General features: G+C 42.3%; 4 protein-coding genes and 4 non-coding genes across 12 annotated transcripts; 1 reads left to right on the top strand and 7 right to left on the bottom strand.

Moving 5' to 3' along the window:
• Window positions 1-20239: 20239 nt before the first annotated feature.
• Window positions 20240-28692, bottom strand: allc (allantoicase). 3 transcript variants are annotated; one of them, XR_004765916.1, is made up of 13 exons: window positions 28321-28692; window positions 28035-28175; window positions 27631-27681; window positions 27425-27512; window positions 26647-26772; window positions 26074-26156; window positions 25197-25329; window positions 24457-24612; window positions 24220-24293; window positions 24023-24131; window positions 23694-23821; window positions 22339-22625; window positions 20240-20596 (listed from the first exon to the last, which is right to left on the bottom strand). XR_004765916.1 is itself a non-coding variant. In XM_035424053.1 (12 exons), the coding sequence occupies exons 2-12, from the start codon at window positions 28122-28124 to the stop codon at window positions 22452-22454; spliced, it is 1212 nt and encodes a 403-aa protein (XP_035279944.1). In that variant the 5' UTR covers window positions 28125-28175; window positions 28321-28692; the 3' UTR covers window positions 20674-22451. The 3 variants fall into 3 exon arrangements, 2 of the variants coding, with proteins under 2 accessions (XP_035279944.1, XP_035279945.1); XM_035424053.1 differs by lacking the exon at window positions 20240-20596 and having other exon boundaries at window positions 20674-22625; XM_035424054.1 differs by lacking the exon at window positions 20240-20596 and having other exon boundaries at window positions 20674-22625; window positions 26074-26153; window positions 28321-28691.
• Window positions 28693-29744: 1052 nt separating this feature from the next.
• LOC118230758 (immunoglobulin lambda-1 light chain-like) lies at window positions 29745-32843 on the bottom strand. The gene is made up of 4 exons (XM_035424051.1): window positions 32691-32843; window positions 32148-32430; window positions 31480-31517; window positions 29745-30396 (listed from the first exon to the last, which is right to left on the bottom strand). The coding sequence occupies exons 1-4, from the start codon at window positions 32734-32736 to the stop codon at window positions 30059-30061; spliced, it is 705 nt and encodes a 234-aa protein (XP_035279942.1). The 5' UTR covers window positions 32737-32843; the 3' UTR covers window positions 29745-30058.
• A 6180-nt stretch (window positions 32844-39023) lies between these two features.
• Window positions 39024-43105, bottom strand: rps7 (ribosomal protein S7). Its single transcript, XM_035423044.1, has 7 exons — window positions 43029-43105; window positions 42202-42285; window positions 41983-42054; window positions 41327-41470; window positions 40418-40482; window positions 39548-39698; window positions 39024-39141 (listed from the first exon to the last, which is right to left on the bottom strand). Exons 2-7 carry the CDS (start codon window positions 42274-42276, stop codon window positions 39064-39066), a joined length of 585 nt encoding a protein of 194 aa, XP_035278935.1. The 5' UTR covers window positions 42277-42285; window positions 43029-43105; the 3' UTR covers window positions 39024-39063.
• LOC118230894 lies at window positions 39288-39508 on the bottom strand. The gene has a single exon (XR_004765941.1). It is a non-coding gene; the product is annotated as a small nucleolar RNA SNORA73 family (small nucleolar RNA).
• Window positions 39969-40189, bottom strand: LOC118230895. The gene has a single exon (XR_004765942.1). It is a non-coding gene; the product is annotated as a small nucleolar RNA SNORA73 family (small nucleolar RNA).
• Window positions 40869-41089, bottom strand: LOC118230932. Its single transcript, XR_004765976.1, has one exon. It is a non-coding gene; the product is annotated as a small nucleolar RNA SNORA73 family (small nucleolar RNA).
• On the bottom strand, window positions 41576-41796 carry LOC118230933. The gene has a single exon (XR_004765977.1). It is a non-coding gene; the product is annotated as a small nucleolar RNA SNORA73 family (small nucleolar RNA).
• Window positions 43106-43169: 64 nt separating the features above from the next.
• rnaseh1 (ribonuclease H1) lies at window positions 43170-47544 on the top strand. 3 transcript variants are annotated; one of them, XM_035423042.1, is made up of 9 exons: window positions 43171-43336; window positions 43601-43702; window positions 43785-43909; window positions 44297-44485; window positions 45262-45361; window positions 45801-45855; window positions 45972-46056; window positions 46318-46442; window positions 46834-47544. In XM_035423042.1, exons 2-9 carry the CDS (start codon window positions 43638-43640, stop codon window positions 46918-46920), a joined length of 831 nt encoding a protein of 276 aa, XP_035278933.1. In that variant the 5' UTR covers window positions 43171-43336; window positions 43601-43637; the 3' UTR covers window positions 46921-47544. The 3 variants fall into 3 exon arrangements, with proteins under 3 accessions (XP_035278932.1, XP_035278933.1, XP_035278934.1); XM_035423043.1 differs by having other exon boundaries at window positions 43592-43702; XM_035423041.1 differs by having other exon boundaries at window positions 43170-43702.
• The last annotated feature ends 23193 nt before the right edge of the window (window positions 47545-70737 follow it).

Here is a 70737-nt window from a genome sequence, read left to right as displayed (position 1 = left end):
CATCTCACGACACCCTGGAGTAAATAAACAAGCCTTTTAAAACACAAAGTGTAATTGCTAGAATTATTATCCCTTTGGTAGGTAGGTAAGGTGTCCAATCGACATTAGATTGCACGATGGTGATTGACTAATTGTCCTTTGACTCTTGTTAAACATCTAGACTCGGGAAACATATGCAGTCACAAGCATCTCTGCCTTTTATGGAACTTGTAAAATTTGGCAAAAACAGATGAAAACCAATAATAGTCCAAACAGCCCGAATGACCTCTGACCTTTCATTTACCGCATTTCATTGCCAATGCTATTACCTCTCTTCACAACAGACAAAAACATGAAAAAGGTCATGTTTTAATCAATAACGCATTTAAGGCAATAGCTCATCTCATGAGAACTTTGCAGGACTGGGGGTAGGGAGGAGTGATTTCAGTTCAACCTGATAATGAAGAGACCATAAAATGATTTTGTTGTTTTCTCAGATTAACAAATAACAGGAGAAAGGAGCCTACATGGAGAGCTGCTTCTAGAGGGTGACTGCATCTCTCTGAGCACATCCATTTGAGGAAAGGGGGCACGTAAATGCTCTGCAAAGCCATCATAAATATGCAATAGATAGGCTAATAGCTTGAACAAAAAAAAACCCTTCATTATATCTGCCTCCAGTGGGAGATTTTCCACAAAAAGAAAACTGCACAATTTCCACAACACTCCAGGAAACATGATTTGATGCAGCGTTCCAGTAATTGAGAAACTCATCATGGGTTAAATGCAAATTATATTGCATGTGTGTGAGTCACTCATCTCAAACAGTATATGAAATGCTGATTATGACACACACACACGCACACTGTTGAAATGAGATGAACACTTCATGTTCACTTCCTGTACATTACATTTATATTTATTTGGCAGCTGCTTCTATCCAAAGCGACGTACAAATGTGTTCCTGTTGAGAACACTTAGATTTGATGTCCAGTTCCCCAAAGATGTTTTGGTTAAATTTTTAATTAGGAAGGTGAAGTCGAAATGTTATAAACGGATTGTATGGAGCATGTGATATTTTCACAGAAGAAGGTCAAAATGACAAAAAAATTAAAACTAAAAATAAAAACTTTTAAAGTTTTAATTAAGGAGGCTGAGAATAAATGGCAAATGTACTGAACATCCATTAGGGAATGCACTTTCTATAGAGGTGAAAAACTATGCCAAAAAAACTGTCAACATTAGCAAAATGTTCACACAGTATGATAAACATAGCTAAAACAACATTACGGTCGAAGGCTTTCGGTGATCTTTGTGCATTTGCTTTCGTGACTTGGAGTATCGGAAAGCTTCAAGTGCAAACTGAAATAAATAGTTTCTTGGTCAAGGTGAGAAAACATGGCCACCCAGGAAAAGTGATTGGTGCAATTTTACCATGATTAAAGCACGGTAACCACTGGAGCACCACCTGGTAGCCTGACACATGGCCTCCTGGGTCCTGATGTTGGGCAGCTGGCTCAGAGTTAAAGCCAAAGGTCAGGGATGAGACGGGGGCTTTGACTGGCCGACCGGGGTCAGGGTTCCAGCTTGTACAGCTGCCCAATAAGGCACGCAGAAATAAAATATGCGGCGGTTCAGACGTTAATTATTCATTTATTGACTCTGACCCCAGGTGTGCGCTTATTACACGGACACAATATCGCAAATTTAAGGGTACCTCCCGGGCAGGCGAGAGGTCTAGTTTAGATGGAATCAGAGCACTGTTTAGTATGTAAATTGCGGATTAAACGCAGATGGATTCTCTTCTCTTTTTTTGGTCCCCTCCCGTTCCCCTACCCAGAAGAGCGCCCCCTCCGAGCGTTCGTGTTTCTCCGCGCTCCCCGGCCGACTCCCCGGCAGGCTCGCGGAAAACGGGAGAGGGGAGAGGGGCTGAAGACCTCCGCTCGTGGACGGGAAGCTCATCAGTCAGGCTGTCAGAGGTTGGGTGGGGGGGCAGGGGAGGGTGGATGTTCATCCAGGTCCGGTCGTCATGAGACGTAGCATTTTGCTGAAAAACCGCACCGAGCTTTGACCTTGCCCCTGGCCAGTGTCATGCGTGTGGAGCCCAGATATGGGATTCGCTGCGCCTGTGTAAACAGTTCATTTCTGGCTCATTTTTGCCACCTCTCAGATTTCCAGGGCTTTTTCCAGTAGTGTTTCTGTTGGGTCTGCCGTCAGATATATTTACCTTTTCTTTCAGTGCTTTTTGTGTTGTGTCTATTCCTCAGCTTGTTTTTCTCTCTTATTTATAATTTAGCACTGAATGTGAAGTATGCTTTGTTGGGTGATATGCATTTTAGCATTCCTCTAAAAGTGATAATACAAGGTGAAAGACTAATCAGATTTGTCTGATTTGGGTAGAAGGTTAGCCACAAAGGATGCCTAGCAAGTGCTCAAATATGGATGGAAACGATGCAACTAGGGGACAGTTGATATTTCTACTGTGGGGATTTTTGTTTGACCTTGTTTTGTATTCTAGAGACATACAGAGAGACATGGAGACAGGCAGAACTTTGGCTTAGCTCAGCAACTAGTTGGTTAGATAACCTGTTCTTTTCAGCTGGCTGACAGAATGCCACTATGACAACCTGGAGGTTCACTGCATGTCTGCAAACTTGAGAAAATGTCTGAACTGCATTTGTTATGTTCCCAAAGGTAACAGAATGTTAAGGAAGGAATGTAAAATACTTCTGAAATAACAGGATAACCTTTTTTTGGTGGGGGGAGGGGGGGGAGGGTGTATTCCAGAAATACACTTGATTCACAGTCCAGTTAATTCTCTTTTTTTTTAGCCCTCCAGGTGAGAGTTTAATTGGCTCTGCTAATTGCATAATGAAGCCAATTAAATATGCAAGCACTCAGGTGAAAATGAGAAGTACCACAGTGCACGGTGCCAGTCTGACTGACATTCCAAGCCAGGATGTCAGCACAGGTCTAATCCTGACTCTGCAGTCTGATAGCTCAGACAACTAATTTTGGTACAGTATGGGTATAGCTGAAAGAATACCCCCACCCACCCGTCAAAATAATATAGCTATATTCAATATAGAATTTTATCATATTATCATAACCTTTGACATACGTCATAGGAAAACTAATTTAACTAATACTTCCAATCAATATAACTAATAATAGCCAATACAATTAAGTGTATTACTTTTATTGATGACCATCATAATTAAAATGACTTTACTTTTTTTCCATAAGGGGGCACAATTAAGACAACAGTTTCCTTTTTTTTACCCTTACAAACTTCATTAGTTTGATTAAATTATCCTAAATGAATTTGAGGAAAAAAATATTAGTTTGCTTAGTCCGGGCTTTTGCACACAGCGAAAAAAAAAGAGCTGAATATATATTGAACAGAGGCCACTGTTAGTCAAATGAGCAGAATTCACAAACACTATTTGTAATGGAGAGCTGGACAGTGATTGGAGGCCAGCAAGTTGGCGATATTTATGAACGTGAGTAGTTGAAGAGATAATGGATTGCCATATCCACACAGAATTAAATTTTCCTAAGTAATGGAATATTTTTGTGCATTAAGGACAAAACGCATAATTTAGATATTGCTAAAATGCCTTTGAACTGGGGTTTTTCAAAACAAATGTTTTCTGTACATTGCTGCTTTAAAGAAAACTTCATAAATAAGACAATAAGAGTACTGGAAAATTCCCCAGAAACTTGTAAGAATGTTGCGGTTCTGATATATTTCCGGCTCAAATATCGAACAGGGGTGTGTAAAAGAGGGAAACATATGTTGCAGTAAAAGAAGGGGGCAATAAAACTTCATCACAGCCATGAAATTAAACGCATCCCTCATGAATATATGGTTTGCCATTAAGCTAAATGGAAATCAATCCAATGTGATATTTGGAAGGAATAAACCACAGTAATTGCCTTTGAGGTAAAACTCTAATTTGTGAAGACACGGAAGGACAAGAAGAAAGGTGGGAGTCCGGAATCACAGAACATTAAACATGGCCTTTTTTATCATAATTATGCCTTTACAAAATCTATGGATTAGTCATTGTTATTTACTACATAAATGATATGGTATCACAGCAAGGCTTAAAGCTGTAGATGACAACTGCATTACACTTGGCACATCAGGCAAGAAATTCTATATTCGGTCAAATATAAATTATTAATTAAACTGTAATAATGCTTATAACTGTGAGCATGTTAAAAAGCTATGTAATTGATATTTCTAGTTTTGTAAAATAACATAGAGGAAAAAAGGAGTTGGCAGGTCTATCCCATTTTGCCGGTGAAAAAAAAAACTGTCAAAAAAGGAAGATAAAGCTCTGTTCTCTTTAGGAGAAAGCTCCATTGAGGGAGTGACAATACAGAGCAGGAGGTCTTCTGTTTCCCTGTCAGGGCTGATGCACTTAGGGCCCTGCAGGCTGCCGGAGAGGAGGGCCGAGGGGCTCGGTGTGTTTAGACACCTGTTTGCGTTCGGAATCCCCAAAATACCAGAGCGGTGGTGGCTGACCACCCACATGGATAATCATGGGATCTCGCTAAGTGCAGCCTCAGCCAATCACAGAGGGTCCTTCACCCCCTGTCATGGCTCAGGGGAACTAGTCCACTCGGAATGAAGCGCTCCAGGGAGAGAGAATTTCTGAAAAAAAGAAAGATGTAAAAAAGAAGTTAAAAAAAGTTCCAGTTTTTACAACTACAAACTTTTCCTTCTGTCTGAGGGACAATGATTGCTGAACATTTTCCGTGTTACTGTTATGGTTATTATTGTTATTGTTGTAATAAGTGATACACCATGTACAGGAAGCTTATTTCCTCAGTTGTAATTATTAACTTCCAAATTAATATTTAATATGCATTTGAACGAATGATTTTAAATCTGGAACAGGATCCTGACTGTGCCAGTGCTGACCATGGCCGTCAGTCCGATGAGGTAATGCCTTTATTCACGAGAGTATCACCCAGGCAGGTTGCAGTCAGCAGGTTATCCCCTACCTCACTGTGCATTAGCGACAGTGCTCACAAACCGTCTGCCTACTACACAGGAAGCAGCTTGGGTGGTGGACTACAGTGTGAAGAGAAGTGGCGACTGGCTGCACAATCATATTAGTTTGTGCTTTTATATTACATCGCATTGCGTTACATTCGTTTAGCAGGCGCTCTTGTCCAGAGTGACTCACAACATAGCAGCTTTCTCACGTCTATGAAATACATTGCAGTGATGCAATACTTGGCTATTCTGAATGGGAAGAAAAATAAAATAAGGGAATCAAATTTGTTTTAAAAGTAATGAAATCAGTTCTTGGGGGGAAAATAAAGAGCATTCTATAACTCTCCATAATGTTTTTAATTGCTTTCTCAAGCTGGATGCCAGCTATGTATCCCGTTTTCCATCCAGTTTTAAATTGAGCATGTCAGTTCAGCCTAGTCACACCCACACCCTCATCATATAGGGCTGGCAGAGAGGAAACAGACCCAAGGGACACTGTTATGGGAAAATAATGGCGTCTGGTCTGTTTCATGTCTGACAGCCATGATCAGACCCTGCTGGATTGAGAGAGAGAGAGAGAGAGAGAGAGAGAGAGAGAGAGAGCAAGATTCTTTAAAGTGATTGGATTATCGTAATGAAATTCTGTCTAAGGGTTTACCAACATCTAGCTACTTAAATTCCAGATAATTTAATGTGCAGAGAATCTGCATCCTAGGGCACCTCACGATGAGCAGTGCTATACAAAACAGGTCAGAGCGACCAAAAAAAAAAGCCTATGAATGTTTGTCAGTCTGCAGAGATTGGTTGTCAGTCTGTGGTGAATATTTATCAGTCTGTGGTGAATGTTTGCCAGTCTGTGGTGAATGTTTGACAGTCTGCAGTGAATATTTGTCAGTTTGCGGTAAATGTTTGTCACTTGTTTTGGGGGGAAGGTTGTTGGTTATGGCGCAGTCTCAAGAGCCACTTCAGGGTCTGGTACCCAAGCCTTTGCTCACTGGCCTGACCTCACCAGGGGTGACATCATCCAGGACCTTTCCCACGTGCCTCCAGCACTTAAGCCCCCGGCGACGCAGACGTTCTCTGACTCATGCCTTATCGACTGTTGGGGCTGCTTAGCGGAGGCTTCCGGGCAGCTGTTGAAAAAAAAAAAAAAAAAAGAACCTCTCCTGGATGATGTCACAGCCACTGCAGCGCTGCCTTGCGCCGCAGCTCCAGTGTCACCGTAATGCAGGCTACGTGCTGCGGCACCACTGCTGTTTCTGAACCCATGAGCCATACATATTCAGTCTATAGGTCAAAGGTCAATGGGGAACAGTGGTGGAAGAACTTATAACTGCCAGTGAGCCAAGGGTTTGTGTCCTTTGTATAGTCACTCATCACCACCAAATCCCTTCTTCATATCCAAAAGAAATATAAAGGAGTGCTGGTGTTTCATGCTTTTTGAATTTGAGGTATTGTTGACTGTATTCAGTTCTTATTTGGAGCTCTGTGGTAGAGCTGAAGGCTTTCAGGAATTAAAAGTATATAACTCCAGAATATGCTAAATTAAATAAGTGTTTGGAATTTCGCATAATACCGAGCCAAATTTTATCATTTGAATATATCTACATATTTCCCTTTAAAAGCATTTGTCTGTGAGTTTATCTTCTTCTCAATGCCCTCATTCCATAGTCCTGTAGTCATAATATGTTACAAATGATTCAGCAGTGAATGAATAACGCTCATCTAAGCTGACCAATAATGAGTCAGAGCTGCAGTCAGAGATTTGGTCAGCTTCTGAACTGCAAGACCCTTTTTTTAGCATTTAAGTCGCTTTGGATAAGAGCATTTGCTAAATGCCAGTAAAGTCGAATTAAGGGTAATGCTTTGCATATCTGGCCCAATTTGTTTTCTAATTTGAGAATAACTGTAATTTTCATGTTTTTTCAAGGCTCATACAGTCATCTTTTCCTCCCCACATTTTTTTACTTAACCCCCCCCCCCCCCCCTTCTGTGATACTCCTCCATTGTGTGCAACCCATATATGGTGCACAGTAAAATGTCCAGTGTTAATTATTCTACTCTTAACAGACAACATTTGGTCCCACAATCCACAGTGTTACTGTTAGAGTTTAATTAGCACTGGACATTTTACTGTGCAGGAGGCCTAGCCTTAGCCTAGCCTCCTCACAGATAAGCGCCATAACTCCTCCGTGCTGGAAGAATCCCCCCTGAACGCAGCTCGATCCAGAGGTGAACCGACACTGTCCTTACATCGCCCGGCGAATTTACGGCCCGCGCCCCGCTCCCCTCCGCTCTAAATCCGCCGAGCGGTGCTGTCAGCGGGAAGATGAGGCCGAAAATTAGCGAACGTGACGCGCAAGCGCCGCTCCGGGACGGCGGCTCGCCTCCGCATAAAACTGTCATAAGCGCCGTCGCTCGGGAGCGTCGCTTCCGACCGACACCAGCCCATTGGTCCATTGGAAGGAGCGCGTTCTGCAGAGGCCTGTCTGTTCCAGCAGAGTGGTCGGGTCAAAGGCAGAACAGATCGTCTTCAGGCTGTCTTTGTACAGTAAATTTAGGCGCATTATCTATATTATGTGGAAATGCAATATTATTTTTTTATTTAATTCAGAGGACACCTAGAGCATTATAGCAAACAGTGCTATGACTGCATTGAGGACAAGAGCAGAGCCCTTTCTGCATAACTGTATATTACTTATTGATGTAGCGACGTCCTTGTCTGGGGCACCTTACAGTGCTTATTTAAAAGGCATCCTACATGTTCTGTTTCCCGTGCAAAGTGGCGATGTCGAAGTGGAGCAATTTATATAAAAGACCTTGCGCAAGGATAGAACAGTGATGTGCCACACGGGATGTGACCCAGTCAAGTGCCAACTCCACGTGAACAATTTAAAATATATGCCAGCGCTGGGGATTCTTTAGCATTGACTTTATGGAACACAAAGTCATTGACCCGCCCCTGACAGATGAGGGAAAGGTACCACAAAGGAGAGATTCTGATTGGATGACCTGCTGACACTCAGAAGGATGGTGTCTCTTGATAAATCAGTCTCCCTAAAGAGAACCCTCCTTATGCTTCATTACAGGTGTGGGAAACTCTCTATACGAATGTGATTTGGAATGCAAATTATTATTAAGTTCATACTAAATTGCATGCTTTCCCATGTATGGTCTGCAACATTTGGGTTGGAAAGGCAATAAAATATGTGTTTGTCACATAATAAGCATTGTTAATAATGCACCTTAGAACGGCACGGCTTTTCTCGTGTGACACAAGCGTGTGGAACTGTTTAACCCCTCCACCCCCCTCCTCCCTGGCAAAACACAGAACTCAGGAAATCCCCATCTGCCTTGCCCCGACTGATGTAGGTCAGCTCCTCTGGCCTCTCATTCAGACAAATACAATTTTAAGTCGATTTCATTGAGCTGAAATAACTGCAAGTCTGCATTTGCTAATGAGCTCTTGACAGCTCAAACAAAAGAGGAATGGATTGCTGACCATTAGAAGACCTTGGCAATTATAGGTCTGACTAAAAGGAAAATATCCTTGGGACACATTTTGCGCAATACAATTTACTATCATATGTTTTTCTGAAATAAATAAGTAATTCCATTTTCTACAGTGTCCCTATATATAATCCCACTGAGACGAAAAAGTGCCTCAAATATGTATTAACACACCAGGTTTATAACTTAGTTTAGATTCATCTTTGGTGATCTTAGAAAAAAATATTAAGTAAAATAAGTCACGCACAGAGTGGCACTGAGTTCCACATAACTGCCTTTTGCTCCCCTGTTTTGGAGAGTGCCCATCAATATGGCCACTTCATATTGTGTGTTTATGCAAGTTGTTGATTTGTTTCAATGTCAGATCTAACAATTCGTTGCCATTTCAGCTAGGGTACAGCACAGTCTGAAAACGTGTGTGAGAACACATCTGATAGCTACAGCACTGTCTGTAGGAAATACGTGTCTAATTTACATCATCTCAAATTTGATTTTGCTCAAGGAATGAATCCCAAACAGATGTGTAAATCAGCAACTCCGTGTAATTAATCTCCTTAAATGATACTTTTTCTCAAGTATGTTATGCTAATATGCCTTTCTGCATTAGGCAGAAAGCACCAAATAATAAATCAGAAAATTACAAAAAGAACCCAATCAGGACCTCTGACACCCAGAAATTAAAACCGCTGCAATTAACCAGCATACAATCCAAACTCCTGCTATATTCATGAGACAATTATGCAAAATATTCATGAAATAATCATTCAAAAAAGATTGTGATTAAATGTGGGGCTGCCACGTTGCGGACAATTTTATTTGATTTATTACTTTTACCCACGTTGGGTGTGAGACTCTTCCATATCTTCAATATGTTGTACACAGGGCAGTTATGATTTTGTTAGAAAAGGGAAAAATGACGCACTGACATGACACACACTGACGTGAACCTAAAATAAAAAAAAATAGATCCAATTCAGAATGACTTTGTGCTGGTATGAAAGTACAAAAACTTCTGTAAAATAATTGCTAGAAATTTTACAAAAGTAGAAAGCTTCAATTTAAAGCAAATCAGATATCGTCTGTCTGAAATGTATGGTTCAATAAGTTGTGTTACTCTTTCTGTATAATGTTCCTGTGCCTTCTGACGCTTGCCTGAGGCAAACGGGCAATCTGTAGCCATTTTGAAAGCACTTTTCATTTTTCATCTTGCAGTTGAATGCACATCTGCAAACAGATAAAACTAAAGATCAGGGCTGATGTGTGACTGGTCTGAGTTTGACCAAACATAACAGGCTAATCGCCTGATTGGCTCTCCCTTTCATTGCATCACAATGGTTGGAACTGTGGTGACATTTGGAATACAAGAAACACCTTGACCTAACGGGAAAACAAAAGTTGTACTTGTACGAGTAGTTGGTATGTCCCAGACATCCTCTAGAACACAAGTATTCATAATGGAACACATGCCTTGATAACACAATAATTACCTTAAATATCTTCTGATTGAAAGTGAGCTCTCAAATGCGACACAATCAAACTCTCTTTTGGACATTTTCATTTGAGCAATGTCATTCGTATTTTTTTACTTCTATATTTGCAGCCTAAAAGTTTATGGGTCAGTTTGCAGACACAAATTAAGCTTAGTCCTGGACTAAACTGAGTTTTGTGTCTATTCAAAATTGAATTTAGTCTTGGACTAGGCCCAATCTGTGTCCATGAAACTGGCCCTAAGTATAATATACTAATATAAAAGCAGAATAGTTTTTTTCACAAAGTGAAAAATGAAACAAAATAAAAGCGTTTTATTCTCAAATGGCAACAAGAAATGGAGAGGCAAGAGCCCAACAAAATCACAGGCCCAATATGTCTTAGTTGCACATTAGTGCATATGACAAAGGCAATCCCACAGTGCGCCGCCTTCGAAAAATAAAGCGCGCGGGAACAGATAAAGAGCGGTCCTTTTCATCAATGTCACATTCGTGTCCGTGATTTACGCAGGAAGTAAAATTCAAATCGGCGTAAAGGTCGTCATTCGGAAAGCGACACTCCCGGCAGCGCGTTTGATATACAGTGCATTAAAGCCCGCACGTGGAATAATCTAACCGTGACACGACAGGGCCGCCCGACTGAGCGCCGGCCACCTGCGCGCGGAGGGGCGATATACCACCGTGACAGAACGCACCTTTCGTCTCCCATCAATCACAATGCTTTACCGCCGGTGTCGGCGGACCCCGGCACCCGCCGTAAATCACCTGGCCGCTCTTCCTGTTGCCAAGAACTTTTGAAGGAGAGTCGCCGAACATCCGCTGCCTCCGATCAGCCGAACAGGAAACGGAATGATCGTCTTTAAGCGGTGAAGGAAGAAGGATTCAATAGTAATAATAAAAAAACCGCCGAACAAGGCCGGGAATGAAAGAGCTTTGATGGTAAGTCATGTTGTGCCGGGCGCCATTGCGTGTCTCTTGTTTCCATCCAGGGAGAGGCGTGCTATTAGTAACTGGTGGTTGTTGTTTACATTATAAAGCAGGGCCTTCCAAACTTTTTTTTGTTTTTTTGTGATGTGACCCCAAATGTGTGCTCACAAATGTCCCTGAAATGACCCTGAACACTCCACCCTCACACACACCTTGTGCCCAACAACACCGTTTAGTCATGACTATATTGGCAACGTACCACAACCTCTCGTACAACGCTTTATTATAGTTTGGTCGTTGTGATGTTCAATATGTACTATAGTAGCCTACGTTCGAATATTTTAAAGAGACAAAAAATTACCCCCATCTTCAAATAAGGTGACCTCACACAGTTTGAGAACTCCTGTTATAATGCAAACCAGGTAATGCCATCTAGAACTATGGCTTTGGAGATACAGTAACTCAATTTCACTTTATGTATTTTGAGAGAGAGAGTTCTTCTGAGGAATCAAAGTGAGTCAGTAGAGTAAGTAAAGTGGCAACTGAGCCCTAGCCACTTTTTCTCGTTATACTCAAAACAATTTGGAAACTGCTATTTTCAGTTTGCTATATATATACTATATTTTTCACACTTCTGTTGCAGTACAAGAGAAGAAAAGCTACATTCAAATGTTGGTTAACTGAATCCCAATGATCTGTAAACAACAAGTAAAGTGTTTTTAGCCTTTAATGTAGTTAGCAAAGTAATATATTTACAGTCTCACTCTTGAGAGGAACATAGAGTACAAAAAAGAAGTTCAAGTTGAGGGCTGGCACGAACATATTCCTGGGTTTCTGCATTGCCAGCTGGCAATTCTACTATCAGGCCACTCTTTGGTATACGCTCATGTAACTTCATTGTACTTGACAGTATGCATACACAAAGAAGTAATGAGGTAGCTGGCTAATGTATCTCAAGGGCTTCAACACTTAAGCATTTCTCTCTTTATCTTCCTGATCTAAATAAACGTACCCTTAAATCTGAGAACATTATACATATGCCCCAAACTCATTGACCTCAAGTATGAGATATAACTCTCAAGCATTGAGAACCTAACTCATGTTCTAATTTCAGTGAAAGTGGAGATGTGAGATCGTCAGCACCTTGAATGCATTTGGTAAATGGGTTGTAGGTAAAATTTATTTATTTTATTCAGTTGCAATTTGGATTATACACATTAGCATTTAAAATTCATTTTCAGAACCAAATGAGGAAATGCTGTTGACAATAAATGCAGGCTTCACTCTGTGACTTACATATAGGGCCATAAAGTAAATTAGTACAGGTGACCTCACCAAGGGTAGACCCACTCCATGACTCTGTTAATAACTAAATTTGAAATGAACAAAGGTTACTTGTGAACTGCCAAATTCACTCATAAAACTGGCGGGCTGTTTGATTTATGTTTTGAGGCAAACAGGGATGTGGAATTAATGGGTTGGTCCTTCATTCCAAGCCAACACTTGAGGTTTGCGAGTGTGCATGTATTTGTTTGCCTAGGTGCGAGTGATAAAGTTAAATACACGACATTGAATCTAAGCTATAAAAATAAGTATTTCAAATGTGGGTCTTTTGCTGAACTTCTTAATCTGTCTAAATTGCAATTCTGTCATTGCAAACCTAAAATTTTACTGTCAAGTTAAAAAGAAAAAACCTGTTAAAATGAGGGGCAGACTCAAGGGGATAACCGCTGGGTGCAGTGCCCCAGCCTCCACCCCCCCCCCCCCCCACAAAAAAAAACTACCCCAGGACTTTAAATGCTGGAATTGTTCATCAGTAACTCATCTTTATCTCCATGTTTTCAGCTCCATTGTCATCACACAAATAGAAAACCCTTTCAAGAAATTCTCATTTTATTTGATTTCTTTCAAATATATTGAGCTTATCAAACAATATGATTTGACATGCTATTTCATGCATGCAACAATGTATTTATGTTATAACTTTTAAAAAATTCCCACTGGAGTTTTGTCAGTTGTGAGTAGACACATATCCTCCTGAGATTCAGAAAAAAGGGCATTTTTACATAATATGAGAGTCTTGGATGACATAAAACTTATATTATATAATATTTTTTTTTGAAGTATTTATTTTATTGTCCCTTGTAGTGTAGGGTTCAGCAGTGTAGAATATATGGTTCTTGAGATTACTGTAAGAACTGAGACGGGGGACAAAAATGAATAGCTGGGTCTTATGAGGACAAACAAAGAACATTGAGTTTGGATTAATTTGTTTAGAATGACTTTGTTCAGAGAACACTTGCACTCACTCGAGTCTGGTAGATATGAAACTTTTTTTTTCCACTTACTGTAGTGGTGCTTTTTCCAGACTGCTTGAGATCACAGATATGCCATAAGAAGAAAAACCCGAACGTTCTGTTCTAACTTGCCAGCCAGCACATACCACGCTTGATTCAATGTGGTGTTTATACGATTTTACAATCACCTGCATGCACATGTACCTCGGGGCGGTGCAGGGGCCTATGTCAATGAGTCCAAAGCAATCCGGCGTGAAATATATAGTAACGCAATAAACAATGTCTGAAAACCAGCCACTTTAAATGATGAGCACGTGCGTTCTTGGAGCTAAGCTTCCCCGATTGTACGGGCCCGAGGTGTGGCCCTGCATGCTACGTCCCGGCCTAAGTTACGGCTGTCTGCTTGTCTGAGGAGCACCGGGGCTAACGCTGTAATGCAGTCGCGCCGAAAGCCCAGAGGAACGCGCGGCCGGGTCCCGCGGCAGACCATTCAGGGAGCCGGTGACAGCGTCTGAGCTTGATTAAAGATGACCTTGACTGGGCGGAGAGCTCTGAGAACAGCTAATCTACGCTGGGGGAAGAGTCACCTGGAAAAAAAAAAAAAAAACAAAAAAAAAAACAGCGGGAGATGAATGAAGAGAAACTGCAGTGGAAAAGAAAAAGGAAATCAATGTGGCGGATCCATGACTTCGATTTTTATCACACAATGCTGTAGGAGAAGAAGACAATTGATCAAGCATCCCCTAGTTGTATTGGCATATCTAACAATATTAATTGAGAAGAAACGCCTAGCTGACGGGCTGATAGATCAGCCAATATCATTAAATTGAAATAAACGGGTGTGATGAAGAGAAAATTATACAGCCTCATACAGTTAACCTTGGCTTGTCCTTAATGTAAAAGTATAGGGAAAATAAACAATTGAGAATTCAATGGCCCTATAAGGATGACTCTTATGTCTGGACTAATAAACTTGATATATTCTCAACAAATGGATTAAACTTATCATATATCTTTAAAAGTGACCATTTTATGGTTTGGCACCAATGTGGTGTAATGAGCTGTACTTTTGGTTGGCACTGCTGTTGCACCATATACAATGTTCCTATTTTCCCAGTAAACAACGGTATAAATTTAAAACTACATATGACATTAAGCTGTGTAAGAAAGCTGGGTGTTCTCTGCTAAACAAATTATGATGCGCAAGAAAGCTGGGTGTTCTCTGCCAAACAAATAAATTCTCTTTAAATTAAGTTACATTTTTAGCGTGACAAAAGTTATGTGTGACAACATGTCTAAAGAAATGCAAAAAAAGATCATTTATTTGCCTGCCCTGTACGCAAGGCTGCAGGGGTTCAACAGGCTTAGTTGTACCCCAGCACTCCCCTAGTTTCCTCCCTCTGCTCTCTGGCTTTGAACACAGTGCCCCCTAAGAAAAGCGATTAATCACAATTACTCCTCCTGCTGACAGACTGTCAGTTACTTGAACGTATTGTGGTATCTTTTCCTCTGTTTATTTCTTCAACTTTGAAGGTAATCGATGAGTCTGTCCATCATGTTTTTGAAAAATGCCCACAGAGACCTAATGCGATTATCTGCCAAGACTTCTCCAGTAAGTTTAACTTTGGACTCTTCCAGTTGGGGAAAAAAAGGGATGTCTGCAAACTTTTCAGAGTGCTTTAACTGTATTTGTGCAGAGCCAGCATTCCTCACCTCCCTCCACCCTGAAAGCGTGCTTGTAAAATTTAAATGCCACATGATTTCATCAGGAAAACAGTTTAAGGTGCACTCCAGGTAAGTACCAATGTGTTCTCTGCTTGAGTTCAGTCCCAGATCAGATCATTCCCTGACTGAATTTAGAGAAAAGCACACCAGGCCATTCTCTATTAGTGGTGTAATTATTTTGATTCAAACTGAAATCACAGCATGCATTGTGTACTGTATATATATATATATATATATATTTAAGCACAGGACATTTTATTGGAAAATGATGAAAAGTTTGCTTCAGCCTGCAAATCTTTTGATATTGCTCAAGATATCAGGAGCAAAAAAAAAGAAAAAGAGTTGCTTTGGCACAGTTCAGCAAAACCCAGAGTTTGAAAACTCTATCCCCAACATTGATTCAGTAAAATAAGTTAAAGGAGTTTATTGCTTTCGGGTGTTGATGGCAGAGGAGGACTGGGAAAGATACAGCATTGAATGGATGGCCTGGCTACATTTTCCATATGATAGGGAGACACAGGAAGGGGCACAAGGGAGGGGTGACTCACCAGCAAGGGAAGGGAGGGATCGGAGCAACGTAGAATGACATTCTCTGAGGTCAAAGCCTGATTAAAGCAGAGCTCTGTGACACTCTGCACTCGGTATGCACCGTGTGTCCAGCTGATTTTGTTACGTTTGGCTAAAGGGATTTAGAACAGGTGAGGGATAACAGGGGACATAATGGGCTCTATTTTCTGGAATCGATGTTGCAGGGCCCATGGGCACAGTCAAAGGCATGGCGCATGGTTGCACTGGGCGTGGCTACTGAATGGTGCTATTTTTTGTGGCTAGAGGCAAGGAGCGCTCAGCTGAATGCATGCGGCGCAGGTAGCAAATGGGCTGGATTATGATGACTATAGTATCAGAGGGTGTGTTGCAGCTGGATTCACTCATAGCCAATCAAATGACCTCTTTTCATTCTCTTTAAGAGATGCTAATTTCCGTGGTCTACTACTGCTATCCGCACATTGATTTTGTATTGCTATTGCTAAAAATGTATACTGTCACTCTAACAATGCATTTGTTTGACAAGGTAATGTCTAAAATCACGATCTACACTTGTGCCAATGGTTAATCAGTTCACACTGGCCTATACCTAATAATATTGCATGCAATCGCTGTCTGTAAATTTAAAAAGTAAATCCTACAATTAAATGTTTTGAGTGTGTTGAAGGATATTAGAATGAAACTAAGCCCACCATATACTGCTGTAGCTGATACAGAAACTAGTTTATTTGTATAGTTAAATGACAAAGTAGACAACCACTAACGAATACCTTACCTAGTGAGATTATGCAATGATATTATACTCAAACATTTTGACTAATCAAGCATTCAAACGTGCATTTGGGGAAATGTATTTGTTATTAAACAAAAAATCACAAACACAAGTTAATCCATTTACCAAGGGTGTCTTTATTCATAAACACCATTATTGATAATAGTAATAATGAGAACTGTGCAAAGCATAACCTAGCCTACTATTTACAGTTTAGTAGCCTACAGTGAGTAATTTACATATTTTCATGAGGAGAAATAAGCTTCAATTTCCTTCCTTAAGTTACTTCAGAGTAATAAATGATTCTCATTTTAACATTTGTTTGCAGCTAGATTTGAGTAATAAATATATATTTTGAAATAAGCCTCCGATAGTTCTATAATTCTATAATAGCATATTTTACTCCCAAAAAGGTGATGCATGTCATAATCTTTGATGACAAGTAGGTCAAGTGGAGAATTAGCTATCAGATTGTCCAAAGGCACTGAAGCATTGATATGAGATTAGATACAGCATTATAACTTGTTTCTGTCCCAATAGCTATGTTACGCCATCAAAAATTAACTAGCTAACTTGTACAATAAGAGTGCATGCCAGACCAACATGGTATAATATGAAGCCAACTCAAGCAAAATATAACAGATTGTCCAAAAGAAAAGTAGCCAATTCAGCTTTTGATGTGTTAGTCAACACACGTCCTTCATTTGCCATATATAAATCAATCACAGCAACTTTAATATTAGCCCTGATGCTGATACTTATTATGTACTTTTTCATTTCTTGAATCTACAGTTTAATTCATTATTAATCATAGTACAGTGTAAAAGTATGCACATTAGTAATACTGGAACGTTGTTGGTATTCAAATGCGGTTTATTAAAAATTCTATTTCTGTCCTCCCCTTATTCCACACCCACCAGCCACCACTGGTCTGTACTGAATTACTCTATGCTTCGTATATTCTTTGTTGCATTTAGAGCAGTGTTGAGCATAACATTCTAGCCATAGGACCTGAATTCCTTCTTGTACAGCAAATACTTTTCCCTAACATCAATAATCTTTAAATAAGTTCACCCATCTAATACACACACAAACAACTGCATGCATCACATATCATCACGTCTACCCATACTGTTTTTCGTACACTATAACTCTCTGTGTTTAAAATGGAGACGTATTGTGCACATTACTGTGGGTGTGCTTTCTGGAGAACAAAAATGAGCAAGCACCTATAGCAGAGAATAGCTGTTGCTTGGCCCCAGAGAAAGGGGCGGGTCTGGAATCTGCCAGCTACTGAAGACACAACACACCTAACTCTTTCAGCACACAGACGTATTCAGGAGAATTACTGTATTTAACACTCAATCTTCCAATCCAAACCTCCAGCCACTGAGAAAGAGTTTGCTCACAGACTTTCTACTTTAATTGTAATAATCAAACCAAATTATGAGATAATTTAAATTATATTTTAATTAACCAAACTGTACATGTTGGTAACAGAATGAATGCAAGTACAATGAATGAAACCATCTTCTTATTATTCAGATAAATCAAACATTCAAAACTTAATCAAATGTAATCACTGTGGACACAATACAAAACTTGTAAGATTTCCAGTGAAATAATGTAAGCACTCTAAAAACTTATGAATTTTCAGAAGGGCTCATACTGTACTGTATGTGTTGCCTGGCTCACACATCAATGGACCTGACCAATCTCTTGTTCACTGTAATATTTTTGTAGTCGTTTTTTTACATTTAAACCATACCTTCTTTAAAAGAACTATAAAATTGATAAAAATATCAGTGATGTCGTGGAAAAAAGTGGCATCTCACTTTATAAACAGCACAGCTCCAGGCTGAATGGTGAAGCTGCCTCGGCTGTTCTGGAGCCCAATATAAAAACACTGCCTCAAGCTAAGGACCTACCTGTACTAGTGCTGTTGTTCCAATGTAAAAAGAAAAAAAAAATGCAAACTTGTATTCCTTCCTTTCTTTTTTTTTTTTTTTTACGATTGCCCTCAATTGTTCATGAGCTGCTAAGCTATGCCGCTCCCCAGTGGCTCCCACTGCATGGAATTAATCTGGCCCCGATGCGCCCCTTACACAGTCTATCAATCACCAGAGAGTACAGAAACTAATCATTTATTGATGAAACGGGCCAGCCCCGAACTACAAACAGCATTCGTCTTATTTATCAAAACGGCATCAAAAGGAGAGAATCCAAACATGCCTGAAAGGGGGGGGGGGGAAGAAAGGCCAGGGAATATCTTAAGTTTTTGGAAGAAAATAGGTGGTTGTTGATGAAAAACAGCTTGGGAGTGAGCGATTGAAGAAGAGAGAAGGTAGAAGTTAAGGGGGTGAGAGGGGGATATGAAGGATGAGAAACAGTGATGGTAGAAAACGTTGGGAAAGTTGTCGGAGGATGGCTCCTGTGAATGAATCGTTCCACTGAAGGGGGCTGTGTTTTCACAGGAGCAGCATGTCTGCTGTAGGCAGTGAGGTGAGATATTTCTCTTCCTTTGGAGGATGGAAAAACCAGACATTTATTTTCCTTTTTTTTTCTCTCCATTGTGGTGATTTTTGATGACGAGAACAAGAGGCTAGCTGGGGGAAAGTTAACTAATCTCTTTGTGTCCTCCACAACTCTACACTTCAGGCAGTGGTTTTGTTAGTCCTGTAATGTAGGCCTCTGGGAAAAGCCGACTGTTTGTAAAGCGAGACTCTTTCATGCGAAAAAGAAAAGTTTTTAATATTTATTTGAATTCCGAGAACCCTCAGTGGTGAATTTTAGACTGAAGACATTCGGACCCTGAGCCAAAACTGGCGAGAGATAATTATACACTTGGCGGTATTGAATTTGTCTCCATATAATAGAATTTCTTGTTCTATTGCCTGAGCTGCCAGATAATTAAAATTCATGGGTCTTTGTATACAACAAATGTATCTTGTATCTTTTAGCCTCTCATTTATTTAGACTTCAGCAAATCCCACAGACATTGTGAAGCAGTTTGGAAATCTTTGCTGCGTTTCCCCGCCCCTGTTTGAAATTCTCCCTACAAATGCGGACGCTCTGCAGAATAATAAAAAAACAGAAAGCAACAACGTCGAACTGTCAAAATTTTTGCCAAGCAGAAATCATCATAATCACCACAAATGCGAACCCAATTTGGGAGAGTGCTATTGCAAAAGATAAACAACCAAAACAAAGACCAGAGGCAGAGTTCTTACGGGCTGGAACTGAAAGTGCTGTTTTTGGACAAAGAGGCTGCAAGAGAATGAGGGTTCTCAGGGAAAAGTGAGAGGATGAGGAGGGCTTGGATCTTCAGCCCCTGGAGTCACAGCTTAGAGGATCAGTGATCAGAGCCCTGTCCTTGATGACCCATGTTTGCCAGAATTGACCCCTGCAAAAACAACTTCTTCTGCCGCTCAGCCTTATAGCCTAGCTCACAAAGAAACAAACTGCCCATTTTCATCTCTCTCTACTAACAAACAGTGGTGAGGGCCACACACTTGATTCTGCTAATTCACCATGCTGGGATTGGGAGCAAACATTTATTAGAGATATGACTATGCCTTTAGAATTTCCATAAGCAGAACAACTCTTTGTGGGAGCAATTATGGAACTGAGCTAGTAACAAAAACTTAGTAGGTTAAATGAGGCCATGGATTTGAATTCTTAAAAGAAACTTTTTAATTACTTCAGTAAATACCCAGCTATATGAATTATTTATGTGCCAATTGTGGTTATTCTTATTTTCTTTGCATAAGAGTATGTTAACACGACTATCTCTGTGCATTGTACTTAAGATGGGCTCGAGTAATAATTCTGTGAAAGACTGTCCGGTCCAGAGGGGATATATTTACATGTCAAGGTGCTTTACCCCGAAGAAACTACCACTACTAAATTGGAAATAATGGATGTTGGAAGTCAACAGATAAGACCAAGATGTTCCACAAAGGGCAAGTCTATCATGAACAAGGGCCCGAATTAAGTTGATGTTTATTCTTAACTTACAAATACAAGTGTTGCTGTTTGTCTTCACATGCAATGTCCGGTAAATTAACAAAGGTGATTGTGGAGCTCAAAAAAAGAAAAACTGAAATTCACAAATAATTGTGAGTCAAAGTTAAGGACAGGTGCTGATTGAATCATGGCAAACATATGTGAATGTAAATAAAGCAGGGACAGGCAGTATTGCAGACACAAAGGCACAGTTGGGCAAACCAGGATGATTGTGAGGCAAGCAACACTGTGTGAAATCGAGGGTAAAATAGCCGTCACTGTCTCCTCCTTCTGGTCAAGACTGGAAATGGCAAACTGAGCTCAGTACTGCAGTATCCTTCCAAAAAAAAAAACTCAATTACTATACAGTGATGTAACCTATAACAGTCCAGGTAGGAGATAAGCTACAATATATAGGTGGGAAATCATTTTATTTTTAATACAGCAATTATAAAAAGGCTCAAAATAGAAACAGCATCCAAGCAAACTATCCTGAGCATTTTTATGTCACATTTCAGTTCCCAGCTCAATTAAATTGACATCCATGAATAATAATGAATATAATCTTGTCTAACGTGAATAGAAAAACATGTAGCCCTAAATATTTATGGCAAGGATAAAATTCAGTTTTAAGAGGCCAGCAAAACAAAAGAATTTCTGTAAAGTGGCATTTTGTGAATTGCAGGTTTGGCTATAAAGTAGCACAAAATCTAATAAACATAATATACAGATTCATGATTGCTTTGAATGTCAATTGCCACCTACATCCTACCAAAATTATCCCCATTTGCCCATTAAATTATTTCACATTTCAACCGAGTTGATGAGGCGTGATCAATTAACTTGGAAAGTGACACCAGGGAGGGTGGTTGAGGGGGGGGGGGCAAGCTTTTCCTACTCAATAAATCACTGGCAAACGTAAAGCCATAATTTGTCATGGTTATAAACAGACGTCAGACATCTCGCGTTAACCTTTCCCTCAAACCAAAGAGCCGACTCTGCATTTTTTGCCGCCTCGAGCCACGCGCGCGTAGAGAGCGCGCGTTCGTCCACGCGGGTCTGCCGTGGACCGGAGACGGCGGCGTGACGTCGGACAAGCCCGAGTGAGAATCAGCCTCTGTAATTAATCACGGTACAGATGGGCCCATTGCGAGCGGAACGAAGGATGCTTGCGAGATGATGTCCCCCGTGTGGTTTTTTTTTGGTCAAGGACACCCACGGCTGATTTCTGAAAGCGATCAACGCTTTGCGCTCGCGCGCACGTCTAATTGGTGGTTGAGATTCATTGTGCGTCGGAAACGACTGACAGATGAATTGAAAACAAAATCTGGAGAGCGGGTTTTGGCAGCTGTTCCAAAGCATTGAGAAGGACTGTGGTCTTACTAGTTTCGTAAGAGGAAACAAGGACATACTTGTGGATTAGCTAGAAACTAGTACATCTCCGTCTCGGACTCTGGAGAAATTGAATGGTGCCTACCTCTAATGCATTCTCAGAATTATACAATGCAGTCTCGATATGAAGAAATACACCTGTCTGAGTGCCCTGGGACTCTGGGTCCTTCCCAATCATTTGGCTCCTCGAGTACTAGGAAAACATCACTGGCTACTGGTGCACAACATGCACTTACACAATGACAAGCACTCACGCTCAGACCCAATATCAGTGATTAGATCTGATAAGGTTTGTCCTATGTTTCGAAATGAACCCAGTGCTCAGGTGAACCAAATCATGTCCTCACTGTATCGGTGGAGCCTTGAGACAAAGCTGAGTAGATTCTCTGCTCTTTAAAATGTCCACAGGTCTCCTCTTATACTTTGGGTCTGCTTTTGGCACATCCACAAAAGTGCCTGTAGACTGGCATATATCCTGTATGGGGATTCTATACAAGTAAGTTTGACACAGTTGAACAAATATGTTTTTTTTTTACACATTAACAAATAGCAAATATTACCAGTCACAATTTCAAAAAACTCTGTGAAAAGTTTTGTAGATAACAAAGCAGACAGGTACACTTGCTATGTCCTAGCGTTCAATCAAGCTTGTGTAATCCACGGTTTATTTTTCAGGTTGATACTTACACAGCAAGTCAACAGTCAGAGAGCAGCCTGTTCCACAGACATTAAGAACAATTCGATGATGTTGACTTTCAGTGGTCATTGGCTGTTACTGAGATAGGCGCAGTACTGGGGCGTCACAGTTTAGAGGTTAATTTCTGAGCGTCTGAAGAGGGGGTGGCTTTGGGGCGACCCCAGAGACGCAGCCTGCTGACCCCTCCATCAGGGGCGATTACCAAGCGGACGTGAGTGACCACTTCCGTCTGCTCCAGCGTCTCCTCAGAGAACAGGTGTGTGTGATGGGGTTTCAGCTGAAAAAGAGATTATCCTTTTATTTTTTATATGAATATAGCTATGAAATGTAATTCTTCATGGTATCTACAGCATCTATCTAAAATGAAAATAGGGGAAGGTATCGTAGCACATGACTATTATTTGAATGCATAGCATAATGTAAATTTGCTACAAAAAAAGTTAAATAAAAAATTAGTAGTAGTAACAGTAGGTTACTTTAGAAGTGATAACATCTGGCCACAATAACAGTCATGGTTTCATGTTTATTTATTTCTTGTTTTTTTTTTAAATTGTAAAATCTTAACAATATGAAGTCATCTATCAATACTTGTAATGCTTACCTGTAGCCTTAGCATCAAGAGTGTTTTCAAGAATCAAGTCAAAATCATTACAGTGGGTTCGCACTGTATCATGGCCTTATTTCAGTCATCTCAGCAAATGTAATGGGTTGCATTGCATTATGTTAAGTCACTTGGGCGGATGACTTGACTCTCTGCTTTGGCGGATGACCAGCATAGCACACGTTTCATTTTACAGTATCTTTCCCATAATTACATTACATGAGGAAGACGTGAGGTGGGAAGATCTCCCCAACTGGCAGCCATTTTAAAATGTCCTGATGAAACATCAGCTCAGCTGCCAAGTGCTGATTTAATTCATACATTCAATTTATGCTTTTTAGTATCTCATTTTCATATGCATTCAAATGCAGTAGATCTTCTGACACGTACGGATGTTTCTCATGAATATCTCAACATTGCAGAGTCAGAACCAGAAATCAGTTCTGTCACACAAAACCCAATACAAATATATTGCCTAGTTTGAATTGATTTATTTATATTCTGTGAGCCGAAGGGAAGGCCATTGTAGGAGAGGTCCGTGTCATTGTACGAGAGCTGAGTCAGAGGTCTGGTGAAGGCAGACAGTATGTTTTGAAAATGGATCGATGAATATGAAACAATTGAAATAAATATTTCAAATATATTCAAATATGTTACGGCTTTTTTTTCTTTTTTCTTTTTTGAGGAAATATTCCATTATTTTCAATGACACTCATCCAAGGACAGGAGAGCTTTTTACTGTACCTTCTGGGGAGGCAGAAGAATCTTCCACTTCCCTCTCTCATCACTGGCCCACCTTGCGCTTAAGTATTGTTCTTCTTCCTCTGCAGTCAAACTGCATGCTTCAATTTTACAGGAATCTGGAAAGTTCCCTGCATGGATCACAGTGATATATGATTTTCACACCCCAATAAGACCTTGCTCTCAATCTCAAACACAGATAGGGTATTGATAAGCTCGTAGCAGGATTTAATGGGATCCTTTATCACAAGTGGGTTTGAAAGCAAACCGGAGTATTCTGAAATCCTAGAGGATGAGAGAACATTAACTTGGTTCATCTCTATTCGTCTTACCTTTGAAGTGGTTGGTGTCTATCTCAATGTTGCAGATAACCCCCGGGTGGCCCAGTCTGAAAACTGCCCATTCACTGCCCGGCACCTGAAGTATGCCCTTCTCGTCTGTCTGTGAAGGGATCAATACGGTGACTCAGTGTGCGCTGCCATCGCTGGAGCAGAATTAGAATGCTGGAACAGGATACGGGTCATTTTACCTCCAGCACTTTGGGCCTGTCCAGCCGCCTGGCTGTCTCCCACCCGTCCCCCATGTTAGGTGCCCTCCCCAGTCCTGCAGAGAAAATGCTCAGTAATGATACGGAAACACAGTGGAGACATTGGGAATGAACAAAATGCAAAGGCTAAAAGGACTTTTCTGATGTGAAAAGCGAAACCCAGGAAAAGTAATCGCAGGATGTATCGAGCAATTACAGCGCTATCTGCCCAGTAGCTACCTATCATGTTTCGTGGGTGCCCGTAGTGAGCATCGCTGTATCCCTGGCACACCCCACCATTGACCAGAGCAACCAGATCCACGAGGTCTGAGCTGTGGCCCACGGACCAGTCTTTCTGCCCAATGCCATAGACCCGTAGGCGAGCAATCCCTCCATCTGCAGGAAAATGGCCCAGCCAATCAACTCGCACCACAATGACATTTAACATCACATTGCGCAACCAATTAGCTTATATGATGAAGACCAGTACACACTCTTAAATGATAAGCACTGCTCGCTCTTTCCAATAACATCAACAACAGCAATGATAATAATAATAATTTTGAAGTGAAAAAAATTACATTTTCAGTAATAATATCTTCATAAAGATGTTTAAAACATTAAAATAAACCATCAGAATAATTAAATAAGCATTCATTTATATGAACCCAAATTTTCAGCAATAGCCAGCAAAATACTTAACTGTGCATTAAATTCAATGGGGGTATGGTTAGAAGGATACAGGTATCAGTAGTGACATAGGGTGGTAATATTTAGGCATGTGTTAGTGATGGGCATTAAGGTCATGTTAGAAGTCTCAGTGCTGAAGGTTAACTTGGTAAATGTTAGAGAGAAGGTGGTATTAGTGGGATGCATATCTTAGCGCTTATGTTAAGGAATAGTATGTGGAGTGCTGCACATTCTTAGTGGATTATGTGCAGTTGTTTGCTAATCAGAATTGAGGGATGTGATGTTGCTACCTGGGTACATATTGAGGCGAATGTGAGTTACCCTGTGAGCGAAGGTAACAGGGAAGTAGTTGTGACAGGAGTCTGGATAGCCAGGCTTTAGCTCTGTCACTGGAACTAACTCCGCCCAGGTCTCTGAGTGCAGCTGTCAACCCAAAAACATGCTATATTTGCACAAATGTTTAACTCCGGGCAAACACACTCCCACTCATGCACACACACTCACACACATACACACTTGTACGCACACACACATTCATGCACACTCACATGGGCATACACACATTCACGCACACACACACACGTGCACACACACGTGCGCACACATACACATAAGACTGCAGGGCCACAGTGTCAGCTGGTTTTTGGTACATAAGCAACATTTTGCGAGTTGCTTATATAAGTCATTGATCGCGTAGAGAGTACACATACCTTATTTCTGCAGCATAAATTGGCTGCTGATTGATAATGAAACCAAAAATCCTTCAGACACTGCTTATAATTTTATTATATTTGTAAACTGTTATAGTTAGCTTGTTCATAACAAATGACTAATACAGGTAAAGAAAGCTTAGAAGACAATGTTATGTCAGTCAGAGTTAACTGTTGTGTGCAGACTAGTTCTAATCCACTGTGGATTACTGTCACATAGCTAGGCATTATCGTAGGTAACGTTTTGTAGCTGTTAATGCAGTAAATACACCTGTAGTTCTTGATTTTACAGATTATTCTATGACCATCAATCATAATTACAAGTTTGATTTGAGAGTATGATTTTGTTTGAAAACTGATTGTTAGAAAAGGACACAGTAAAATCTAAATTTTACAGTTTAGCAGGGAGGAGAAAGAGGAAGGCATTATTGCATATTCTCATAGAAATTTCAGATACCTCTGCAACAGCCTCAAACTCCGTTTCCGCAGCTGCCTTGCCCATGCGGTCTCCTTCCTGTACCAGGGAAGGGATCTCATCTGCTGAGAGAACAGAGCCGCTTCAGTAAACGTCTACATCGCATCTCAATAAAAAATGCAGTGCATTGTGGGTGAGAAATAACTCACAGGCTGGTTTCAGAGTAATGCCATTCCCAGGGGGGAATCACTCATGAACTTTATGTCACAGTGTCGGTCCCTTTGTTAAATCATTACGTGCAGGATGGCAACCAGTTAAATCTGCTTGGTCAGCTCGCAAAGTTACGAGATAAAGGACGACACAGCACATTTCAAAAATACCTTTCAAGCGCATAGAGAAATATTCATGGCCGCTTATGGCAGCAAGCACCGTTTTACTAAAACCCTTACTATTAGGAACCCGTGTGCTGTATGTAAGGAGCAAGATTACCTCATAAACTATGACGGATAATGACAGCTGTCATTAGGAGGATTAAGATGAGAGCATGCAAATGAAACTAATGTACACTTCGGCTGTGGTGGCAGTTTGAACGACCGCACGAATGACTCCCGCCACCTGTTCTGAGGCACGCCGCCTGAATGGAGACGGAGGGGGCGTAGTTGCCCGTGAAGAAGGAGGTGTCGACGTCGACCCCGTGTATAAGGCCTGGTACTCCCAGCTGAACGATGCACCAGTCATGGCCTGCAAGTGTATCAATACAAGCATTCTATTTCAATATGATTCCAAACACAGCTGCCGTATTTTAGTTACTAGAACATTCCTTGAGTTATCCCAGGGTAAATTATCCCAGCTAATTAATTCGTCCAGTTTCCACTATTTCCCTTATATGTCATTTCAATTTCAAGTGTGGATGGTTTTTACAGTAATGGCAATTTTATTATTATTAAAATTAGCTATGTTCAACAAACTTGTCATTTCTGTGCTTGCATTCATAAATGTTCATCATAAATATATTGATGTTTATTCCAGTGCTTTTTTCATGACTAAATGATAACAATCAGAGGATGTTACCTTAAAATGATTTCAGCATGCCAGGGATTTTTTCAGTAACTTTGTCAAAACTGGTTGTAAATAATATGTTATGAGGGGAATGTCCCTGTCATAATATTACCTTACACCAAAAGAAAAATATTCACCAGAATGTTCCCCAATATTAGTTCAAAGTTTAGTTCTGGGAGCCTTGACATTTGAGTCTTCGGTTCCAATTCCAGGTTTTCTAGCTTCTGTCAGATTGCAGTACATTTACCACGTGGCTGAACCTTAGCAAATCAGTACTGTATGTGGATAGACTACCCTGGACAGTATAAGGCTATGGTGCAACCATACGATGTACCTGGAATTCGTTTTCTCCTGGTCTCCCATCCATCCATCCATTTGCCGTACTCCGTGAAGGCAGTGGCAATGAACTCTGCAGGCTCCCTCTGTGAAGCAGGCGACAGCTGTGCTCAGACCCAGAGTGTAACTAAACCCAGCACCATCTGGTGTGTCGATTCATAAAACATTCACGGTGCAAAAAATAAAGTAAAATGCATACTGGACCTTCAAGAGATTTTGTGCTGGGGCAAACCATTCATCTGTGGCGAAAATCACCTTGATTGAAAGAAGCAAATACATTAGATACACTATAATGAAGTTGGGGCTCATTAAAAAAAATCATGTTTTTTAACAATTCATGGTGTTTGTTTTATTATAAATGTCTCAATATGCTCAGATGAAGGTAAATGAAGAATGGCTTATTTTTGTTTGACTTCAGGATATTTGAAAGATTATGGTGTGAAGGACTTTCTCCAAGTATCAAAGCATCAATGTCTCTGTTCTTTTGTGCACAAAAACAGCTTGAGTGACATTTCTCGGTGAAGTGCACAGAATGAATGAGAGAGAGATCAGGCACTTTCGGTCCTCAGTAAAGTCCTGTTCGCCGCATCCGCAATGTCACTATTCACCTTTCCTCCGGCCATCTCGCAGGCCAGGTCGTTGAACTGCAGGAAGTCAGGCTCGCTTGTGACCGTCTTTAACGTTTGGTCTGCCGCCATTTTCTCTCCGATGGAATGGCAGCGGATGACAGTGAAGTGACAGAAGATTCCCTGGAATCAGAGAAAGAAAGTGCTCTACTTTCCAAACCAAATCATTTCCCAAGCTGACATAGCCTCAAAGACAGTCTTCTGGGTAACTTCAGAAAGTTTCAGTTACGTCAGAATAACAGCCTGGAAACCGTAATAAACGACTCACCGATGTCTTGAAATGAAGACAACGCGAGGGTCTGGTATCTGTAGCCCGCTCAGGCCTGTAGTTCGCCCGGGCACGCGGCTGCTTCCTGCTCCGACAAAAACAACTGACTGAATTTGAACTCCAGAACAGGAACGTTCACTTCGCGCTGTCAGTCATTGACAGACAGGTCACGTTTCCCAGCTGCTGTGACGTCTGCTCTCTGGCGTCAGACCCAGGGCGGGCCTGACTTTGCATAGCTTTAAGTCGTGTTTCTCTCGGTGAAGCTGAAATCATGCCTGATTTTACATTGTTTACTCAATTTTAAGCATAAATATCATATTTATACTATGCTATACTTATATTTCTTTCCTTGAGTGCAGTGGTGTGCCTGCATAGCTGTTAAAAATGTGTGGGGAACAGTGATATTGAAAAAGTGAAAACTTGTTTTCTGCCATTTCAATCAAGTGCTCAATCAACATTTCATGTCCAAGTGCAAGCAAGTTAACTGACACTATGATCCACAAAAGTTCTTGAAATGGACTGCCCATTTCACAGATCATGTGACTTCAACACACAAATACGATAGGATTATGATATCTATGAAACAACCGCGGAATCATTATGCACATAACTTGCTGGGAAGTGCCAAGGCTAACTCGAGGATGATAAGACTGTTGGTTGTAGCTACACTGCAGAAGTACGTGCAAACTGTTGACTCAGTGCTGTTTGCTTTCAGTGGATCCTGAAGCCTTGACTTATTGAAACACAGAACAGAGGGCAGAGTGTATTCTGTTAACATGTGTCTTCTTACATATACCCACTATACAAAGGAAAACATCACTTTTGCTAACAGGGCACATTTTAAGGGACAGGCATCTGAATATACATTTTTAAAAGCTTGCAATGGGCAGTAAGCATAGTACTGAGCGTTTATCTATCTGGGGAATTGGGGGGGGGGGATTTTTATTAATAAATTCTTATATTGGTAAATTACACCTTTGGATATTTATTCTACTCTGATATTGTTGAGAGCATTTGTGCTTGTATCATATGTTTATGCATTGTACCCTGTGTTCTCTTGAAATATCCAGTCAAAAAAGAAACTTCAAAAAGTACAGAAAATAGCCACAAGAGGGCAGAAAACACTGAACAATGACTCTGCTGTAAAGAATAAAAGCAGGGGAAAGCATTATACAGACCATCAATAAAATCACAGAGTTCCATGCTGCTGAAGAATTAATGTTTTATGCCATCATTTTTCTGAGAAGTTATTTGGAAATAGAATTACACCTAAATTATTATTCTAGATAAGGATTTTCTTTCACATGTACATATATTATTTTTTTAATCTAATCCTTTGAAGGGTTAAAAATATATATATTGAAAACATATAATCATGCTTTTGAATTAACTTCACACAAGAATAAGAAAATAGACAAAAGGCATAATGTTTTATCATGATTTATTTGCAATTTCTCAAACAGTCACCACTAGGGGTCGCCACTTCTCCACACAAATCTGTTAAAACTCGCAGAAGGCCAATTCAATCAGTAGCATGATACGAAGGTTATTCAACATTCAACAAACCCATATCATTAGGATTAAACACTCTTACATTCTTATGTGAAATTATTCAATGCTATGAGCAAGCCAGATGTATCAGAAATGCAAGGCGAACACTAATGAACACTACACGAAAGCTCGTGAGCTGTTTAATACATGAAGAAGCTGGTGATGAAGCCGGTATCTGAGCGTCCTGCTAGCCCTGACTGGAGCACTCCGCCTGGGTCAGAGCCTGACTCAGCGGGGCCGTGAGGGCGGGGTGGGTCAGCTGACAGGCGTAGGAGCGGCCGGAGCTCCACCGGTCGGCCGTCAGCGTCAGCAGACTGCTGGCGGAGTAGGTCCCGTCGGACCGCCGCTGGGCCTCGCCGGTCCGGACATCGCCGCCCGCGACGGCGCCGCCGTCCTCCGTCCAGGTCACGGTCAGCGAGTCCGGGTAGAAGCCCTGGGCCAGGCACACCAGGGTGGCCCCGCCCTTGGACAGCTCCGTCTGGGAGGGGGGCAGCAGGGTCAGCGCGGGGGGAGACGAGGCACGAGCTGAGGGGGGTGAAATAATCACAGGAGATGAAACAGAGGTCTTCATACATCAGTGATATTCAAAGCATTTCACGCACTGCATGCGTCTGTCAGCAGCAGAAGCATGAGCGAGAGAACATGGATGAAAAACATAAAACTTTTCAGAACTGTAACAGGCATAAACGGGTATCAAAATTCCTCCATATAATTTCCTTTAAGCAAAATCAATCCTTTGTCTGAGAAAGAAATAATAACATTAATAGTAATGTCTGAGAAGAGAAACAAGAGCAGTATCCACAGCATTACTAACTTTAAACATAATAGTTACATGGACACAGATTTTATTTAGTAATTTATTTCTCTTATTATTTTAATTTTTAAAATTTTTTTATGTTTTCCTTGATTTATTAGTATTTTTTTAACATGCTATTCCCACTTTTATTTTCAGAAAGCCTGGGTTATTGCAGTGCCTTCAGTGCATTATTTAACAATTATGTTTTCCCATCGGTTAAACACAATTAAGGGATGTCACAAGATGACTGTAGCTGTTAAACATTTAGTCTTTGCTTTCACTCATATATGTCTTTTTATATATTACTGTGAAGTCGGAATTTGTAGGTGACGTGCAGATAAAGTACATGACAACATGGGCAAATTTGAAGATAGCAAGATGCATTTGAAACTCAAATCTAGTCCCATTAACATCAAAGCACTCTACTATTTCAATTCAGTGTTATACTGAATTATGCATATTGGATATTGGATTATACTAAATGCTAAAAATCATGAAAAGCATGAAGTCCTTTTAATTCATTATGAGGCAGGCAACAGGGAAACAGCAGCATTGCACATTTTACAATTCTACAGTTCTAAAATGTGTAGCATTGTAACTGTAATATTAATACATTTCCAATGTCCATGCACTGAGGATAATAATCCCTTTTACTTGACTTGCATAAAACTAATACGTATGTTTCTCTGTATCATTTCAATTGTTAAGCAATACTAGAATAATAATACTTTTATATAACATAAATGTATTATCATTTGTAACAGCATATGTTCACTGATTTGGGTTGTTTCACTGTAAAATATCTTACTCACCGATATTCAACATTGTGCCCCCTCCAAAGGTGTTGTCTCACAGTGATATACACCCTGACAAAAACCTCCGTGAACTACTAGAGAACTCCTGTCACCACCTATTGCTATGCATGTCACTTTAAATATCCTCATTAATGAAATTACAGTCTGAAATAGTTAACAAAAACATGCCATTTACAGGGTGGCAAAAAAATGACTTTTAAATGAATATGTGCCCCATTTTTTAAATCCATTACATTTGTATTATCAGTCTCCTGCTATTAATGATATGTAATTTCACTGACATTTTCTGTGAATTTGTCACTGATTCCCTCTAATATTATTCATTATGGAGCCATTATTATTTACAAATGAAAGATTATTTGTGGGAGTAATATTCACTCACTCAGAATGTTCAGCTTAGTTCCTCCTCCGAAGGTACTGTCTCGCAGTGATGCAGCTCAGTACAAAAACCCACCCTTGTGAAGAGCTCTTCCAGTGATCCGTTGTGAAAAGGAAAATCAGCCGTAGGAACCTCAGAAATAGAGTAAATCCAGTGGATGTGTTGCAAGAATCCATGCTTGTTTCAGATGGTAGTGCAGTCAATGACAAGACTTTGTTTCATTCCCATTGAAAGTCTTGAGTGAATTTTTGTACGACTGGCTCAGCAAAGTGTATCACTGTGGTCTGCGCTACAGTCAGCACAGGCACAGTAGTACACAGCCTCATCGTCAGCAGTCACCTTATCGATGTGCAGATAGATGTTGTCGGTCTTGGAATATGTGAACCTGCTCTCCAATCCAGTTGCTCGAGTTGTACCGATAATCAAAAACCTAGGGCTGCTTCCTGGCTTCTTTTGATACCAAGACATGTGCCAATTGCTTTTGCTGGAAATGCAGGATATTTTTACACTTGATCCAAGAGACACAGCGACAGACTTCTCCTGGGTCAGGGTCACAACAGCTTCCAAACCTGGGAATTCAAAATGAACACACATTTTCGACTATCAGTATCATCAATAATCCAAACAGTTATCAACAGTTGAGTAGAACTCCATTCATTGAAACAGAGAATACTCCAGGTTGAGTACAACATGTGGCTATCAGAGCTTTTTTTATAAGCCTGAGAGAGTCATTCATAAAGAGCCACAGAAAACAACTAAAATTCTATCTACTTGCAATGTGCGGGTGCAAAACCTGGGTCTGGCTATCGCAGTGTTAGCGAAGGCTTACCAGAGACAGCCAGCATCAGGACGGTGAGTGGAACTGTGAAGGTCATGGTGACTGATGACCAGTGTGGCAGGACTAGCACTGAGAGTTACTTTCTGCAGTACTGCTGTGAGACTCGCACTACTGCTCATTTAAACCACCCAAGCCAAGTGTCCACATCACCACATGCAAATATATCAGAGAACTTCCCCATTCGAACTGACAGGAAGTAGGTTGATTTTCACTTTTGGGCTTTCTGTAGCTTCATGGGATGACTAGCGTGGCGTATATAGGCCTACGGAAATCCAGAAAAGCCTGGAGAACATAAGCAAACAAAAATAATATTGATAATAATTCATGCAGGTTAATCACTTTTTAGTGATGCTGATTTTTTTTGCTTCATCTTTATAATAAGAACAACCACAGATTGGATTTGCATCACATTCTATAGTCATTTAAGGACCTCAAAAAGCATTTTTAAAACTCACCAAAGTTTTTTTTTTTTAAATGCCTTTAATGCATTTTGTCTGCCATTTTAGGCTAATGCAATGTGGGAATCTGAACCACAAAAACAAATATGAGCCCCTGGCACATGCATGTAGCGACTAGTGCACTCCCTGTTTAAGAGAACACAGATTTAAAGAACTCTACAAACCATACAGGGTAGTATAAGTGATAATGACCATAATCTCTCATGCGCAGGACGTCAGTTTTCATACAAAGGCATTAAATAATTATATGCACCAATATTTAGTTGCACTGTAGAATAAACAGGTGAGTAAACATAGTTCATATTTGACCGTACAGTACAGTGCAGTCATTTAGCAGACGCTCTTATTCAGAGTGACGTACACAACTTTTACATCCATTTATACAGCTGGATATACACTGAAGCAATGACATGCCAGCAGGTAACAGTGAATCATAGTAATCAAATCACAATAAAAAGTCAGTAGGGAAAAATGGTTAGTCAGTGGGCGAAGATGGCTTTATTTGTCACGTGCATATACATGTACATACAGTGAAATTCAACCCATCCTAATTACTTAGGAGCAGTGGGCAGCCACAGTGCAGCGCCCGGGGACCAACTCCAGTTCCGAGGCCAGTGCCTTGGTCAAGGGCAACGGCAGGAGTACACCCAGGGGCAATTTAGACTCTCCAATTCACCTAACCTGCATGTCTTTGGACTGTGGGAGGAAACCAGAGTACCCGGAGGAAACCAACGTGGACACGGGGAGAACATGCAAACTCCACACAGAATGGCCCGGGTGGAGAAAAGGGGGGGGGGGGTCCAGCATGCAGGTGCCAGGTGCAGGGGCTTTGAGAAAACCTGTCCGCGCGCGGGAGGGAGCAGGTTTCAGTTCTCCTTTCTGCGCTGATCTCTGTGCAACCGCTCTCTCAGTCTGACTGATTCAGCCCAGGGGATCTCCCCTACCCTGTGGTTATGCCAAAAATACGCCAACCCCAGTGAGCACATGCAAATGAAGAGGAATCAATGTCCTGCACTGTTAATGCAGACACTCGCAGACCCTTGCTATAGAAACATGGCCAGTTTCCTCTTAAAAATCATACACGTTATAATACAACATCTTTTGTAAGTGTACTGCATCTATTTCCATTGTTCTTTAGAAGAGATGTTCATCCAAGGTTCTGATTCACTGCTGTTACTATAGATCTCATAGCACTTGTAGATAGAGGAGTAGTGTTAAAGGGACATCTGTGTTGTTTTATATGATCTTAGTTTTAGTGTACACTCACCGGCCACTTCATTAGGTCTACCCGTTCAACTGTAAACTGCACCCATTAACAAAAATATCTAATCAGCCAATCACGTGGCAGCAACTCAATGCATTTAGGCATGTAGACATGGTCAAGACGATCTGCTGAAGTTCATACCAAGCATCAGAATGGGGAATAAAGGTGATTTAAGTGGCTTTGAATGTGGCATGGTTGTTGGTGCCAGACGGGCTGGTTTGACTATTTCAGAAACTGCTGATCTACTGGGATTTTCATGTACAACCATCTCTCGGGTTTACAGAGAATGGTCCGAAAAAGAGAAAATATCCAATGAGCGGCAGTTCTCTGGGCGAAAATGCCTTGTTGATGGCAGAGGTCAGGGGAGAATGGTCAGACTGGTTCAAGCTGATAGAAAGGCAACAGCAACTCAAATAACCACTTGTTACAACCGAGGTATGCAGAAGAGCATCTCTGAACACACACCACGTCAAACCTTGAAGCAGATGGGCTACAGCAGCAGAAGACCACACCGGGTGCCACTCCTGTCACCTAATGAAGTGGCCGGTGAGTGTATGTTCTTGATTGACTGGGACAATATTTGTGTACGATGAAGGGTATTTTAGATATTTAGAGTAGTTTCTGACAACCTGGAAGCATTAGAGTGGCAGATATAGGACATTCAAGTGTTTGTGGTTTAAAGCAGGAAAATACACATCAAGTAACTCCAAAGATAATTGTCCATCAACATTCCTACAGACAGCACATATGTATTTTACCAGATAATTCTTTTTAAAAAGATTTAATGGAATTGTATTTAATCTTTTTCAGTTGGAGCTATGGCACATGCAACCTGGGACCACTGCACTCAAGAAAAAAGTACAGGAATATTGAAATATATCATCACTGTATAACCTGCTTTGGAGTTAGTTGAACAGTTAGTTGGTTAAAGAACGGTTACATAAATAATAATATTTTTTTAAATGTATACTTTTTCAAAATTAAAATAAAAAGAGAAGATTTATATCATCTCCTCTTTCATTACAGAAGAATCACAGAAGTGGCAGAGGAGTCTTTAGCCTTTGCTAGATCAGCGCTTTAAATCACTTCAAAGTTTCAGCGCTAAAATAAAATTTGGGACAAGCTCAAACTACACTAGATTATGGAAATGATAAGACATGCTGCAAGGAACAGGCATAGTTGAATCAACAAGGTCACTGTGCAGCAGCCAGCTGCAAGGCTCTTCCGGTGCTTCTCAGGTGAAGGACAATACTATGGATCTCAGAAGGAAAAGGTCTGGAGAAAATGACTGCCTTGTTTTGCACTATTAAATATACCGCATTCACTTTAACCAGCCAGTCCTCTTTGTCTCTTACCACTCAACACCTAGCAGTTTTAAGGTCCTAACATATGCATAGAACTCAGGATATCTGCAGCCCGTGGTCACTTGCCTATACACAAGTGTCACTGCAAGATATACAATTGTATGAAGACTACACAAGCCAAAGGCATGTCCATGTCTACCAAGATAGATAGCGATCCATATAGAGCCACACTATTGAGAGAATGCAGTCACCTCCTTCTATATAAATGGACTGCATTTATATAGCACTTTTATCCAAAGCGCTTTACAATTGATGCCTCTCATTCGCCAGAGCAGTTAGGGGTTGGGTGTCTTGCTCAAGGACACGTCGACACGCCCAGGGCGGGGTATGAACCAGTAACCCTCCGACTGCCAGACAATCGGTCTTACCTCCTGAGCTATGTCGCCTTCTATAGATGTTTCTTCTATCTTTCTGTTAGAAAGGTTAAAACACTATTTTGTGTCAGATAACTGAGATATCATTAAATTAATTCTGTTCCAGTAGCACCGAGTAAGACTACACACATTCCTCCGCCACTCAGATGCTTCTGATTGGAGTATCTGAGGGCATTCTTACAATAGAGGAAAAACAACTTTGTGTGCAAGATGAAACACCCTCACACACAAAAACTGAAAGGGACAGAGCAAATGTTCATTTCAACATGCCCCCAGGGAAAATGTAAAATGCATTTTCTCCTTTATAACACTCTATGACATGTCCATAATCAAAATGTCCCAATGTGTTTGCCCAAATTGATAAAGCAAATAACAGGAGCAATGAAAGATCCTTCTGCAGCCCATTTCTTTCAGGCCTGCTTCTCCTAGGAATATGCAAATATAGAAAGTAGAGCTTTAAATGCATGCTATGCAGGATCCTTTCCTTGTAAATACTACAAAATAACCACGTGAAGGCATCCATGTAGCACTGGCGTATTTTCGCTGAATTTTTGCACCTTTACCTGGATTTGTTATTCTGAAATATGTTTGGGACATTTCTGCATGGCGCTCTTCTTTTTGTGGGGAGGGTGAGTGCGGCTACTGAGTCTGTGGTTTGCAAAGCAAAAGGACAAGCCGACAGGGCTCGTTCAAGAACACGAGTTCACCTTGGAATTGCTTTTCCATGGTGGCGGCAACTGAAGTTTTCAAATAAAAGAAGTAATGATTAAACCATTATTACGTTCAGCATAATGGAGTCAGTTAACCTATAGCCTATGTTTAACATAATGGAATTAAGCTATGAACAAATCTGCCTTCTTCGTACTAACGTTACCTCTAGCTATCCTGCTAGCTTACTATACTGCGAAGTGAGATGGACACTTCTTGGTAAACACAAGACCACAGCGAGGCTAAAAATCCTGTATAGAATGCCTTTAAGAGATGACGGTGAAGAGTTACTTTTAAGAGGGGATTTATGGATCCATATTTAAAACATTTGCAGCCAGTGGTATAAATGGAGTGTGACAAAAGACCACAAATGGTTTATATTCAGTGTAGGTATTTAATATTATAGATGTGTCTCTACCTTAGATTTACATTACCTATATAATATTAAAATTTTTTTTTTTTTTTAATAAAAAAAACATTAAAATTAGTCGTAGAACTTCTCTGTGAAATGCTGGCGAGAAGAACAACGCACAAGTTTTAAAATGTAATATTTTGGAGGATCTTTTGAAGTGTCCTGCTCCTAGTTGACTGACGGCACAGGCAAGGTTAAGACTCAACCCTGCAACTGTAGGGCCCAGCCAAGCCTTGTGCAAAGTTCCTTTACCAAATGAACCATTAGGAAGCTCATGTGATGCAGCAGTGTGCTTGAGACAGAGCTACTAGACTTCATTAAAAAAATATATTTATATTTTCTAAATATAGAAAATACATATACCATTATTCACTTTTATATTCTAGACTGCCAAATGGTCCAAGGTTCACTCCTAATAATTATTCTACATTACTATTTTTTTTTTTTTAAACTTTGTCTTTAAAATTCCAACATTTTCTTACCCCTCTTCATAGACTTGGGGCAGAGCATTGGCTAAAGACGATACAGAATGAAAATAAAGCTAAAAGACAAGGTTTGTATAGGCAGTGAGGATAACTACGGAGGCCAAACACAAACTTGAAAATAAATGTAAAGACTAAAACCAAATACTGCCATCTAGTGGCAACAGAAATTTACCCATTGCATATCATTCCACAGCAGTGCCCAACTAATGTCCCCAGGCGGTAGCCCCAATAAGCTACCAGTTAAGGTCTTGAGGACGAGGTGTGTAGATTTAGTCAATCAGTTGCTTAAAGGAACCACTGGTTCCAAGAACATCCCAAAAACCAGCAGACACCGCAGCCCTCCAGGATTGGAGTTTGACACTCGTGTTCTACAGTGTAATAATTCCAAGTACAATGGAACATTTTCATCATTATTAGGATGACACTTTAAAGTAATTCCTAAGCATATTTTGATACCATCTGCAGCATCACTTCCACTGAACTGCCTGATTTTAGGGTCACACTTAAACACGACCCTAAAATGAACTTTACAACTCATTACTAAATCCTTAGTTCTTCCCTGATTAGCCAGATATGTACTGAAAACGGCTTAAATGCCTTTAAAATGCCAACATCATTCTCGTTCACTGAAAGGGCAGCAAGAATTTAGTTTCACACATGATGGGGCATTTGTGACTGTGCTCTTAAGAGTATATAAAACCAACCTGGCTTTGGCTAAAGCTAAGCCACATGTAACACTGGCAGACACCTTGAACATGGCCTCTTGGAACACAGGTGTTCTGCAAGGAGATGACAGGCCTTTCCATAATTAAATAGAAGCATGTGGATGGAGAGCAATACAGCTATTTTGGTAACCCTGATAACCCTTAAACTGGTGAGCTAAAGGCCCAGTCTCAATGCCCTGAGGTGACATCCTTCCAGACTTCATATTACTGATCTATTGACTGACTAGTTAAAGGATACCATTTTATAATACTGCCTGCAAAAAAGAAAAAATTGAAACCATACAACTGCAATGCCTGGGACTGATTTGCCAATAACACCTTTACAAATGAGTACAACTGGACTTGATTCTTCAATGAACTAAGAAGCTAGAGGCTAGACAAACCAGAAACTCAAAAAACCACAAATGAATTTGAATGAAACCATATTCTTCTCCCGGTAGGTGGATCTCTGACATGAACTTTTGAACACATATTCAAGACTAGGTGTGTTGAAATCTATGTAAAAAAACGAACATTTTACAGAACAACAAAAACTGTAAATGACAGTAAACAAATTTATTGTGTCATTTTCACTTTACAGTTGGAATTCCGGGAATTCAAATACAACATCTTTGCCTGTGAGCTTCTTGTAGACACCGGAGAAGGTCTCGACCTAAAAGACAATCAACCAATCAATCAAAGCCATTGCTGTGAACCAAAATTTCTTCCATCACAATGCAAAACAAGCAAAATTATGTAATAAAAATGATCTTTCGAACAAGAACAGCTAATTTACAAGCAAATGTGAGGAGATTTGAAATATGTGCACTGCATGGTTTACCTCCCCAGTAACGGCCCGAAGGCTCTGGGAAGATGTAGGAATATACAGGACGCTGTCCGCGCCAGCCCGAGGGCCGGGGACAGGCTTGCTCTCCAACGTCGTGGAACGGGACTGTACGTCACGGCACCGAAGTGCTGCGCTCCCATACGCCACACGGACAGAGCCACACGAGAGCAACCTCGCAGGATGTCCACGTCGGGTGGCAAGACACACACTAAAGTTTGAACTGCAAACTCACTTTGTGTTCAACATTGTTTTGTTGCGCCTTGTCGAGGTGGACCTTGATGAGCCTACTGCTGTCCAGTTTCACACGGATCCTCTTGCCAACGATTTCGCTGGGGAAGACCAGGTCTTCAAGGATAGCGTCGTGCACAGCAGTCAGTGTGCGACTGGGGGGGAAAAAACCCAATTGCAATTTCAGTATAATTCAACATGTACTCCGAACACCTACATTAACATTATAGAGTTCCACTACATCCATTCATAATTCAGTGCTGCATTTGGATTAATTTGATTGGTCCCTCACTACAATGGAATTGCTGTGAGTAGACCAACATAAAACTAATGCAACCAAACACGTTTGCCATTTTCACTGCATTCAAAACTACCTTGACAGACATTACTCAATGAATTCATTAGACACTTCTTTCTTAAAGGACGAATGTGCACTGCATGGTTTACCTCCCCAGTAACGGCCCGAAGGCTCTGGGAAGATGTAGGAATATACAGGACGCTGTCCGCGCCAGCCCGAGGGCCGGGGACAGGCTTGCTCTCCAACGTCGTGGAACGGGACTGTACGTCACGGCACCGAAGTGCTGCGCTCCCATACGCCACACGGACAGAGCCACGTGAGGGCAACCTCACGGGATGTCCGCGTTGGATCAAAGTACAACATGCTAACTTGATACAAAATGAGTAAAGAAATTGCAGCGCATATGCAAACCAACAATGTGGTGTTTACTCACTATTAAATTATAACAGTTAGAGGGAGTTTCTGATTCAAACAGTTAAACCCCTTGACCTGCTGTGGTCCAAGACAAACATTTCAAACCACTTTTGCCAGTTCCACAACATGGGTGGACATCAACCAATCAACACAGAACCTCACCTCCTGGGACGTTTCTGCTTGTTCTTCGTGCGGCTTTTCCTTGTGGGTTTGGGCAGAATCCTCCTCTGTGGAAACAGGCGTTCACAATGCAATAAATCCCAACCTTGCCTTCGCAACCTGGCAACCCATCGTCCATGAATTACTTGAATTTACAACCCCCTCCACCTCAGCTAAAATGGTGGGCATAGCCTGCCATGCATCACCCAGGAGGGCGCTATACATTAGTGGGTGGGAAGAGCTCGGATTCTCTCCGTCACTGTAAAGCACTTTGATAATGACATAAAAGCTGCTGCATAAATGCAATACGTCAATGAACTATAATTTCTCATAAGAACTCCCAGTGTGCTTTCAAGGACAAATTCGGTCTGTCTTGTGTAATTTAGTCATTTGGCAGACGCTTTTAAACAAAAGCAATTTATGAAAGTGCATATAACGTGGCAGGCTGAAAGCATAATGTGCACTGCATGGTTTACCTCCCCAGTAACGGCCCGAAGGCTCTGGGAAGATGTAGGAATATACAGGACGCTGTCCGCGCCAGCCCGAGGGCCGGGGACAGGCTTGCTCTCCAACGTCGTGGAACGGGACTGTACGTCACGGCACCGAAGTGCTGCGCTCCCATACGCCACACGGACAGAGCCACGCGAGAGCAACCTCGCAGGATGTCCACGTTGGATTTAAACCGCTTCAGCGAAACAACAACCGCTTCTAAGTAGTTGCTGCAATTATATTGACAGAAAGTAACCCAGAACCAATTCAGTTTTTTAAACATAGAGAAGGGAAATTAAGAACTCTTAACCCAACAAAAACAGCAACCTGGCACTTAAAAGCCAAGAGAAGCCTGGACACTCCACACACAGATGAGACCGAGGTCCTGGAATCAGGGAAGCCAGTACAGTATCCTGACCTTACCTGTGCAATGAAGACCACATGCTTGCCACTGAATTTCTTCTCCAACTCTCGGACAAGCCGGACCTGGATCTTTTGGAAGGACTTCAGCTGGGGCACAGGCACGAAGATGATGATGGCTTTTCTGTTCCCAGCGACCTCAATTTCCTGAGAAAGACAAGGCAGCTTTTGACTAAAAACATTTTAAACAACTGGTCAGACAGCCATCTAAAGGGGTAGCAAAGCCTCAGAACTTGGGGACTTTTCAGACAAACATGTGCACTGCATGGTTTACCTCCCCAGTAACGGCCCGAAGGCTCTGGGAAGATGTAGGAATATACAGGACGCTGCCCGCGCCAGCCCGAGGGCCGGGGACAGGCTTGCTCTCCAACGTCGTGGAACGGGACTGTACGTCACGGCACCGAAGTGCTGCGCTCCCATACGCCACACGGACAGAGCCACACAAGAGCAACCTCGCAGGATGTCCACGTTGGGGGTCATGCCGACCATCTTTGCGTTCATTTTGCATAAAAATGATTAACCATCTTGAGTACACCCGCAATCCCAGCAAACAGTCATTTTAATACAGTACTCAATTACAAATACACACTCATAAGAAAAATGTCAAAAAGCTTAGAAGTAATGATCTCTCCTCTAGGGGCCACGTTTATCTTACTGACCTTAGCCGCAGTGATATTCAGCTCCCTCAGCTGAGCCTTCAAGTCAGAGTTCATCTCCAACTCAAGGAGGGCCTAGAACAGAAGACATCCTTCACTTAAAGAATCACTAAATACAATATCTACGTGAGCCATCTAGAGACGCCAAATGCTAGAATACATGGCAGTCTATGTGGTCATTACCCTTGCCAACAAGATGCAACACAGGAAAAGTTAACTTACCTGGGAAATGCCAGATTCGAATTCATCAGGCTTTTCGCCGTTGGGCTTCACGATTTTGGCGCTGGTACTGAACATGGCCAATGTCTGGATAATGGGAACAAGAGGTTGAAACAATCAGCTTTAATGGATTGACTGTCATATTGAATCAGGCCGATAAAAATCTCTAGCAACGTCGCATAACTTGCACTTCACGTGTCAATTGCTGTTTAGTTAAGTGAATAATGCACCAAAAAAGATAAATCACGTGGCAAATCTTACACAAGCAATACCATATCACACATACAACAATGCAACCTTATTCAGGCGCTGAAAACGATTTAATATAAACGACATAAACATGCCTCCAATTACCAATTAATCCAACAGGTTCCAGCACCGTGGCTACACAACTATGTTAGGTTAACGTCGCTTTACTACGTTACTAGCTAGCATTCGGCTCGTCCTGTCACTTGAGCTACTTACTCCCAAATCGCGAAATCCTCAAGATACTGCATACAATGTGTAACAATTTTCGAATCAAACCAAACACATTTCTGCGTTTCAGGAAAAACTCGAACACACTGCATTTCCAAACATTAGCTTGTTCGCACCCGTACACACATGGGCCTGATAATGGCTTTCGCTATATCCTTGCTACAGATCACCCATGTCCGCAACCATATAAATGCCTTCAATAGAGGTACGAGAGCCATCCATTCTCTAAAAGATGAACATCTAATGTATCTACAACTCTTCCACAAGTATGTGGGTAAAAATCTTAAATATAATGCATATTTCCAGCATTTTTGATGAAAAAGGCTGTAGCTATAACAAGCCCTACAACCAACCTCAGTCAACGTCGGCCTGGGAAGAGGCCGGAATATCGCGAGAGATTGGCAAAAGCGCGTTCTGATGAAGGATCATGGGAAATGTCAAACCCGGAAAAGGTTATTATGAATCACGCCAGTTAGCTTCCAGCCACCAGAGAGCGCTCATGTTGACATTCTGTTACAAAAAGCGAAACAAGGAACTTGTTTTCATATGAGTCTCTTTAAAATTCCATGCTAACATACTCGTTTGCTAGCACCCGCAGAAGACGGTCTACAATCAAAAGCTGATTTTATACAGTTTGTGCAGCTGTACCACGCAGATACGTGTGAGAATAGATGGATAATTTATTTCAGAAAAATGCTAGCTAGTTAATATCGGTGGTGGGCTTGACTTGAATCCTTGAAATTGGAAGGGTTATCAAGTATAAACTAGTTAGCAACCAGTATTTTGCTAGTGTTTTGTTAACAACTAGATAGCTAGTTACATGAGTTGTGTTATTAAAATGTCTAAAGTTGCTTCGAATTCAATGATAAACGGGTAGCCGCTTACACCTTGTTGCGGTGATGTTAAAATTGACCAGTCTTTACAGCATCGCACGCAGGGCTGTCTGCATTGGTACCGGAGAGATGGCCAAAGGGAAATTCTTCTACGCCGTGAGAAAAGGTGTCAAGCCCGGTGTTTACAGTACCTGGTAGGTTTTAAGATGTCTAGTTTGTTATCGCCCTGCAGATAAAATAATCCAGTCTTAACTCGGATATTACATTATGCTCCAGGGATGAATGCAAAAGCCAAGTTGACAAGTTCCCTTCTGCAAGTTACAAGAAGTTTGCTTCGGAGGAAGACGCCTGGGGTTTTGTACGGAGCCAGCCAGGGGCGATACCATCGGCTTCTGCTGCAGGTCCCGGAGTCTCTAATTAAGATTTTCTAACAATTATGAAAAGGAGGGAAATTAGCCCCATTTAGCACTTTAGCAATCGCAGAACAATTTCGATGATCCTTTCCACATCACAGTACGAATGCATGTTGCGGTCATTATGACTTGAATAACTGCTATCTGAGAAATTAATTTACTCCTGTTTTCATAACATAGAAGGTCTATAATCACTCCTTTGAGAGGTCAGTGCATGTGGTCAGTCCAACATGTTGAAATACTGCTGTGAAGAGCGCTGTAATGTATAAACACGTGGCACCATATCCTTTCTCTTGTAGTAGCAGAAATGTGAGTGTGTTGATCGGGTACTGTAAAAACCTGCTAGTGTGTTAATGATGTGATTGGTTTTTCCAGAAAATGGTGACTCCTTGCCAGAGGCCCCTAAAATTGCGCCTGAAGCTATTTCCGCAGTTCCGATTGGAGCCAAGCGGCCCCATGGGGAGCCAGATGAAGTGGACCATGGCAAGCGATTCAAATGCACAGAGGGAGAGTTGCAGAAGGTCTGCTCAGCACCACCCAGCAGTGATGGCTTTACCTACATGGGTAAAGGGCCTAAAATGAAGTCTGATACAACAGCCTTACAGTCTATGAATGTTCAGGCTCTCATGATTACAGGCTTTAGCCTCGGCCTCCTCTATGCCATTTACTGGCTGTGACAAAATTATGAAAATGCCCAACAGGCTTTGTCTCATTAGAGAAGTCTCCTCAGGTTCTACGGGTTAGAACAGGTCTGCCAAACCATGTGCTGCCTGGGGATCTACCGTCCTCTAGGCCTTCATTTCAGTCTTAATTTTGCATAACTGATTCAACTAATTAGCAGCTCAGTGACATTTCTAGCTGTTGAATGAGGTGTACTCTGTATGGGTTGCAGTGAAAAACTACTGGACGGTAGATCTCCAGGAACAGGGTTGAGCAGCTCTGGGTTTTAGAACAGTGATAACCAAACCTATTTCTGGAGATCTACCATCCTGTAGGTTTTCACTCCAAACCTAATAAATCACACCTCATTCAACAGTTAAGGATCGACATTGAACTGCTAATTAGTAGTCACGTGTGCCATAATTTGGGTTGAAATGAAGACCTACAGGATGGTAGATCTCCAGGAAGAGGGTCGGTTGCCACCGTACCAGCTGGAGACGCACCAGGCGCACGCAGGCTACCGGTTGTCTTCTGCTGTGCCCATCTCGGCATGTTGGCAGCGTTGGTCAACTTAAGTGGGGATAAAAAAAAGAACAGACAGAAAAATCCCATATAAATAGTGTGTCTGTATGTAATCCGCACTGCACAGTGGTTTAAGGTGTGCCATGTTTGCTTTGCAGGCGAAGCTGTGGTGGTGTACACAGACGGTTGCTGTTCCGGTAACGGGAAGCATGGCGCCCGTGCTGGCATCGGAGTTTACTGGGGACCAGATCACCCGATGTACGTGGATTTAGCTGCCAGTCATCATTGCTCAGTGGTGGTCGATGTTTATGTATTTATCCTTGGGGGAATAAGTGCGTCCATTCTGCATCTTGGGCTACAATTCATTTATATTGCATGCTAAGTAAATATGTATTATTATATATCACTTCTTAGTAGTGAGTGTTACCTCTTGCCCATTTCTACGAGTAGATTGGAGCTCATGATTGGTGGTCCCAAACCCTGTCCATTTATGACACGCCCACTGAATTGGACTGTTTTGCTGCAGTAATAAGGCCACTTGTTTAATTAATTAATGGGCTCATTAAATTGTATTTGTATGAAAAAAATGTTTTATCCTTACTTTACTGACACTGGTAAATTTGATAAATTGCTGCAGAATAGCATGCGGTTTTATTCTGAAACTTCATGAGCTAACTGTTTCTGCTTTTCAATACAGGAATGTTTGTGATAGGCTGCACGGAAGACAAACCAACCAGAGAGCAGAATTGCAGGTGAGCCTTTTCTTTTTTTTGGATCCTATGCACTCATTGATTTACTACATTTACTTGTATTTGAATGGAAATAAGTTCTTCTTCCTTCTCCTTTTCATTTTTTACTTTTGATACAGGCTGCATGTAAAGCTCTGGAACAAGCCAGAGATAAAAACATTAAGAAGCTTGTGCTCTACACAGATAGCAAGTTTACAATCAATGGTTTGTGCTTTTCTTATAAAAATTCTTAACAATTTCAACTGAGGCCTTTGTTCAAGATTCATGCACCATAGTTGTGTGTCTGAATGTAAAATTCCTTCGCAAATTACATTTTATTAGATTTTCTACAAGTGCTGTTCATCCATCCACACATGAATGTATGCATTAAAATACTGTATGTGCGGTTGTGTCTCAGACGTAATACCACAGATATATTTTACGTAGTCGTTGAGGACAAGTTCTGAAATGATTGTCCTTACAAAGGCATCACAAGTTGGGTGAAGAACTGGAAAGCTAACGGCTGGAGACTGAAGTCTGGTGGGGCGGTCATCAACAGAGAGGATTTTGAAAAACTTGATAATTTAAATCAAGACTTGGATGTCGTATGGGTGAGCGATCTTTGTATTTATTTATTTATTTTTTACATGGTACAATGCGTAATAATGGAACAGCACTCTGAGAGGGTCCGAACTTTCAGCGCTGAGGAAGGGAGCCTCTTTAATGGTCTGTTTTTGAGTTTGAGTCGTCGTCTGTCTAAAAGCATTTCAGACACACGCACGCACGCACACACACACACACACACACACACCATATTCACGAGTAATCCCCGTCAGCGCTGAAGGAAAGCGCTAGAATAACTTACAGATCCGCGAGAGCCGCTCTGCGCATTAACAGCTTTGAGGAATGGCAGAACGCTATCGACCGTCACTCACTTTCTTCCGGTCTACCTCTGTCTGTCTCTCGCCCGCCCCCACCCCTCCCCCACCTCATCGCCTCCAGCTTCACATCCCCGGCCACGCCGGTTATAAAGGGAACGAGGAGGCGGACCGGCTGTCGAGAGAGGGAGCGTCAAAGCCATTAAACTAGCCCGGAGGAAATGGATGTGCTCCCACGCCTGCCGCGCTGACGCGGTGACCTAAAATAAGGCGGTCGTTATCCGCCCGTCGTCAAAAAGGGAAAGGCGCAGCAGCCTCTGTTGCTTCTGGTAATTTGCATATAAACAGAAGTGGAGCGTCAGTGGTTTCTGCGCATACTGTAGCAAGCTCGCAACTGCGGGGAAACCGGGGTTAGAACTGATCCGCGAGGCGCTTCCATCCTACGTTTTGTCTTTGGGTTCTTCACAAAATGTGAATGACCCTCCACTCCGCCCTGTTCAGAAGTGGAGTAAAATGCTGATTTACCTGTTTAGCCTGGTTTTGCTTTCATCTTTGCTCGTCACCAGGAATTTTTTCGGAGTTTACTTTGGCCTTATACCAAACCTATTATGCATTATTATGCATTCATGGTGTGGTGGAAGGGTGGGTCTGAACGGTGTCTAAGAGTGCCTGTATTTTTTAATTGTTAATTGTATAAAGTTTAGAGGTTGATCAGTTTGTTTTAAAATGTTGTGAATCCTAACATTGGTGGTTAGCTAAAGGGTGAAGCACTTACGAGCCCTTTTTGCTGTATTGTTTTCTTTGTTTGCTATTAAAATGGAATATTCTTAAACTTCCGAGTGGTCGTGTGCATTTTACAATTTAGTGAGATAATTGGTTCCAACTGTGAAGAAGCAAGATACACATGTGTCATACTGTATGTAACCTGTGCACCCCCTGGCATGTTCAAATAGGTGCTCATGTTTTGCCCATTTGTTCACTTTTCCACACCTGCATGCTTTCCCCACTTAAGGATTGAACCAAGACTAACTTAAGTGTTGTATTTTCTACCAACCTCATATTTTTCCATATGATCTTAGCAGTATTCACTTTTAATAGATCGCTAGTTGGTTAATCCTTAGTCCTTCATCCATGCCTGTGACAGACTGTTCCAAATGAAGGCCTGGGTGGACTTAACAGTGAAGGGAAGCAGTGGCACATGCTTCAGTGACAGCTTGCCCTCGTATGTCTTTGCCCACAGGAAGCCAGGGTATCACAGCAAAGGGGCGGTCCTACAAATGCATCTAGGCTTTTCTAATTGAGAGAACAGAATCTGGAATAACATTTGTTTAGGGACAAAAAAAAACCTGCTCTCTTAAATAATGGATTTCACCGCTGCTCACTGCTTTGAAAGACCTGGGAGGCTCTTACTGAACCCTGTCCACTTCCCATGCACAGAAGCTAGGGTTTTGCAGTCCCTTTCTGTTATACATAATCAGAGCATTTTATGTAAAAAAATAAACAATATATCTGCGAATCAAGGAGGAGGCATTCTAAATTCTACTCTTCTGTGTGCTTAGGTAGCAGTTATAATGAAAAGGCGACATGGGGGTATTTCACACTCTGATTAGACCTCATGTAGGACAGAATCACACCTTTGTGGCCAATTGGCTTCTTGTTTAGTGGTAGACCAGGGCTAATCAGGCTCTGTGAAATAGTCCCTGTGTAGTTCTATGTTACCGTGTTCCAGATAAAGTGGGTCTCTTGTACACCAAGTTTGTTCAGAAACCAGAAAGGCCTGTGCCCTTTCCCTCAGGTACGTAGCATCTGTCTCACTGCTCTGAACTCAGTCGTGAACTTCCTGAGAATGATGGGTAATGTAATCTAGAGGGGCTCGAATGAACAATGTGTGCATTTTCCGGAACGCGCAGGCTGCGGCTCTCGAATCTCCAACGCTCATCATCGCTGATTACCCCCGCTCTCAGACCAAGGCCGTACTCGATGTGAAGATCTGAGACCCGGCTGATGGTTCGGAAGTACTCGTGCTGTTCTGAGAGTTCACTTCCCGATTTATATAAGGCAATGGGAATAAGTCAGAGGATGCAACCTTGTTAGGTTCTGTGCAGCTGGTCGTCAGAGCTAACCGGGTTGAGATCCTGCTGAAGCAGCCATTTTAAGTGGTGAGTATGTACTTTGTTGATTAGGCTGACCAAATGTCTTCTTTTTCCTCCACTTCTTATTTTTGGGACCAAAAATAGCCCTTCAGGCAACGTTTTCTAAATTCCAAAAAATGAGTGGCTAGGCTTTGCCTGTTCCACAGACCATATAAACAAACAGCCTAGTATTACGTTCATAATTCCCACCTGCTCCCATCCTCTTTATTTAAAATCTAAATATATGGTCACCCTAGTTTGACACCTACCCCATCAATAATGTGTTTGCTTTCTAATTAATGTACATTCACCCACATCAGTCACTAATTGAAGCTGATAGAAACACAAACTGCAGATATTGCTGGGTTATGATGAAAAATTGACTCCCAGAAAGTGGTATATAAGCAATTATATACAATATCATATAGATCTTATACTTTCAATAGCGTATACATCTCATTGTATGCCGTTTCCCTGTTGGAATGTAAGCTAGAGGAGATGTGCTTTAGGGGATTGAAGGACCTCTGGGCCCGCATGGTCAGTCTGCCTCGGGAATGCTGCTTGTCACACTGCTTGTCACACTCCTGGACCTACACAGATGGTTTGATATCTGGCAAAATGCACGACATCCGGTATTCTCTGAATTGCAAACAACTGTTATGATGTGTGTAAATGTCAAGGTTGCATTGGTTTCTATGCCACTTTTCCCTTTACACAGTAAAGGACTAAGTCATCAGATGGGACTATATCATTGGTTAAAGGTAACAATGCTCTGCTTGCCACACGCTCCTGTTGCCATGAAACTGCCAGTGAAATGACATTACCTGTAACAAACTGGAACCTATATCTATCAATGACACTAAATTGATAAATGTACAAAATCTCCAAACCACATCCTGCCCTTAACAAGCACATTCACTGTCTACTCTTTCTAAAGTGACATTATGCCAGAAAATTTCCCAGAATAACATTTTTACGAACAAAGCAACAAAAAAAAAGAAATAAAATAAAACATTTTATTTTGTTGTTAATAACCAAACAAATCTCTTCAAAGACAGGGATCACAGCCAAATTATTGGCAAAGAGAAAAAAGAAACTGGCCACAGGAAATCTCACCTACTGTTTTCTCTTTTTCTAACCAAGCCTTACAACAGATAGCTTTCAGTTTACTGGAAAACACAATTGACTGATATGTAAAATAATTAACACAAAATAAATAAAAGCAAATTTATTCATTCATTTATTTATTTATGTATTTATTTATTTAAGGTACAGCTCTGGTAAACTGCTAATTTTTTTCTACCCTAGTAATATAAACACAGTTATTGCCAAGAAAATTGCATCACTGATTTGCTTTAGCAATGGGCGTTCAGACATTTATTGATCTAACAACACATTGGTAACTCTACCACCCTGATTCATTTTAACAGGAATGACCAACATTGGATGTACTGTGAAAGTCAATGACTTGTCACTTATGAACCACCCATGACATGACAAAATAAAAGTGTGATAACTGAGATTTTCGTGCACATGTTTCTATAGTTCTAGAGCAGAAGATGGTCTTGGGATTGTAGAAAAGGTTTGGATTATGTCATGGGTTTACTTTACAAAGGAACATAAAAATAGAACTCTCAGCAGAGGAGAAAATTTCATCAATACAAATCATTGTTTTAGAGCAGTTTATACCTTATGCTATTAAATATATTCAAATATTGGAGAAACAATCAAATTGTTTTTTCCAGGGTCACAAAAACCAGTCTCTTATCTTTGTTAACGTTTTTATTTATTTATTTATTTATTTATTTTTGTAGTGTTGTTTTTTATTGTGCTTGGATGAATGCCATTTATGAATGCCCCAATTTTTTTTTTTAATGTTTTCATTGCCCATTTAAACATATGTTTTTTTTGGCATGGAAGTTTTATTATCTGCAAAAAGTGTGCAAAACCCTTTGTTCTCTGAAACATGAATGGAGAATCGATCATAACACATCAATGAAAAAGCGGCAGCATTTTCAGCCTTTTTCCTTATCAGTATCTCTTGTAAACATGATAACTTGCAGCACTGTTATTGTGAATGAATTGGCTATTCACTTGCACTCTCCTTTGAGTCGTTGTGATAAAATCCCCCAATTGTTCAAAGTAATAATAGTGCCTGCTGGACCCAGAAGCAAAAAACATTGTTAAAAAGCAATCAAATATCTGTCCATTATTAATCATGTAGGTATTAACATGATGAATCCCACATAGTTTCCACTAGCCATGTGTAAAAACAGATTTCATGATCTAGGAGAATGACCAGGAGCTCTGTCATGACTAACAACTGTCATGTTGTGCATAATGGCATATTTTGTGAAATGATTTTTTTTTTTTTTTTTGCAACAAGCATGATGACATCCACTGAGGAGGAACCAAACCGGGATTCATCAATGGGAGTCCACCTGGGGTATGGCTGAGACTGTCTGTTGCGTCAACAAGTAACAACGGAACATCTACCGAAGGCTATGAATAGAAGAAAAAGTAAATGCGTGCTTTTATATTCTCCTGTATAGTGTTTTGTGAAGCTTTAACATGAGTAATTCCTGATAGATTTATTTGCCCGGATAGCCTTGAAAACTCAATAGGCTGATTGCGCTGTCTGAAAAAAAAAATAATAATAATGAAAGAAACAGACATGAAGGGAAAAAATAAAATGAATTACTGGAGGAAAAAGGGCAACTCTGACAAAAGGGACAGGATGTGACACGCATGCTGCAGGATCCACGCTCTTTTCAGAGCACATCTGAGCGGGGCCTCTAATTGGCTCGAGACCTCGACATCTCGGCATGTGACACACGGTGCGCAGCGCGCGGCACATGCAACTGGCAGAGCAGAATTCCTGGAAACTGCCAATGTTTTCCACAAGCACAAGTACTTTTAATGATAGAGAGAGAGAGAGAAAGAGAGAGAGAGAGAAAGAGAGTGTGAGAGAGAGTGAGAGAGAGAAAAAGAGAGAGTAGTGAGAGGGAGAGAGAGAGAATATAACAGTCATAATGGCAGTTTCACCCTGTTACAGGAAGAAGGCCCTTTATTGAGTATGCGTGTATGTGCACATGTGAGAGCCTTTTCTCGGTGGGGTGAGGGCAGGGTGCTGACTGAGTGGGTTCATCTTAGCATTTGAACGCTACGTCCCATTAAAGTCCTAGCCTGACTTACACTACATGTGTAAAAAGGCTGTATTTCGTACACAGATAACCCAATATGCATGCAGATGCCCTCAAATTAAAGTTGACAGTCTGCACCTCATGCTCATTGTTTCATTTCAAATCCAATGTGCTGGAGTCCGGAGCCAAAACAACAAAAAGTGTGTCACTGTCCAAATAATTAAGGACTGCATTGCATTTATGTCATTTATGTTTTTTTAAAAATGTATAATTATGAGAGCCCCGCCCACTCATCGGCAACGGGTTGGCTGGCAAGGCGGCCACCCCCCCCCCCCCCACCCCCACCCCCCCAGTGCCCTTGACTTTGGACCGTGGGCAGCCTGCCAATCAGGCCCCGGCGCCGCCCTCCGGTTCGGAGCGCTCCGGTTACGGGGAGAAGGGGACAAGGTGAAGAACAAATGAACCCATTAAAACCAACAGCTGCTTCTCGGTCCGCGCGCGGGCTCAGTCGGGCATCCCATCAGTATTAATGACAAGGTCAGTCCGAGCCCGGGCCAGATCCGCCGCCGAGCCATTTATCAGCTCCCATCCCTTTAATCAGGCGCCGGGGCCTCGGCCAAGCGTGAGACATCGTTACGGCAGCGGAACCTCCTCTCCTCCGCGCCGCTCCGATGATTGTGTGCTTTGGTGGGGGAGGGTTTTCACTGAGCTGGCTGCTGGGAACGAACGAACGGTCCTGCCTTTTAATGCCCTGGGTTTCCTGGCTTGTTTTAAAAATATGAACGCCCGTACGATGAACACATTTTCCACACGCCACAAGCACTGGACAGAGACGATGGAATTGCAGTGAACGTGTGTTTTATACGATCGACATACTGATATTCACAGATTTTTGTTGGTCATGCATTCCTTGAAAGTTGATCATTGGGACACAATTGTACCACATACTGTGTCATTTGCAGGTTATGTTCTTCAACACATTTTTGGGAAATATAGCCTAGTGGAGTGTATGATAACAAACAATAACAAATCCATGCAGAAATGCACAAACACTGAAATGAACATATAGAGATGTTTATGTATCAAAATACCTGGGATAGAGAATCAGATATACCAGTCCCATGTCAAGGCAAAACATTTTAGGTGTGATAATAAATGATTCTCTGTCTGTGGCCACTTGTTCAGTTGTTTTTTGTACCATACTATTGCTTTATATACACAGTATATATATTGTATCAAATAAAAGGCATACCAGTTTGACCCAGTTTAATGAAAGATACTAATGTGCTCGTCCGCAATGAACATCATATAGCACGTGCTATCTTACAAAAATGTATCTATGTTAAGAATTGACTATGTTTGCATAATTTGTGAAATGTGCATTTTTCATAGAGAAAGAAGCAGGATTTATTAAGTAAATCAGAATGCGTGGAGCGATGGGAACAAAGAGCTCTCGGGTGACACCTCGTCCTCCCTGACAATGAGGAGGTCTTGATCGCCACCATCAAACGGGGAGCCCCTGCCGCAGCCTGCCTCGGCAGGAGGGGACACGATGTACCGTGTCTCGCCGGGAACGCGGTGGGCGGTCTCAGCCTCGGTGCGACGACTTGAAAAGGCGGTCATTACCAGCTCGCGTCGGCGTCGCCGCACGCCGCTGAACAGCTTCACTCGCTGGAAACGCCGAATCAGAAATGCAGGCGCTGATTAAAACCCAGATGACCGTCAGGCCTTTGATTGTCCTGACCCACTCCTCACACCCCAGCAGGCAGGCAGACAGGCAGGCAGACAGACAATGAGGAGCATCAGCATGCAGGTGCGTGCTGAGGCCAGGAGGGGGAGCCACCGCCACAAAAACAACGCACTGCGAAGGGAAGCCTATCCCCTGTGGCCAATTATGGTAGTGTTTTTCTGGGTTTCTTTTCCCCAGCCTTAACCAGGTTCCTGTTCATTTATCCCTATTGTGAGCCTGCCAGAGAATATGAGACAGGCTCCTTAAGGAAACACGAGCAGTAAGGAGAGTGGCAAATACACCATTACGAAACAGGACTAGATGCATCATGCATTTTAAGCAGGCGCAAGGCTGGTGCTGCAATAAGCTCCCTCATATTTCAAAAGGATAGGTTTACTTAATACCAGGAAAATCTCAATTTCAGAGAAAAAAGCAACAAAACCGGTTCTAATATTAGGACCGATCAGTCTGCGTTCTCTGGTTTCCCGGGTGGCCGGGAGTCCCATCAGATGGTGCATGATTAGCACCCGGGGAGGCAGGGTTGCGGTTGGGAGAGCACGCATCCTCTACGCCATTGTTCCGGTCGGTTCGGCACCCGCATGCATTCTGCATGGGCAGCGTATGTAACGTAGTCCCTCAGCACAACCCTCAGCCGGCAAAAAACCACAATCCGTGCCGAAAGATCTGAGCTACAGCTCCAGAACAAACGTGTTTCCGATTCTCTGAGGGCTACGCCAACTGCCGGTGAGGCCACAGATGGCAGACAGACAGACAGACAGACAGACAGAGTGTAAGGTGGACCGTACCCCGTCAGTGACAGCGGAGCCCGCTGCCAAGTTAATTAGGTCCCACAGAGATTCCAATTGGATGGAATCACCCGGAATGATATCGTGTCGCCCAGCGTGTGCTTAACTCCAAATTGAATACCGCGGAGAGTCAGTCAGCAAGAAAGGAACCCCCGAGGGACCCGGCCCCCGAGCCGCTTTATAAAAATAACGGAACCCCTCGCTGTCGCCGCGGATTAGCCGGGATGTGTTTTCACGCTCCGACCGCAACTCCACCGGCGGCGCGCGCTCGTTTCCCCCTAATGTTTGTCCCAATCAGCGTCGCGGTGATTGGCTCAGCAACTCAACCATGAGCAATCAGTGGCTCTCTGATTGAGTCCACAAGCAATCACCAGCTCTCTGGACCTGAACTGGTAAATGTACAGTGCATGGTTCATCGGTGATCACAGAGGGACAGAAAATAAGTGAAGGAATACTGAAAGATGGCACAAAATTTAATTTTGACTTTTTCAGGTTCTTGTGCCCATACTGTATTAGTAGAGTCTATTGTACATTGCATAGCTGCATCAACATAAGTGCAACAAAGGATTTTCATATATTTTTATATTTTTAAATGTCATTTTTCCAGCACTGTTTCACCAGAAGACGTAATGGCAAGGGTGTATACAGTATATCTGCTGTATGTACAGTATATATAGGGCATACCAACATTTCACATAGATGCGGTAGCTCTGTTTCATATTAGAAGCATTAAAACCAAGTTAGCCATACATTTCCGGGAACATGTGGATGAGGAGATGTGAAGAGAAATCTGTGTTCCTGACAGCCTGTCTGCTTCTTCACTGCCGCGCTTATACTGGAGTGTGTGGCTCTGTTAGTGCACTTCAGAGGGGCTTCTCTAGTGTGGTGGCAGACACAGACAGGCTAGAGACAATGCTATTTTCTTGCCTGTATCCGCTACATTTGCTGAAGGTTTCCCCAGGTCAGAAATCCACTCCATCTTTTACTCCGAGCCCAAGTGAGCGGTTCAGATGCCGGGCGCCACAGAGGGTGCTGGCAGCGGACGGGGGAGGGAAGCCTGGTCACATGACCCCGGCAGTGGGAGTAACAGCGCCTCCTGCGCAACTCCGCAGAAATCCCCCCTGACACGTCGAGTTTGGCCTCCAGTCCCACCGAGGGCAGGGCAGTGCCCGCTGTGCCCCGCGACGCCCACGGAAAAGTGCCCGTCGGGCATCCGAGAGGCCCTTCCAGGCCTCGGCTCTTCGCGGCTGATGACAGGCCAAGCCGAGAGCCGGAGGCGCATTTCCAGTGCGCGCGTTGCATTAAAATATTTCCCCGCTCATCCCACCGATCCCTCAGAGGCAATGCTAGGCTACTCATTTCAGCCTCCATTTACAGATAGGCAAAGTTGCTATTATGTAGAGTGTGCATTAAAACCAATTTTAATGCACTTTGTCACTGCGGAGTTGGAACAGTGATGCTAAAAATACCTAGCACAAGGAGGGCAGAAAGTCACAGATATACAGTATGACTGAAAGCTGAAGTTGAATTACTACCGTTTTTTTACTTAAAATTACAGATGCCAGGTCAAAATGCTGCATCCTGTTATGATTATGCATTTATGGATAAAGCCTCAAAATCTTACACGCACGTCAAAAATTATGTTGACTAAAAAACTAGTATGCACTCTTACTTAAAACAAAATGATTGACATATTTCTACAAATGTCTTGAGATTTGCATTAATATAAAATACTGTTCAATGATGAAGCTATACACAGTAAAATGGCTAGTGTTAAATCAACTTTAACCATGTTAATTCAACTGTAATGGGAACCAAATGTTGGAGTTGAAGTAACACTGTTAGAGCTGAATTAACACCGGACATTTTACTGCGTACTGACTGATGAGCATTGAAATGCCAAATCATTCTTTTCTTTTTATTTCTCTCTCTCCCTCACCCCCCTCTCTCCCTCTGCCTCTTCTACAGCCACCATAACTCTGCTTCCTGTTTCCATGCCACTATATTGCGTGTGCATTACAGTCTACGCAGAGGATGGTGACAGGATGGTGTGTACAATGTGACATCTGTCTGTGGGCTGGAAGCAGTTTTAAAATAAGCACAAGGCTGCAGTTCGAAAGGTCACTGCCTACAATTAAAAAGAACCCAACTGCCTGCTTTCAGCTTTCTGTACCGAAATGGACAAGTTTCCCCCACGACTTCTGTTAGTTTCCTACAATATTTGCTGACTCAAACATATTTAATTTTTTTGCCTGTAAGACAGCCCTCTATATAATAATGAACTAGCTTAGATAGGTAACAAGCACAAACACAGTTCCATCTGCAAACAATCACTAACCTTGTCATAGGATTTCAGACTGTTGAGATAAATCAGAGAGTGTAATTCAGCCCAGATTCCTCTGCTCGTTACATTGGGAGGCTGACAGGTGGCTCGTCTGGTAATAACAATAGATCTGAGCGTGTAGCTCTCCTCACAGTCTGGTATTGGATCCAGACCACGCCAGTTTCGACTGTGCCACTGTCCTCCAGCAGCCCCGCAGAGCTGCAAATCATTTTCAGCTCCATCACCCAGGGAGGGAGGTTATCGGGTGGTGGGTGTGTCCCTGGTCATCACTAAAGATATTACATCATATTAAATCGCTGGCATTTAGCCAAAACTCTTATCCAGGGCGGCTTACGACGCTAACGCAAACACAAAGTGTTAAGATCAGGAATCTAAATGCTGTTGCTCCATAGTAGTGGGAAGTAAAGCCCTAAGAGTGGTTTCTTTGGAGGTCTATCTGAGCCAATGACATGATGACTGTGTGACTGTAGGACTGCTGGACTGTGAAGTGAATAGAAGCAACAGCTGACAGAATGTGCTTCAGTGACGCATATTCGACTGTCTGTGCTCTCTTCAATAGGTGGAGGACATAGTTGTTATAAGAGGGGCCTTGAGAATACCATTGAGAATTTTTTAAAAAAAAGGGAGATACTGTTGTTTGGATACCTGCAGACAGTTTCAGTCAGAAAATGCTGAGCCTGCAAGACTTTTAGAGTAATTCAGTTTATGTAAATGTATGGTTACTGTTGTGTGTGTGTGTGTGTGTGTGGGGGGGGGGGGGGGATATATGATTTATTTTCAGTAAAACAAATAAAGAACACCTCAGGACATATATTCTCCACATTATTCCATCCCCACAGATTCACGTCATTGGTGTACAGTAGATTTATCAAACAACATTATTTGTGAGGACAACACAATGAGGAAATATAGCGCGCAAGCTGAAATCAGGCAGATATGAGTCTGGTTGGAAACCAGAAAAAGAAAGGCTTGCAGCTCACTTACTTATTTAGCAGTAGCAAAAAAAAAAAAAAAAAAAAAAACCTTGCTGTGCCTGTAATTTGCCCAGGGATCTGGCAAGGAGCACCACTGGTATTACATTGAAAATGTTTGTACACTGGTGTCCGGATGCAGTGAACTGTGAGGCCTCTAGGGGGAGAAAACACTGTTATCCGCGCCAGGAAATTCACTAATAACAACGTTGGAGAGCACGCTAACGGAAGTTAAAGCTGCTAATCTGGAAAGTTCTACGTACAGTATCTACATATGGATGCGTCGCTGCTTTTTTCTATGGAATTATGCCGTTTACATTCCTTTAAAATAGGACTGTTTGTGTTGCTCCGAGCATTTTATTGAGATTAATAGCAATACAAACAGCATTAACAAAGCCTGCAAAATGAAAACTAAATAAATCTCAATGTATAATGTTTCGAAGTAATGTTATTTTTTTTCTCATTTCCAGTCCTACACATACGGTATTTTAAAATGTATTATCTAAAAAGGGTTGGGAATAGAAAGGGTTAATCTCAATTGGATTTCAGTTTTTAATGAACTGGGTGTTTATATATTTATTTCCTGTACAGTAAAGTGACAGCACCTGCAGCATTGTGGAGGACACCCGTGGAACAGTCCGGAATGTTCCGAGCATCCATCAATCAGCCCACAGACCCTGGAGCTCCTCTGTCACCTTGACAACGGAGCCCACGGCAACATGGCCTGGTATCGATTTAAACCTTCTCCCTCTCATTTTCTCTCGCCTCTGTTTCTCTGTCTATTTCTTGCTCTTTCCTTCCACCCTCGCTCTCTCTTTCTCACCCTCTCTCACTCCCTCCTCCCCCCCCCCCCGTCTTTCCCTCTCCTGATGTCTCTTGTGCTATCTCATTTACAAGGAGGTACACCAGGGTTCATAGCACTGGCCTGTATTTGCCTCTCTCGAGCGAAGATTTCACATCCACATCCTGGTTCGGTTAGTCTGCAAGCTGTGTCATGGCTCCACAGATGGCATTTTTCAGTGAGAGGTGTTGACAAAAATCTGCCTTTAACCACTTTTTTTTTTTTTGTCATCGCTGTTTCACCACTTGACCGTTTTTCAGTGTTCGGAGCAGCAAAAAAACGAATGCTTAGAATGACCGGCTGCCGAGCCACATTTCAGCATTGTTAAACGGCTTGGGGTTGCAGACAGAGAAGTTCTCAGGATCGAGTTCCCACCGTCCAGTCAGCTCCAGACACTCATCGCACCTGACACCAGAGCCCATTCCCATTTCTGACAGGTGTTTCCTCCGCCTTCGACCGCGAGTATCCTCATCGCCGTTCCCAAACTTCTCGCAATTTGACCATTCGGCGAAATGAAAGAAAGCGATGTCAGGGCGGCAGCCTTGACCGAGGGCAGTGGGGTTAAAAAAAAAAACCCCACAAAAACCGTCCCGTTTTGAGTGCTCGTGCATCGTATTCATCAGACAGCGATGGCGGAACGCTGTCTCCCGCTCATTAGGACAAACTGGCAGACGGGGGGGTCATTTCCGCGGCGGAGAAAAAGGGGGGGTTGGCGGCGAATGCACGAAGAGCGGCATCTGGCGCTCCGAGCGGAGCCGCGCCGCGGCGGCAGCCTTTCCTCGTTTCGCGGGATCGACCGCCGCAGCCCTCCCCTCCGCTCGCTCCCTCCCTCCTCCCCTCCTCCTCCCCTCTTCCCCTCCCCTTCTTCCCTTCCTCCCCGCCCCTCCCCTCTGGGAACGATGAGAGCCCTGTCAAGCATGATTAACGTTCTTACTTCTCATCTAAGTGAGCAGACGCCCCGGACCTTGCGCCTTCCGAGAGGGGGGAACCCAAAAACGGGGCGGCGACCACGCGTACGCGATGACGCGGTGCCCGCCCGGAAATTGGCGAAAGTGGCAGTGGTTCGATCCCCAGAAAGGGCGCCTCAGTTGCATCTGGGTGCAAGTTGCTGCTCAGTATAACATTCAGGGACATAAGAAAGCAATGCAGTCAAAGGGTAAGCTCAGTCAGTAACCCTGGGCAACGGCATCTGCTGATTAGCAAATCAACAGTAGTTAGAGCACAGCTTGGCTCAGTTGGCGTTAGCGTCCTGGAGCCTCCCTGCAAAAAAAAAAGCACATTGTGATGCACCTGTAGCGTGCCCAGACGGGGCCATATAATCTCCCATTAAGCCAAGGTCACCGCGAGCATCTCAGGCGAGGTGCTGAGAGAAGCCTGGGGAATCTCAGCACGTCTGCACTCGGAGGGGACGCAGGCGAATCGATGGGAACCCAAGATGGAGAGGAGGCCGACTGCCATATGTGGGTCAATCGATATTCATAGAGATGACGGACGAATCTCTGCGGGACAGGCGGGACGTCTTCAGACGCTTGTTGAAATTCACACATTTCATTTGAAGAGCTTGATTGAATCTTGATTGTAGATTGTAGTCTCCCCCCCCCCCCCTTTAAAATGATCTGTATTTTAGAGAAGCTTTTTACATTTTTTTCAGGACCTGGCAGTACAGTGAGATCAGAACCGTTAAGGCGTGAAGTACTTATGTTCTTTAGAGCTTGACAACCAGAAAAAAAAAATGCAGTAAAAATATTCTGATTCGCTGTAAGCAGCCTGAAATAAACATAATTTTGGCAAAAAGTCAACCAAAACCATTATGACCTAATATTTAGGTTTCATTACACACTGTATGCGTGTGTGTGTGTGTACCTGCTTGTGTGTGTGTTCGCGTGGGTCTGCAGTGAAGTACAGTGCTAAGGCCAGTGACATCAAGCACCTTGGAAGGGCAGTAAAACCTGTCTCACCATCAGCTCTGGATTTATACCCTCAATAAAGGCTGTCCCTTCTAAAGGACCAGATGCTATTTCAGACTTGGATAAAATCCCGAGGAAGACGCCCCGACGGGCGAGCGGTGACGTCAGAGTAATAGGAGCACAGCTGAAAGCCATTAAGGAGCTTTTTAGAAATGACTAATTAAAGAGATGCTTCTGCTGACCAGAGTTTGTTCTCGGACCTGAAGCGGGCTAGCCGCCTGTTGGGGGTGCTGTGCCCATTGGAAACGCGCTAGCCGGGGCTGGGATGGGCTTATGGTATGGCGAGATCCGCCGAGCGCTGAGGAGAATGCTAATGTGCGCCGGTTATCCCCGCATGCCCCCTGTCTCGGCACACGCAGTAACACCCGCACACATTCTAGAGCTATCTATCACTGCACGCCCTTCATCTCCGCACACACAGAGAGAGAGAGAGACGCCTGCGTATCCACACAAACACCCACACACATTCTAGAGAAATCTATCTCCCCATCTGCACACGCACAGGCAAACACAGGCACACGCACATGTACACGCACATGCACACACAAGCGCACAGGCACACACATACACACGCTTGAACAAAAGGAAATGGAAAAGAACAAATAACTTGACCACAGGCGCAGTCTGCTTAGCACGTCTGCCGAACAGGGGAGCTCAGGGAAGCCAGATGCACCGTTCCAACAAAGGAAGAGGTCCATATAATCTATGCCGACGAAATTGCCAAGATCTGCAGCATTACGTCCCCTCCTATTGGCTGCATGGGAATAAATGGCACGCATTCGTTTATGCGCTAAGCGCTAACCAGCTCTTCGACGGGGGAATTCTCCCCGACGCGCGCGCGCGTGCGGTTCCGGAGGTTCGCTGCGCCCTGTCACGAGGAAGGTTCCCTCGGCGTGTCAGTCAGGTGCCCTCTGCGGAGCGCGCCGCACGTGCTCGGACTGCCGAGAGACCGCAGACCCGCTCCGCGCGGCAGGGCGAGGGCTTTCGTGTCCAGAAGGGTTGCCTTTCCGAGCACCTCTCTGCGGCTAGCGTCATCTGGCAAGCAAATAAGCAATGTGACTTCCGCTAATAATTACGATGAACTGTAATGCTGATTCAAGACCATTAGTGCGCAGCACAGACGGCTACACGGTGATGAATCCATCCTCCCTGTTGCACTCATTAGCCCACCAAAATGTCTGGTGTTCCGAATTTAAGGACACTGTTTGATTCTCCTCTCTCTGTCCTGCCCTAACATACACATATAGCTTCTGTATGCATCTAGGATATAAAACTTTTATAAAAAGTTTTTCCACTGTCCTGTCACAATTCTGCATGAAAGTCGTGAAAATCCCTGCTATATGACAACCCCCTTTCTCACTGACTGCATCGAGTGCATGGCATGATGACTGATGTATAATGTACAATGCAGTTACTAACTTGGGTTGACATGCACATAAATTGTTAAGTACACTTTAAAAATGTCTGTCTACACATGTTCTTTAATCTTTTAATGAGACTTTTTTATTTAGAAATATATATTTTTTTCCCTCAAGTAGAAAATATTAGCTTGTTTTAAGTTACATTTTGCTTGTTGAGTGAAATTTTGTCTTATTTAGCAAAAAAAGCAATAGAAATAAGATTGTATATTTAAATATAAGACTAACTAACAAGTACTTGTTAACATTGACTTATTTTTTGTTTTTTTACAGTGTACAAATATTTAAATATTGTTTAATAACATGTGCAGTCTGCCTCCACCAGCTGCGTGTGAAATGGCCTCCATGACTATGGTTTCTCAAACAGCTGTTGAACTGTAGAGCGACAACATTTTTAAAATGCATTTTAGAAGACGCGTGCTAATTCGCGCTCCCCTGAACTGAGGTTTCGGTAATGGGATGAGCAGACAAATACACCTGGGCATTGCAGTGTTAGGATAGAAGTAAAAATAGGGCCTAAAAAGTTGATGAAAAAAGCTTGATGTGACAGAACAACATTTTGATGTTTAACACAGAGACAGAAATGTGTGCAAAATATCAAGTGGTTCCCGACATTGCCGTTATCTACAATCTAATTATTTGAACTTGAGCGAGAAGACCAAAGAACCAGTATCAGCAAACAAGTTTTTGTTCCGAAACTTTTAATCCTTGCACCATCACAATACTGTTCAGCTATAAGCTATCAGTGTACCACTCATGTTTTCAATAGTTTTGCATGAAAGTTTAGTGCTGGTGCCTCAGTACTGATCTTGAAAGTGTATGAAGGGTCAAATGAGTTCTTAATGTTCCCTTGATACGCCATTTCCATTAGTCTGCAAACTCGGTAGACTTAGCTGAAGGGGATTACCCATAAATCGTACAACACCTATCAGGACTAGGTTGGTATGAGACATGGTAGACATGTCTGCAGGCAACTGCGGCAAACAACTGACGAATTAACTTTGCAGAACGTTGGTATTGTAAGCCTGCGAATGTTTTGTTTGAAAATATTTGTGCTATCTTGACTTGAAAGTGTATCTTGCCCTAATCAGCAAAACAATCAAGCTAGCTTTGATTTAGTTTGGAAAGCCATTTTATTAGGAAACATTTTTTCTCACAGGAATTATCCACCAGGTTTCACCCTGATATTGACATCATTTACTTTTTTTCATGGATGTGTATAAAGTCCTGTACAGATCCACTAATCTTTATGTTTTATTGCTGTGATAATCTAATCTTTTGTTGTCCATTATTAACCCATTATAATGATATAAACATCAGCTGATCTCTTCAGAACCTCTTCTGAACCCACATTTTAAATAAGCAGGATATCAGTGTTAAAAACAGCTGGCTGGTGATATCAATGCATAATTTGCAAACCTGCCCAGTGAGGAGGGATAATTTATTTAGCACCAATGTCTCAACAGAGTGCATTTTGTACACTTGCCCACTCTGCTTCACACTCCAAGCAGTTGCCCACAGGAAATATGCCACAAAAATATCCCATCCTAGGCATGAGTACTCCACTCTGGACAGGGCTGAATTTTAGTGAGGGTGGTACCAGCTCTGCTAATGCCTTGCTGAGGCTGAGTTCTATCCAACAAATACATGAAAACTTCTGGCATCACTAATATGCAAACTGCAAAATGATCGTAACCTTTTAAGTACTGCAACATGAATGTAGTGTCTGTGTAGGAAATTTAGCGTCAAATTGGGCAAGCAAACATGGCATTGTTTTAGAAACCTCTGGGCTATATTGGGCACCTTCAGTGTCTTTCTACACTTCTCTAGCTAAGCAGAATTCATATTTCCAAATAATCACATGCGAGTATAAAGCAAGTGAGCTGCTGGTGTTTTACGGAGTCTTAAAAGGGACAATAAAGCAGTTCTTCATTACTTCAGAGTCACTCGATTTTCTACAAAGGCTTATTTTTCCAACTAAACAAGCTTTTTTTTTGGGCACACTATTTATATATTTAAGTAAGTCACTCTAAATATTTCTTATAAATGTTACCCAGTCGCTGTCAGCAAATACACAATGATGCTTGCTAGATAGCTTCCTAAATTCTATATTTTCCCAAATAAAGACAGAGTATACAATTTAATTTAACCACACTGCAAAAACTGGAACAGCACTTACAAAGTACATTTGCAAACGCACTTCTCTCATAATGGATAGCTTTGGCTGCAGTTTATTTTCCTGTAAGTAACTGTGTTGGTTCTTTCAGGCTTCATCAAAGAGAGCAAAAGTGAGGTCTTCAGGGGCTGATTACCCTTCCATCATCCAACCATCCATCCATCCATCCATTATCTATACTTGCTTAATGCTGGGCAGGGTCACGGGGGGTGCTGGAGCCTCTCCCAGCATGCATTGGGTGAAAAGCAGGAATACAGGCTGGACAGGTTGCCAATCTATCATAGGGCACACATTCTATTCACTCACGCGCTCATACCCATGGGCAATTTAGAGTCTCCAACTAGCCTTAGCTTTGGACCGTCTTTGGACTGTGGGAGGGAACTGGAGTACCCAGAGGTAACACACAGGGGAGAGCCTGCCAACTCCACACAGGAGGGCCCGGGCCGGAATACGAACCCACGACCTTCTTGCGGTGAGGCAACAGTGCTACCCACTGCACCGCTGTGCCGCCCTGCCCTTCCATTATTCACTATATATATGAATGACACTCACAATCATACATGCAAGCCTCAATAAGGTGAACAAAGGCCCAGAAGAGGAGGTAAAGGGTGTGGACCATGAGTGCAATTTGTTGATGGAATGTTCTAGGGGAACTCAAGCAGCAGTCTGCAAGACCCAAATGTATGACATTCAACAACAACAAAAACTTTTCTCCAACATACATTGTTCAAGGATGTGGTGACAGTTAATTGAAATTATATATTCTAGTCGGCTGACTCACACATTCGTTGGTGACTAGGATTGCAAGGGGGTGATCTGATAGGATCCCATGGCTACACTGAAAGTGAATTATTTGTGTCTTACCAAGCCGCAGAGCACAGTTTGTATTTTGTGCAGTTCATTACCAGAGTCGCAGTCACCATCTGTGGGCTCTGTGGGGCAAGTTTTTTTTTTTTTTTTTTTGCTTAATGTTTTTTTTGCAATGCTGAGTTTGAAATGACAACAAATACATATTTTTCATGACACATGCCGAAAAATCTGATTGACCTAGACAGTAAGCAAAGTCACTGATTTGTACCTGAAATGCATTTCATAAAAGTGCACAGGAAAGAAAACAGATGGAAGAGTTTGAGAGAAACTAGTGATATTTGCTGAAGACATCATTCTTTGATAATAGCTTACAATTGAGAATAATATGTACACTGTAATTATGTACACTGTACCATGGTCATGTAATTTAGTTAATTGCTGGATGGATCATGCAAAAACATATTACTTATGAAATTGTGCAATTGTACAATCATAAGGAAGACTTTTTTTTCATGGAGTACTGGTGTTTCTTTGAAAAAATGTCAGTAATTGACAGTAATTTCACTTGGATACAAAGGGTTAAAGTATTCAAAATGAAGTATTTCACATGACTTCTTTTTCTGAAAATATGAGCTGACATGCAAGGCATAACACAAATTTTGGTGTTTGACTTTGTCCAGAGACTGCGTTAAATATCTGAGTTTTTATTATGTGGTATGGTATAACGAAAGTTGAAAATGGTTCCTGCCTCTTTAAATCCAATCGAAAAGACAGCACAGCTGGCTAGATATGGAAAAAAAATAGTCTCTGCAGGGTATCGAAGAATGATTGATGGCAGCTGTAATTACTACATCACGGCTCTCAGTCAGGAGCCAAAATGGCTGTAGGTTTCCACAGTGAGTACAGGTGCGACTGGTGAAGGCAGGGGTCCAAAAAGCCTCCTGCTGCATGTTCTTCATTCAGAGAGGTAATGAGACCTGAGAAGGAGACTGAGAAGGATTCTGTCGAGCAGAGAACCGCTGTTCCTCGCTGCTGCATTTTATAGGGTGCGGTCAGATGTGAATATGGGTGGCTGATCTATCGACCAATGGGGTTGGGATGCATCGAGAGCGAGGGAAGCATACACCTGCTGCCAGTGCTCTTTACTGAAAATGAATTGACGCAATGAAGGAAACTGCAAAGTGCTCGCGTGCGTGCTGGACAAGGCATTTGCTGGTGTAATTAGTTAAGTACTGCAATTATTTGCATAGCAAAGCTTTGAGACCGGTGAGGCTATGTTTCCCAGCTATTCGGTGCCTCCAGCACTGCGGCACGGGGCCGGCAACGGCGGCAGTTTTGATCGCCCCATCCGCGCCTCTCTCCTCCATGCCCCGCACCTCAATCTGCCCCGTTGTTCTCCTCATAAAGCCTTGCGAGAGAATTTAACCCCCGCCAACCACGCTCACCTTACCCAGCCCCCGGTACGGTTTTGATAGGCAACCGAGTGATTTAGTGCTCTGCGGTTGTCATGGAAACAGAGACCCAGGCATGCGGTTGGAGAGATCCAGTCTATCCCCCCTCAGAACGGGGAGAGTCAGCGCTGGAGCGAGGAGGTGGAGGAGAAGGCCGTCTGATAATAATAGTGTCTGCTGCCTCAGGATGGATGGGGAGAGCGACTGGGAGACCCTAAATCCCCAATACGTTTGTCAAAAGGGCATCACAGCCAGACTCCTTCAAGGTGGAGGTCTCCTGGGACTGTCTGGAACCGGAGAAACAAATACCTTTTCCAACCCTGCCCACCAGGTGTTACCTTGGTTACCCGTGGGCCAGTGAGGGAATGATAAGCAATAGATCACACATAGCTGTACGCTTGATAGAAGTGGTCTGTGTCCGGTGACTGACAGGGATCAAAAAATAGCCCCAGCATTTGCAATAGGCCAGCCCTATTTTTAAACCCAACACGAACCACACCCTTCGCTGAGCCCGCCCTCCTTGGTAACTGTTGCTATGTGCGTCAAGCTTTCTGTGTCCGACAGAGCAAACAAGGCATTCTCAACAATGAAAGCATATGAACTACCAAAGGAATTATTTAGTCATTTCTGGAAAAAGTTTTAGTGAGAAGTGAACTGCGATGGTCTGCAGTATGCCTTTGAGTCAGAATGTCACTCTGTCGTGGCAGAAATGTAATGTAATATAAATAACAAAGCCTGCCAATCAGTTAAAAAATTGTAGGATAACATTAAGCTTATTGTGATCATGGTCAAACAACGTGTTTGGGGAACCTGTAAAGGTGATACTCGTTATCCAAAGAATTTGGAGTCAAATTTGGAGGCTGTGGATTAAACAAAACTAAATCTCATTCACAAATGAACCCCTCAAAGATTGGTAGCATAACTGTGCCTAATCCTGCCACTTTTTCCACGAGATTATCATGGTTGTACCTTTAAAAAAAATTCTAAAAGAAAGCAAAGGCACAGATCACTGCGTATCCCATTTGGAAATGTTTTACTAACCACCAAAAATGGATTACTGTATTTAAGTTTGTATGTAGTTTGTATTTATAAATTGACTCAATAGACCTGCTCCTGACTCTGTTCCACTGTCTGACCGAGGTTATGTTAGATTGATATTCGCAATTCAGACATTCGATGAGAATGAAAGACTTGTTTTCAAAGCAAACCATATCCCATCCATACTTGTACTGTTCAGTTTGTTGTTTTTTGATCATCCCAACTTCAAATATCTCCATATCCCCCATGGCACAAACCTGCTTCACCACAAAATTCAATGCAAACACAAGTGATAGTTGGACTGAAAATAATGGAAGCGATAACAAACACTCAACTAGCCAGCGAGCAAGAGCGTAAGAAATGCTCCACAAGGTGTGTATATATTTGTGACTAATGCCCAAGGGGCTCAGAATGTGCCACACTCAGGAATCAATTTGACGCATCCCTTTACCCAGTGAAAACAATTCTGGAGAGTATATCTCTGATTTTGGCACTTAAGGAATGAGTGTAAAATTACGAAAAGTGTGCACGCCCTTTCAAAGCACTTAAGTAAACACTAAGCACGCTTAACTCAAGACAGATTACTGCCTGAAGTTACTGCCTTGTTTTGAAGTCAGCTTCAACCAATTTATTTAGTGCATTTCAAATGGACTATCAGTTAACATCTTAAGGCCTGATAAAAAATAATAAAACAGTCCAAATGGTAGGCACTACTACATTTGGGTCCAACATTGAAGGCCTTTTATGTGTTCCTCCCTGTTCAGCGCTGAATAATACATAAACGTAAAATACGATATTTCTCGTTTTTATTTTTTCACACCTGTGATGTGTGTATGCATAAAGACTGCCAGAGTACTTGCCTTTGTGGGAAACTTTTAATTGCATTTGAATGGAAATGAAATAAACGAAATGTGATTTGACTGAATAATTCATTTGTATCTTTTGAACAGTAGTGAAACTTACAGGGCCGATAAGTAGTCGGTGTACATGCAACTCACGTTTCATTTAATATCTCAAACTCTCACCATTATTTCATCAGAAAGTTAAGTACAAAACAGCACCTAGAAATGAAGAGATATACCTGGAATGACACTTCAGAATATTTGTTGTCCACCTGTCACTTTGCAGTTGACTGATACTGGTGTGATAACAAATGATTGGAGAAGAGAATGGAGCGCCTTTTACAAATACGTAGACACACAATAGTTTAATCCTGATATTTTTCCAGAGGGGATCCAATTATATTTTTCTATATTTATGCCAAAATGGGAAAATATCCGGACATATGTAAGGTTGAAAAGGCAACAGGCAATCTTCTTGTTCTAAATCCAGTTATTTGCCCAAACTGCTATTCACGCGGGGCGGAGTCACTGAGGGGCGTTGGTGTCAGAACACTTGACAGTCCGACAGTGCTGGGTCTCGCCTCATTGGAGACTGGCACCTAAGGTACCAGGTTTCTGCAGGTGCTCACTGACAGAGTGAACTGGACCTCAGGCTAAAATAAACTGCAGTGTGTTTTTGAAGAGATAATGTTGGCTAATGCTTCCTTAGATATGTCATTATTTGGGGTTGAATCAGGTCTTTATTGTTATGTTACAGTAAACAGTGTTGGATCAAACTTGTGTTTAAAAAATATCAAAAATATAGATAGCCTACACAAGGTCATTTCATGACATGTAACTATTGATATTAGGATTAAAAAAATACAAGTTTAGATAAGGTTTACTTTTGAGCACAAGAACGTTTTCTGCAAAGCCTGTTAAGCAAGTCTGAGTATGCGTGCGTTTGCCACAGCAAACAACACGTGTGAGTGTCTGTGTGTCTGTGTGCATGGCAATCCAAATCACCGATTCAGAGCTCATTCGGTCAATGGTCTCCACCGCAGCGACCGTCCAGATTTGCCCGGGAAGCAATAAAACATTCAAACAAATTGCAGCCCATCAAGAAAAAAAAATCTGGCTCTCTGTGTAATGTATTCCCATGCATTCCCAATTAGCGGCGTATAACACAGACCGCGTGACAGCTCTCGTGGCATTTCCCGCAGTTCCTTTAGATTTCATGATGTGGCGAACTGGCAAGTGTCACCTATGGCAACCGTGAGCCCAGGGCACTGGCAGCGCTGGGCTCCGACTGCAGTTTCTCGACTGTCTGGGGGCTGATTGTCGCGAAGACTTCTTCAGTATTTTAATTTCATTGAAGGCTGTTGTGATGAGGGGGGGGGGGGGCTGGGGGTGGGGGGTGGGGGGGGGGGAGGGGGTGGCTGTCAATTATTCATCGGTCCTTGAAATGCGGGAAGACAGCTGTGGCAGTGAGCCGAGAAGAGGAGGTGAGGGGGTGAGAGGAAGGGAAGAGGGGTTGAGGAGGAGACTGCTATATAGGTCACCGCCGCTCTGTCTCAGCGGCAATGCGGGGAGGGAAAAGGAGGGATCGGGCTGCGGTGATGTTTCCTCCGTGCAGTGTGAGCGCGCACCGCTGCAGATAAGGCGGGCGCGACGCGAAAGCAGAATCGACGCACATTGCTGCAGTCACTGCGGGGATCTGCCCGAGTGTTTAATTGTTTTATCTGAGCCGGAGCAGACGCGAGTGGACGCGACTCTTCCCTCAAGCAACCGGCTGCACGGAAGAAAGTCAATTACAGCGAGCCGAATCTCCCCAGGGCAAACATATGGGAGGGAGATAACAGACTGAAGATGTACCGCCGTACTTTCCCAGCGTCCCCTTCCGTGTTTACATTCCCAGAATCCCCTCTGTTTTAGACTGTCAGTCTCCCCGCCCTCCCTGTTTAACGCAGACAGACAGGAGCAGGGCTGGGGGGCTGTGATGAGCTGAGAAGGCCACGTGGAGCATTGAGAGGTTGCTCTCTAAAAATCCAAAAATATTTTTCGGCTGAGAGTCTCGTGGTTTGCTTTCCTGAAAGAAGGTGTTTTGTTGAATCTAGCCTTAAAGAAATGTATATGTTCTTCATATATGTTCTTTGTATAGTATTTACAAAGAAGAGAACGTCTATGAATACTGGAGTAAGTATGCAGATACAAGTATGTAAGGAGTACTGAGGCTTATTATCCATACTTGGAGAGGGGAGAACACTCCACATACATTATTTTCCCCACTTGGTTTGGCTTATTGTCAGCAGACAGACAAATCCTTTGGTTTTGCATAATTTGCATAAATTAAGTTACTGGGTGAAAACTCTAGTCAATCA

Source organism: Anguilla anguilla, chromosome 6 (genome assembly GCF_013347855.1).
Source record: "Anguilla anguilla isolate fAngAng1 chromosome 6, fAngAng1.pri, whole genome shotgun sequence".
In the NCBI taxonomy this organism is placed as follows: domain Eukaryota; kingdom Metazoa; phylum Chordata; class Actinopteri; order Anguilliformes; family Anguillidae; genus Anguilla; species Anguilla anguilla.
This window is presented reverse-complemented; position numbering and strand designations above follow the sequence as displayed.

What these genes read in the sequence shown, in the direction of transcription:
- allc (XM_035424053.1), bottom strand. Translation starts at nt 28,124, where the DNA reads ATGGCGGCAGACCAAACGTTAAAGACGGTCACAAGCGAGCCTGACTTC. An exon ending in GCACCCACGAAACATGATAG is followed by an intron (nt 24,294 to 24,456) that starts GTAGCTACTGGG and finishes TTTTCTCTGCAG; the next exon opens with GACTGGGGAGGGCACCTAAC. An exon ending in TTCTTCTGCCTCCCCAGAAG is followed by an intron (nt 22,626 to 23,693) that starts GTACAGTAAAAA and finishes TCTCTTTTTCAG; the next exon opens with CTGAAACCCCATCACACACA.
- LOC118230758 (XM_035424051.1), bottom strand. Translation starts at nt 32,736, where the DNA reads ATGACCTTCACAGTTCCACTCACCGTCCTGATGCTGGCTGTCTCTG. An exon ending in GCCTGTGCTGACTGTAGCGC is followed by an intron (nt 31,518 to 32,147) that starts AGACCACAGTGA and finishes TATATCACTGTG; the next exon opens with AGACAACACCTTTGGAGGGG. An exon ending in GGGCACAATGTTGAATATCG is followed by an intron (nt 30,397 to 31,479) that starts GTGAGTAAGATA and finishes CACCCCCCTCAG; the next exon opens with CTCGTGCCTCGTCTCCCCCC.
- rps7 (XM_035423044.1), bottom strand. Translation starts at nt 42,276, where the DNA reads ATGTTCAGTACCAGCGCCAAAATCGTGAAGCCCAACGGCGAAAAGCCT. An exon ending in TGAATATCACTGCGGCTAAG is followed by an intron (nt 41,471 to 41,982) that starts GTCAGTAAGATA and finishes TGTCTTTCTCAG; the next exon opens with GAAATTGAGGTCGCTGGGAA. An exon ending in ATGTGGTCTTCATTGCACAG is followed by an intron (nt 40,483 to 41,326) that starts GTAAGGTCAGGA and finishes CTGTTTCCACAG; the next exon opens with AGGAGGATTCTGCCCAAACC.
- rnaseh1 (XM_035423041.1), top strand. Translation starts at nt 43,575, where the DNA reads ATGTTAAAATTGACCAGTCTTTACAGCATCGCACGCAGGGCTGTCTGC. An exon ending in TGGGGACCAGATCACCCGAT is followed by an intron (nt 45,362 to 45,800) that starts GTACGTGGATTT and finishes TTTTCAATACAG; the next exon opens with GAATGTTTGTGATAGGCTGC. An exon ending in TAGCAAGTTTACAATCAATG is followed by an intron (nt 46,057 to 46,317) that starts GTTTGTGCTTTT and finishes GTCCTTACAAAG; the next exon opens with GCATCACAAGTTGGGTGAAG.